Consider the following 69841-nt stretch of genomic DNA (forward strand, 5'->3'; position numbering starts at 1 on the left):
TCTCTGCACTAGAGAGGGACCGGGCCAAAGTGCCTGCTGAGCAAAGGTTAGGGACTCTGAAGCTCTGCAGGCCGGGAAACAGGGCCGTGGGGTGAGGAGCCGCATGCGAGGAGCAGTGACGGGTGGGGGGGGACTGGTGCCGAAGCCCCAGACCTGCTCTGGTGAGCCCTGAGCTCCTTGCTCTGCAAGATCCCCCATGATGCCAATGGAAGCAGCCAGAATGCCGCCTCTGAGTGCACAGGGAAGCTTTACAAGACACACGAGAGTCAGTTCCGTGTCTCAAGAAAGCACAAAGTCAGGGAGCCCCACTGCCTTCCTGCCCACAGAAGAAAAGTGGGGGGCCGGGCAGCGTGACCCTCAGGTGCACCGCTCAGCCCTGCCGAGTGGCACCCAGCTGCCCGCAGTGAAAGATGGCACGAGCGCCTGCCTGGGCCAGCCAAGCCTCTGACGTTTTCAATTTCTTTTTACATTTTCAATTTTTTTTTTCAGGCAAATTTACAGAGGACTCAGTCAAGTGGTGGGCTAACCCACAACTTTTGATGACAGATCGCCACGCAGTTTTTGGCATATATCTCAGGAGGAGGTCAGAGACCTGAGTGACATCTACTTACTTACGTGAAAACGTTTGTCACCAAGTGGAGCTATCAAAATGGAAACAAAAGAGAAAAAAACAAAACCACCAGATGCCGAGTCCTGATTCATTCCAGCAATATTCACCCACAGATTCGTGAACAAACACTTATCCAACCCATTAAGATGTGTTTTCAATAAATTTCCCTTTTTAGGTTTAACGTTTGCCTTACAAAAACTTTTCATGTCTGTGTTGTATTAATTAATTGTACCCTATGTTTTTTATCAAAAATAATCGTGATGATTCAATCCAGAAGATTAAAAAAAACTTATAAATTTTGGTCACAGAAAATTAAATATTTCCATTTCAACTTCTAAACATATTTTGTGGCAGAGATGTATGATCAGGTGAGCGCGGACAGACTTCCAACCATAGAAAAACTGTACTAGGATAAAAATTCGATGGGGGGAAATGGAATGAAGATACAGGTTCAAAGAGAAAAGGAACAATGGAAGATTTCCAGCCGTTGAGGAAGAGCTGGTTAGCTCGTTTTTTCAAACCAAAGAAGGTGGCTATTAAATCACTGCTGTGTTTGGTTTCCGAATGATGTATTTAAAAGTGTTGTGGCAGTTTTATTTTAAAACGTAAATATTTACCAAGAGCCGGGAATCACCTCTCTCGCCAATTTTAAAATGTAAAAAAAAAAAAAAAAAAATTAGGTGTCAACTGAAAAATATGCAAGATGGGATACATGATTATAAAAAGGAGTATTTTGAGGGTATTCCTTGTAGCAAAAGCCCTTTGAACCCTGACTTGATGGAGTCTGCCTCTCCTCTACTCCCACCCTCTCCTGGAAATGTCCTCGTGGTTGTCAGTCCTAGACACCTTGGGGCCTTGTCTACACCGGCCTCTGGATTTCGGAGCATTGGCCTTTGGGATGGGCTGTGGCGTGCTGGGTGAGCTGCACTTCTCCTCTATGCTGAATTAGAGCCCTCTAGGCTGGGGTAGAGGGGCAGATACTGTCTTGGGGGAATCAGGGACGGGCCTGCAGACACACGGGTCAGAGAGGAGAACCAAACCTAGGCCAGGGCCGTGGGCTCTGCAAAGGAGAACGGATCCAGCCCACCCTTGGCCACCGCAGCCCCTCGAATGCCTGGTCGCCTTGACCTGAGGGGAGGCCGTTTCCACAGAGGCATGGTTTATTTCACAGAAAGCAGAGATGTTTCTGAAGGGGAGGCCGGAATGAAGCCCAGTCTGGGGTGGGAGTTGGGAGATTAGTTCTAATCCCCAAAGACCTAACTGGTTTCCTCCTCCTTGCCCCCAACCACCATGCTTCTCCTCCTCACCTCACCTTGCACTTATGTAGCTGCTTGGTTTGAGAGCGTACGGTTGGCCTAGCCGTGTCTTCCTCCACACGTGCCCCTCCCCGAGCCCCGAGTCTGTGGAGGAGGCCGAGGTCTCCCGGGATGGGAAGCAGCATCCTTCCCAGGACCCCAGGGACAGGTGGATGGCTGGGGAGGGGCAGAGAGATGGCCTGGTCCGGGGTGGGGTGTAGATGAGAGCCCCTGGGATGAAACCAAACTCCTCCTTTACTTCCAGCTGCTGTGACCCGCCCCCCAACCACTGCAGAAGGCAGCCCTGAGCAGGGAGCAGGGCCAATCGTCACCCCTGTTGGTGGGAAGGTCCCCACAAATTGTCAGGCAGGGGAGCCCCAGCTCTGCCTCGAATCAGTTATGTGACTTGGGCAGGTGCTTCCTGGCTCTGGGCCTCAGTTTCCTCATTGGCGGATGGGCCTACAGTGGGGCAAATGCCTGAAGACCTGTGACCTGCTCTTCTGTTGGGGGCGGTCCCTGTGACATCCCTCTGCTCCCTCTGCACTGACACTCTGGGCCCAGCCGGCCCTGGCTCCTGAGGGTCCCTCGCGCTGCGGGCCACGCACGTCTTTCCAGCCGCAGGACTGGCCAGCTGATCGCTCCCCTCCCTTCCGCCCCCACCAGGGCCTGAGCCGCTAGGTGGCAAGGTGAACCCAGGGAAAGGGGCCCCCACCCCATGACGATAGGGAAGCTGTCCTGATGGTGGAGCGATGAGCGAGCAGGGTGACGGACGGGTCACATGACGGCCGTCTGCTTGATGCTGTGGAAGCTGATCCGTGTGGGCGACGTGGGGATGGACATGGCCCGGGCCACGGGCACTCGGAGGGAGTGATGGTCCTGCCAGCGGTGCCACCTCTTCCTCACGGCCGAGCGGACCTGCAGGGGAGGCAGAGGCTCTGCTGGGCCTGCCGGGCCGGTCCTGGGAACGGGGAGCCTTCTCCCCTGCTCCCTCAAAGGGAGGCTGGGGTGCCCTCCCGCCCAGAGAGGGACTGGCTGGTTGCCAAGGCAGGTCCTTCCCCAGAAGCTCATGCCCTCCGTCCTCATCCCTCCACCACCTCCTCTTTATGGTGGGACGGAAGCACCAGCTTCGCAGATCTGCCTCTCGCTCTCCCGGGCATGTGCTGAACTGTGTGCACACTTGGCATCTCCCCCTGCACACTTGGCATCTCTCTCCCTCCCGAAAGCGCTTCCTCCAGCCCCCTCCCCGGCTGCCAGGCCCTGCCTCCCTGGCCGCAGTCCGCGCTGCTGAGACGGAGCGCACAGTTCTATTCCCGTCAGAACCTGACCGCTGCTGGTTGCTGGTGACATACTATTCTCATTTGTGTCGCAACTGAAGACATCTGCAATCGGATCGCCCTCCCCACATGCTAGCCTGGCACGTGGCTGAGCAGAACAAATGCCCCAGGGCACTGTCTGCTTTAGCAGCCCTTCCCTTCCCTGCCCTCCAGCCCATGCCAGTCTCCGCTGCTGGACTTTCCACTGGGGTCTGCTTTCATTGACAGAGACCTAGGTGTGCAGACATCCCACTGCCACCCTCTGCACAGGCGGAGGAAGCGCCTCAGGATGACGGTCCTCTCGAGGGTTTGGAAGCTTTCAGGACCTGGGGCTGTGTCTACTCTCTGCCCCATAACCCACTGTGCGTCCTCACCCACCATCGGCCTGTGTGAGCGTCTCTCCCAAGCTGGTTACACTAAGATTCTGGGCTCGGTGAGCTAACCAGGCAGTGCCTCGTCCCCTGGACCTGCCCCAAGGTGTGTGGTCTTCTCTGTGGTGGGGGAATGTGCTGGTGTCCTTCCTGCTCCCTAGGTCCACAAGGACCTGGACGCACGGCTCATCCCTGACTTGCTCCTGGAATGCTCTCCCCTGTGACCACCTGTGCTCTGGCTTCTCTCTCCTGTGAGCCCCTGCAGCCCGGGCTCCCCTGCTCACTCAGCTCTCCAAGTGCATTTGTGAAGTGCTGGCACATTGTTCCGGCCTGCACAGGTGACCTAAACTGGAGTGAGACCCACAGGCAGGATTCCTGTTTCCCGAGGGTGGGTGGTTTCTCAGGCCTGCCCCTCCCCTGTCCAGGGCAGAGCTGAGCAGGGCCAGGGACCCAGGTACTCCCAAAAGGCTGGGTGGCTCCCCCGGAGTGGAAGCCGAGGGCCGCCCTGGGGCCTGGTCTCATACCTCTCCATTGAAGAAGCAGTAGAAGACAGACACAAAGAAACCCTGGAAAGGAAGGAGGGAGGAGTCAGTGGCCTGCTTGGGGAGTCACTGCAGGGACTGCTGGGAAAGTGGGACCAGGACCCCAGAGGCTCAGAGCTGGGGAGGGAGAGGCCACCCCTCATGGTGCGGGGGTACTAGGGCCCACTTCGAGGGAAAGGCTGTCAGAAATCCTCAGGATAGGGGCGCCTGGGTGGCTCAGTCAGTGAAGCGGCTGCCTTCGGCTCGGGTCATGATCCCGGGGTCCTGGGATAGAGCCCCTTGTCAAGCTCCCTGCTCAGTGGGGAGTCTGCTTCTCCCTCTCCTCCTAACCCTGCTTATGCTCATTCTCTCTCTCCCTCTCTCTCAAATAAAATCCTCAAAAAAAAAAAAAAAAAAAAAAGAGGAATTCTCAGAACAGATGCTGGCCACCAGCAGGCGTGGGCTAGGGCGACAGAGACTCAGTCAGGGGGCGAGCCCACCTGAACCTTGGGGTGGGGGTACCAGGGCCCAGGGCTCAGGTTCAGTGTGAGCACGCGCTTGTATCTCAGGGTGAACCATGTGTACATGGTCCCGTGTGAGGTCTCTGTGCCTGAGACACTGGCGCCTGAGCATTCCAGGTCAGGAAGAGGCCCCTCTGGTCGCACCCCCACCTGGAAGGACTGCAGGAAGGAGTTGAAATAGATGAACACGATCTGCGACAGGTCATCCTCCCCAGGGTTGACGAAGAAGAGCATGTAGGTGATGCCCAGGAGCGGCAGGAGGACCAGGGTGGCCTTTACTGCCTTCCTGGGGGGTGAGAGGGTGACAAGACTGGTCTGAGTCCACCTGCAGGCAGGGCCTCGCTCCGGGGACGTTTCTTCTGGGACCCCGAGCGAGCTCCCTGGGTGAGGACTGGGAGGATGTAGAGGGCCCCTGTCCCATACCCTCTCTCATTTCTGCCCTCTGGGGGTTAAGGCCCCATCACTCACCTGTACTGGATTGTCTCTGAGGTGGTGGAGGCTCGCAATTTTGTCATTAGGATCCTGACGATGTTGAAGAGAAATACAAAATTGATCTGGAGGGAGGGAGGCAGCGGAAAAGGAAGGACCGTGAGTGGGCAATGGGCTGAAAATCGGCTACTTCCCCCTGTAACCCCATGTCCCGTGTGACATCTGTCCTACCTGTCACCTCCACCCCTGCCTGGGGTCCCAAGGCCTCTGCTTCTGCCTCACCAGGAGGGCAGACACTGCTGGATTCCCGGTCACCGGAGGGCTCCAGGGCCTGCTTCTCCACCTCCAGACCCAAGGGGGGAATAGCAGCCTCCGAGGAGGCAGTGAACGAGGGCACCGAGGCCACTTCGCCCCCTGCCCCCCTCAGGCTTGTGTCAGGAGCTGGCTGGGGCTCCCCCCCATCGCCCTGTCTGCTGCACCACCCCCACTGTTGCCTGCGGCCCTTCCACCCTGGTGGAGTGAGCCTGGCCAGAGGGAGTGACTAATCTCCCACCATCCCTCCCTTGCACCCAGGAAAATGCTTTGTAGACATGTCTGAGCCAATGAAGATGGATGAGCCACTGGGCTGCTTCCAAGGCTCCTGGAAGGGCCTCATTTATCTTCATTTTGAGCCTTTCCTCAGTATCGGAGCCGATGCACCCAGTGTCTTCCCGGGACCCGCCCGTGGGGCCCCCCAGTCTCTCCGTGCTGTATGGTCACAGAGGGCCTGCCAGTGTCCTGCCCGCCGGCGTCGGCGTGGGCTTGTCTGTGTGACTGTGTGCTGCCCTCCAAATGCTTCGGGGCGGGGGGGGGGTGTTCCCTGTGCTTGTGTGAGTGTGTGTGAGCGTGAATGGGGGGAGGGGGGCACGTCAGCGTTTCTCTACATCCATCGCCAAATGTGAGTGGACAGGAAAGTGAGATTTCCTTTCCTGGGAATCTCTGCCGAGGAAGTGCCCGTGGGTCAGGGGCGTCTGCTGGCTCATGCATATGAACACATGCGAGTACATGTGCGCACACACACACACACACACACACACACAGAAATTCCTCCTGAGGCTCTGTCCCAAGAATCCATCATTTCTTAAGCCCTCCTAGGTTCTGGACTCCACGCTAAGGGGGGTCAGGCACTGGCAGACATTAATCACGGGACAGGTGGCCCTGTGGCCTCTGCGGGAGGATGCTCTGGGGCCTGGAGGGCTCAGAGTTCTCCTCAACCACAGCCTGGGCAACCCAGCGGCGGCCTGCTGCACCCTGCTTCTTCTTAAGGCTCATCCAATTTCTAGTTCCTGAGTTTCTGGTACATTCCCTTGGATCACAAGGTCACCATAACACATAGGTCAATCCTAATTTTATTGTGCAGTGGTACAAAATACTTGACCTTTTCTGATTCTTTCTGACTTCTGTGAGAGTAGAATCTGTTGGAATCAAATGTATTCTCATTTCTGCCGCATTCCCTGCACTAAATCTATTTATTCATCATCCATCAACCCACTAACCAATTCATTCAATCATCCATCCATCCATCCATCCATCCATCCATCCAACCATCCATCCATCTAAACATCTATTCAACAATCCAGGGATGCCTGGGTGGCTCAAGGGTTGAGCATCTGTCTTCAGCCCAGGGCGTGATCCTGGAGTCCCGGGATCGAGTCCCACATCGGGCTCCCTGCGTGTAGCCTGCTTCTCCCTCTGCCTGTGCCTCTGCCCCTCTCTCTCTCTCTGTCTCTCATCAATAAATAAGTAAAACCTTTTAAAAAAAATATTTTAAAAAAACAACCCAATCCATTCATCAATTTATTTACTCACCCATCCACCCACCCACCCAGGCATCTACTCTGTCAATAAGTTGCAGAGCACCTCCCGGCTGCTGGGTCCTGTTCCATGTGCTGAGGCAAGAGCAGGGACAGGGGCTGGTGCGGACGACCTGGGAGACAAGGCCTTATCCCCTCTACCCGTGTGAGGCAGGCAGTCACTATTGCTGCCCACCCTCCGACTCTGCCTGGGTCTGTGCCGCCTGGAAGTCACCCTTTCCTCGTGAGCATGGTCCTCAGCCGCCCCCTCACAGCATCTTCTCCACCTCACCCTACGAGAGGTGCCTTTCCCCCTCCTTCTGGGGAGGGCACCCTCGGGCCACACAGCCCACACTGAGCTCCCCGCTCTTGGACCTCTCTCTATCCTCCACCCCAAATCCCAGCTCTGCAGGAAGCACTGGCTATTGTCCAGCCTAGTTCTCTCAGCCAGCCATCCGTTCATCCATTCAGTGAACTGACCTGCCATGTGTCAGGTCCCTGCTCCCAGATGTTTTGTAGTCTGGGGGGAAGAGCCAGAAAGGCCTAGAGAAATGGCCCTTGAGCTGAGATGAGCCCAAGCAGGGAAATCTATCTACCTCCTTCTAGAACAGCAGTTCCAGGCCCTCCCAGCCCGCAATGTTCCCAAGGCAGCCTGAGTGGCATAAGCTCTGGCAATGCCAAGGAGAGAGGGTGCAGGATGAAAGGGTAAGGCCAGACCCCCTGGACAAACTTCTCCTGAGAAGTCCAGCCATGCTCCTGCCCCATGTTTCCTGGAGCTCTGATGCTGGCAGCTTGGGTTCCCACTAGCTCGTTAGTTCCTAATAAGGCTGTGGAGGAGGAGCACCCCAGCTTGGTCAGAGCCCTGGCCTGGCAGGTGGCAGTGTGTGTCAGGCCCAGACTGGGGATCTGGACATTATGGTTGCTACCAGGACAGACATGAGAGGCTTAGTGGTGCCTAACAGCCCTGGACTCACATCACTCCAGGTTTTGTTTCAACCACCTCATGGCTACTCCTCAAGCAGCAGCCTTGTGCGGTAGGAATGACCATTATTCCCATTTTACAGATGCCCACACTAGGGTTCAGGGCTGTGTCACTTGCCCATGCGACAGAGGTAGGAGGCACTGGTGTCAGGATTTGAACCGAGGTAGGTGGCCTCAGCGTCCTTCTCCTAACCCCGGCATTGTGCTGCTCCTGCAGGACTTCATGAAATCCGGGCCAGATGGAAGAAGCAGAGGGAAGGAATTGGCCATACTGCCAGGGATGGGTGACCAGAGCTCAGGAGAGCATTGCAAGGCCATCAGCACAGGATCCAAACCTGTGGCACTAGGTGCCAGGAGGAACTGCCGGAGGCAGAGCTCCAGGGCTACCAGCACACGTCCTGGGCCCACCGGTCCTCCTGGTGACCCCATGAGGCAGGGACTGGCATCCTCGGGTTATAGGTGAGAAACCAAGGCTCCAAGCAGGGAGGTCCCCCAGGGTCACAGGACAAAACCCAGGTGGCTGCAACCAGTGCTTATTCTAGGACGCCACATGGCACATCGCCTCCCACGAAGGCAGAGAAAATAAACAGACCAAGCTCACCAGTGCCCGAGCACCCTGGGTCCTCCCCACCCTTGCGAGGGTGAGGGAACTTGCTAAGTCATGGTGCTCATGGGAGACCCTCGTCAAACTTCACTGTGGCTTGTGCAGAGGCAGGCAGGCAGGGAGAAGGAAAGGGGACTGCTATTTCTGCCTCCTGGGCTTCAGACATAGTTCCCAGCCTCAGAAATACCCTCTGCTGCCTCCAGTTCAGGGTACTGGACAGGTTTATTGGGGTGCTGCCAACCCAGCCCAGGTCCCTCCTTTCAGTGCTCCCCACCTCCTGCACCTTCCCGTCCTGCACATTCACTAGTTCAGGGAAACATGGCTAGCCTGTCTGTCCCACGGGCTTCTGTGGAGTCCAGTGGCTTGACTAGATGGACTTGGGGGTGACTCCAGAAGCCTGGGAGCCAGACCAGTTCATGGTCCCCGGGGGTTGGTCCTCACTGGGTGCCTGGGCCTCCTCCTCCTGTTGGCATGCTCTAGGCAGGTGAAGCCTCACACGCCCACATCCCGAGTCCTATTGTGCGCAGGGCCCTGGGGCGGGGGTGGGGGGGCCACAGAGAAAGCCCAGACAACACACATCCCTGTCTGGCAGGGCCCCGACATCACGGTTCTTCCAATGGAGTGTGCACAACCCAGGCACTTAGGGCCCTTGGTCCAAATGCAGATTTGGGGCGCACCCCAGACATTCCCAGTGGCAGGTGGGGGGCCCTGGAATCTGCATGTGGAGCAGGAGCTGCTGGGACATTGTTGGGAGAAAGCTCGGAGCCGAGCACCCTTCAGTCAAGCAGACCTGTAGGAGCCCAGCCGGGGCCGAGGGGCCCCTGATGGTCCCCTGCAGCCGCCAGGGACACTTTTCAGCCTCAGGCTTCCTCTGGTGCCAGGGAGCTAGCTCAGCCTCACAACAGGGGATCTGGAACTCTGCGGGTTTCGTGTCCCCAGGGCCACCTCCACTGATGAGGCATCAAGTGTGTGGATGAGTCACCCAGCTCCCAGGCCTCCAGCAGGGAGCCATCCTGAGACTCTTCTCCTGGGTTGTCCCCACGGAAGCCAGCTTATCACCTCACCTTGGTTTCCTCCCCGGGGGCCCTGGCTTCCACTCCCACCCCTCACCCTGCTTCTGGGGACCACCTCGCCAATGAACGCCTGGCACCAAGTTCTTGTCACACGGCTCTAATTCCGGCTGGGCCACTGGCACTCGTGTGGCCTTGGGTAAACCGCTTCATTAACCTCCCTGAGCTGCTCCCTCGCTGGTCCACGAGGGACACCAAAGGGCCCGACTCAGAAGGTGAGCACAGGTTAAATACTCGTGGAGAGCACGGAGCCCGCGCCTGGTCCAGAGCAGGACCCAGTAAGTGCCACATGCCTTTCCCATGACAACACAGTGACAACAGCCTCCTGCAAACTGAGCCAGCCAATTCACTTCCCAGAACCCAGAAATAAGCTCGTTCGTGTCTTTCAGCAGCAGAAATGCAGCTGTGAACCATCGGGGAGGGGCCGGGTGGCGGGTACCGAGTAGGTGCCTGACCGAGAGGACAGGCCGGTGGTGGGTGACCTGCCCCTGCGTCTCAGCTCTGCTAGCGAGCTATTAGCGGTGACCGTGGGCAGGCAGTTTCATCTCTCTCAGTTTCTTCAGCCGTAAAATGGGGATCATAATTCCTATTTCGAGGCATTGATGCTGTGAGATTTGGAAGTTTTGAAGATGGAGCTTCTGGGCAGGCTCAGGTGGGAACCTGGAAGCCTGGTAGGTAGGAGAGCCGGGTGTGGGCCCGAAGGGGACTGCAAAGGGCGCTGGGGCCAAGAGGTGTGGGTGGCAGCAGAGAAAGGGGCAGGGAGGAGCAGGCAGGAAGTGGGGGCTCCCACGGAGCCCTCCATGCCTGCCTCCCTTTCTTTTTTTTTTTAATTTTTTAAAATTTATTTATTTTTATTTATTTTTTATTGGAGTTCAATTTGCCAACATATAGCATAACACCCAGTGCTCCTGCCTCCCTTGTTCACTTCCTCACTTTGCCCAACTTCCTTGCAGCCAGCGGCTCCCTCCCTTCTACGGTGGGGTGGTGGGCGCCCCGCCCAGGCCAGCCTTCTTGGCCGGGTCCCAGATTCATGAAAAGCCCTATCCCTGCAGGATGGGCTCTCAGCAGCTGGCTGGGAGGGGATGGGTCTCAAGGGGTTTCCGTTCACACTGGGGGTGGGGATGAGTGACTCACTGCAGCTGGGACTCCAAGGAGGAACACTACCCCCCGCCCCCCCGAACCCCCTAGCCCTTCACCGACTGCTGACAAGGACAGGCTTCTGCCTCTGAAATGAGGGGGAGTTTCTGATGTGGAATTTCAGGCAGTGGGTAGAAAGCCCGCCCTGGTCATCTCCAGTCCATATACACCAAGTGAATCCCAGAAAAAGGCACTAAAAGGGGGAGTCAGGAAATGAAAGAGATAAACAGTAATTGTGTCCAAGGTAGACCACAGAACCCCCATTAGGCACCTGCTGTGTGCAAGAGGAGAATGGCGTGCTCGCTCTCTCTCTCTCTCTCTCTCTCTCTCTCCCTCTCTCTCTCCTGTGTATACCACAAGGAGCGGGTGGCCCTTTAAGGAAGCGGGTGCATACAGGAGCCTGAAATTACTAAGCCTGAAATAAGTCTTACGTAAATGCCAATTTCTTACAGGGCTTTTTTGCATGTCTCTTTTTTAAAATGTATGATATATAATGGGTTCATTTTTGCAGAATGCAGCTTCTACTTAAACTCTACCTTAATTAAAGCTCGTTGTGGATTAAAGACGCCATGGCAATTATACCTTAAACGCAAATACATTTGGCAAAGGGCGGGGAGCTGGACAAGGAACAATTGCTCATTACGCTTCATTCTGGTACCACCTGCTCCAGGCTGGGGGCGGTGGGCCAGGCCCCAGAGGGGGTCATTGGGGGCCGAGCGGGATGTAGGTCTGGGCCGGACAGGAGTCCACACACCCTTCTCTTGCCATCAGCTGCGCCCTCGCCTGGCTGTCTCAGCACCTGGCAAAGGGACATCAGATGTGGGAGGCACTAGAAATTTGCTGGTCGGACCCATTCTCTGCTCAGAGAAAGATCCAAAGGCCAGAGGTGAGGGGGCTGCTCCAGGGCATGGGGTGCAGAGTAGGGACAGTGGGACAGGTGGCAGTAGTGCCAGGAAGTGGGGAAGGTGTGTCCAGAATGTTGCAAGGGGACCACTCTGGGCCACATTCTTCCTAGCATCTCTGCCGGGTGGGTCCTGTGCTGTCCTCCTGCTGCCCAGTCCTATCCCAGTCCCCATTGAGGACCTACCAGGAGCACAAGGATGATGGGGCCTTGGTAAATGTAGTCCACCAGGTCGCCAGGCTCCTTGCCAAACCAGCACCTGCAAAGATGGGGTGGCTGTAAGTGGCCTGCTGAGCCACAGTCTGGGCACCCCAAGAGACTTGGGCCCAGGGTTCTCAGGCTTGACCCTCCCTCAGACCCGATCTCTAGGGCTGTGCCTTCCCCAAATGCCTGGGTGGACAGCCCGGGCCCCTCTGACCATCCTGACTCCCCCCTGGGCTGCATTTTGCCCTACATGGAGGTCTGGTCTCCCCAGATGGACTCACGGCAGGCCCTGGGTCTCCTCCCCCTTCCTCCTCACTCCCCTACCCCATTCCAGACTATTGCACCCAGGTCCTGGGCATGCAGGAGGCTCATGAATCAAGGGAGAGCCGGGCTCCCCCTTGCTGGCCCAGGGCCCAACCACCCTGTACCACCTGTTCCTGCATTGCCAGGCACTCAGCTGCACAAAGCAGCAGGTGTAGAAGCAGGAGCCTTCTCCAGCCCTGAACCCTTTCTCTGAGCTGAGCCTCATTCACCTAGTGAAGGGAGCCTGAGGCTGCCAGAGGCCTGGTTATTCTCTTGGGGATGCTGGTGGGTATAGAAGCTTCAGAGACCAGGGGAAGGGTGGGGGCCAGGACACAGTCTAGCTCTGTCAACAACTCAGGAAGGGCCACGTAGACTTTGGGAAATTCTGACTGTGTCCTCCAGAACTTTAGAGGTCATCCAGTGCACACTGCCTTAGACAGGAATCTCTCCTGGCACCTCCCAGCGCTAGGGTCTCTGGTGTTTGCTTGAACACCCCCTTTGACAGGAAGCTCACTACCTTTCACAGCAGCCTTCTTATTCTTGGGTAGTCTTTATCATTAGGAGGTCTTTCCAATGCCGAACTCTTGGAGTCCACCCCAGTTCTGTCCCTGCTCTCAAATCTCACCCACTCTCTCTCCAGCCTTGGAGATCCCTTGGAGATTTGTATCCAGAGACTGATATTCTCATCCCCTCTTTCTTCAGCTAGTGGCACCCAACTGCCCAGCTACTCTTTGGTTCGCCCCCATGGCCAGAATTGCTATCATCTGGGTGTGGCTTATATGTCAACATCTCTGGTGCAGGGAGAGTCCCAGGATGGGACAGAGACTGGGATGCCAGAATAAAACACGGGCCTGCTGCCCTGGCCCAGGGGTCTATGAAAGGCTCGTTGACACAGCCCTGGAGGTGCTCTAGGCTGAAAGCCTCCAGCCCTTGACCTCTTCTATATACTTTGGGCTGCCTGACCTGCCACTCCAACCTAGGAGGAGGCCTTACAGAAGGCCAAAGGCACTTAAAGGGACATAAAAGAACCAGGATTCCTAACTCAGGTCAACAAAGTTGACACCTACCACACAAGGATCTCTGAGTTCCAGGGATATTTTTCCAGTATAGGGACAACGGGAAAGTAAATCTGTCCAGGTAGGGCTTCAATTCCTGGCCCATGGCTTGGCTGGAGCCCTTGGCTGACCTTTCCCAACACCCCTCTGACCCCCATAGCCGGCCGGTCCTACTTACTGTTCATTTTCATAGTAGAGTTTGCCAATGGCCCAGGCAATGATGATGGGGCAGGGGATGCCTGAAAGGAGGACAGACACAGGCTTTAGTGGACAGACAGACGGATGAAAGCCCTCTTATAGAACACAGGTGAGGGGACCACAAGGAGCCTGGGACCAATCACCCAACTGCAGGCTCTCCATGGCCCCAACCTGATCCTACCCGCCCCCCTCCACCCCACGACCTAGGAAATACCCTCTGAGTAGGTCAGACAGATGAGGGGACAGCATGATTTCCTGAGATTGTTTGATAGAGAAGCGGAGCTGGCCAGCTTCTCTTTCAAAGCCAGAGCCAAAGGTCTTTGGATTGGTCTTTCCAGGCAAGGACAGGAGGGCTACTTGTAAAAGTTGTTTTGCAGGGACTACTTGCTTCTTCCTCACCAGCAATGGAAAGGAGCGGCTGCATCCTCAGACTGTCCTGGGGATGGTAAGCAGGGCTGTGCACCTATCCTTGGACCCAAGATGGGAGGGAGGTGACCTTGTCAGCAGTGCCCCCTCCCCACTAGGCCCCGCGGCCCCCAGGGACCCTCACACCATCCGATGAAGAGGAAGAGCCACTTGCGCAGGCGCTCAGTGGAGTACGTCATGACAATGGCCGTGTGCAGGTAGCAGCCCTCTACGAACATCCAGAAGAAGTTGGTCACCACGAAGTAGTTGAAGATGGCCGTGACGCAGCGGCACCAGACCTGCATGGGGCAGTGGGGGTCAGGGGCTGCCTGGCACGGGCAACGGCCAGGAGTCGCTTCATGGACACGCGTTAAATACCCTCCCACTTCCCTCTGGGCAGCCTCGTCCACCACCAATTCTCTCACTGTCTGGGATGAAGGTAAGGCGCCAGCCTGCACTGGTCCCTCCTTTGGCTTCGTCCCAGCCCTTTCTAATCTCCTTTTTTAATAAAGAGGGAATCTGGCTCTGAGCTTTCTGCAGGCAGAGGCTAGAACCGAAAAACACTGTTGTGTTTTCGTTGTCCACTTTTTGAGTCACCTTCAACCCATAGCCAGGTTTCCATTTAGGGATGAAATATGACATTTCATGTAGAAAAAGAGTAGCAGGTCATTAAAAAAAAAAGTGTTATATTAATAATAGCACAGGGTTTACGAAGGTGAGCTGCAGCCAGAGAGGTGATTCTCCAAATTCTCTAGTTTCGGAAGATTCTGGGCTTAGGATGATCACTGCTGGCTCTGGATGGAGCCTCACCAACCCTGGGCCAAGTCACTATACCCTTCTGAGCTTCAATGGGACACTAGTAATGCCGTCTTATGGGGCAGTTATGGGAGATGAAGGCTGGCTGAGGCAGGCACCAAGAAAATCAGGGTTGTTGCCAGTTGTCTTTGTCCCTGTCCCTTGGAGCAGGGCTGCCGTCCCAAGTACCCTGCAGAGGGGAGATGGGGGTGCGGGCAGTGCAAAGCCCGGCCAGGGCTGCATTAAAGCCAGAACTCTGTGCAACAGATCCGACCTGCCCATCTCTCCCCGGGCTTCGTCCCCAGGGTACCCTCAGAGCTGAAGTTGGGATATGGGAACGTGGTCAGGGGAGCCCTGTGATGGGAGTTCTCTGCCCCGTGGACAGCGCAGCTCCCCTCCATCCAGCCCTGGCTGTCAGATGCTCCTGCGCTGTCCTGGTCTCTGCCTCTGGGGCTTCCCCCGTGGTCCCAGCCCTGGTCTTGGGCCCCACCTGATTGTCTCCTCTTCTCAGAAAGTCCTACTGAGGTGGAAAGCTAAAGATCCCCTCCTCCCAACCCTGCCTTTTCTCCAAGTTAAGCGACAATTTTATCAGTTCAAGCTAATACTGGGCTGCAGGGCACCCACCCCAAATGGGATTGAACTCAGTTAATGTTGTAGCAGGGCTCAATGTGGGGTCAGGTTAAGGGTCAAACCAGGCTGGGTCTCTGCTCGGGTCCATCAAAGAAAAATGTATTGAGAGGTCTCTAGTGGTGTGCCACAGGACTCTGTGCTTGGCCTCATTAGTCTCGGGGTTTACAGTGACTGGACATGGTACAGCAGCAGCTGACACAAATCCAGGGTGGGTAGCTGACACGCGGGATGGCCTGGTCAAGATCTTGCTGGCTTAGATGTGGAGGGATCATTATAGTGTCACGTAACCTACCCGAGCTTCAGTTTCCACGTCTATATAATGGGGAAAATAATCCTTATAAGTCTCTCCTTGGAATCGAGATAAAGCTCAACAGAGCTTAATTCCAGCCTCTTCTTCTCTAAGGGGTCTTTGGGAAGTCCTGGATTCAGAAGATCCAGGAGAGAGGGACAGGCTAAACCAATCTGGTTTGAGGTTTGTGCAGCTCCCAAGACCCAGGCCCGGCAGTACCCTGCCCCCCAGCCCTTCCCAGACAGACAATGATTGGGGTAAAGGTGAGCGCAGGTGCGGGTCCACACCTGAGGACTGGGCAAGAGAGGTGGGTGCCCCCAGAGCCCGGAGCCCCCCAGCCCCAAGCCTCGGCCCAGTGACCTCATTGCTCTCATGCACTTCATGGTCGATGAGCTGCAGCAGGAACCACATGACATTTCGCAGGATAAAGGTGGTGATCAGATTCCAGTGAATCACGTTCCGCAGACAGCGGATACTCCTGTGGGAGGCCCAGGTCAGGGGTCAGCCAGGATCAGGAGTTAGTTGAGATGGGCCCTGCCTGGGGTCAGGAAATAGTTGGGACCCAGTCCCCTGAGGCCAGGTACAGACTCAGCCTCCGGTGAAGGCAGGGCTGCAGCAGGAGCCACATTCCCCCTAGGGTGGCCATTGGGGCGCTCTCTCAGAGCCAGCTCCCCCTTTGCATCCTGCATGCTTGCCAGTGGTCAGTGCCCTGGCACCTCCTCAGACCCCTCAGTCTGTTGGCTTCAGGGCCCCCCCAAGTGGAGGTGAGAATGTGTGGGAGGGGTGAAGGGGTGCTGTGGGGAGAGGGTCAGGGAAGAGCAGCAGGGGGTGGGGTGGACTCACCGCAGGGTCAGGAAAAGCAGGAAGGCGGCCACAAGGGCAGCCACCGAAACGCAGTGACCCAGGTAGTTGACAACGAGGGCGATGCGGTAGTGCAGGTCGTACTTCCTCTGCTGGACAGACAGACAGGCAGGCAGACAAGTAGACGGAGGCATGAGGCACATGGAGGGTGGGGCTGTGGCCACCCTAAGCGTCCTGACCCTGGAGGCAGAAGTGGCTTCAAGTGTCATTACCAGTTCTGGCTCCTAGAGCTCACTCCTGTTGGCCATGGGTAGCTCTTGATAGATTTTTTTTTAAAGATTTTATTTATTTATTCATGAGAGAGAGAGAGAGGTGCAGAGACACAGGCAGAGGGAGAAGCAGGCTCCATGCAGGGAGCCCCGTTGTGGGACTCGATCCCGGGACCCTGGGATCACGCCCTGAGCCAAAATCAGATGCTCAACCCCTGAGCCAGCCAGGGACCCCTCTTGATATATTGCTTTTTTTTAATTGTTAAATTTTTTATTTTATTTTTTTACATTTTTTTTAAATTGGAGTTCAATTTGCCAACATATAGCATAGTACCCAGTGCTCACCCCATGCCTCTTGATAGATTTAAATGGCTGCACTCAGACCTCCTGACATGCCATTTGGGGGCAGGTTTGGACACACCGCATTCTGGCATATGCCAGAGGTGTGACTATCTAGATTCTCCTGTCATTTTAATTCTGGACGGGGAGTTGTCACACCTGTGTTTAATCTCCGCTCAGACCCTCGCTGGCTGAGTGACTGAGGGTAAGTGGATTTAGATCTCTGGGCCTCAGTTTTGACATCTGTATTATGGAGCCAACCTGCCCTTCTGCTGCAGACTCAGCAGGCTCTGGGAGGTCCCTGGGAGCCCAGGGAGCAACGAGGGGGCACAATGTCTGTAGAGAAGTTAAGAACAAGATTAACGCCACACAAAAGCCGGTCTCCTTTTTGTGATCTCTGCGATGCTGCCCCCGACCCCATGCCCACTGCGGATTGCCACTGCTCAGAGAGGCTGTCGGTGGAGACGGGAGGGCAGAGGTCTGGCGGGAGCCTCCTTTATGGCCCATCCCACTGGCCACTGCTGTGGCCCCAATGCAGACCCCCTCTGGCTCACATTTCGTAGTATCGCCTTCTCAGGGTAGCTACATGTTTTTCCTCTGAACTTGGACTTTCTGGGGGAAAGTCTCAGCCTCACTGAGGGCTGTAATGGGTGAATGGGGAGGAAGGTAGAGGTGGGCTATGGCAGTTTGGGTCAGGAATGAAGTGCAGCTTCAAGGGGCAGGAGGTTGGGGATGCCTGGGTGGCTCAGCGGTTGAGCGCCTGCTTTCAGCTCAGGGCGTAATCCCGGAGTCCCAGGATCGAGTCCTACATTGGGTGACCTATGAGGAGCCTGCTTCTCCCTCTGCCTGGGTCTCTGCCTCTCTCTCTGCATCTCTCATGAATAAATAAAATCTTTAATAAATTTTTAAAAGGGGGGAGGAGGCTGGCACTGCAGGCAGCATGGGGCCCAGTTCCAGAGCAAGAGTGCTGCTGAGGTCCGAGCAGGACCCAGATGCCCACGGGGCCCACCCTTCTGGAGGCTGTGCTTGTTTCCATGTGGACTCATAGAATCAGAAAGCTCGATGGAGCAGCTGAGGCCCAGGGGAGGAAGGAAGTCACACAGCCCGTTCGATGTTGGGACACCGGTCACACCATCTTCCCCTTCTTGTGTCACATGCGATCTTGGCTGTGTCCTCTGTTAGCCAGAGCTCTCCCAAAGGTGAGTCCCCCTTCTCTACTGTGGTGTCACTGAGCAGAGGACAGGACGCTGAGGCAGGGGAAGCAGTGCAAAAAGGTGTGGTTGGGTTGCACGAGGCCTGGTTCTTCCCTCGGGATCCTCTGTGCTCGACCTGAGGCCTGATACCTGTACAAGGACCACAGCTGGGGCAGGTGGGGCCGCTCACCTTATCGTCCAAAATGGGCTCACACTGTGAGTAGTTGATCCGTGAAGCCCACGTCCCATTCTCCAAGCACTCCCGGTAGGCATTCCCTACAAAAGAGGCCAAGCACCAGGAGGCAGGTCACTCCCCTCCTCCAGATCACTCTCTGGCTCCCTGGTGCCCACAGGACAAGTTTCATACTTCTCAGCCTCTCTAGGCCAGGAAACACAACACACATTTAAAAGTTCATGTGAAAAAAAAAAAAAAAAAAGAAAGAAAGAAAGAAAAAAAACAAAAATAAATAAATAAAATTAAAAAATCAAAGTTCATGTGAAAGACATTTACGTGAAAATTATGGGGCAACCCGGGGGTGGCTCAGCAGTTTAGCGCCACCTTCAGCCCAAGGTGTGATCCTGGAGACCCGGGATCGAGTCCCACGTTGGGCTCCCCGCATGGAGCCTGCTTCTCCCTCTGCCTGTCTCTGCCTCTCTCTCTCTCTCTCTCTCTCTCTCTGTCTCTCATGAATAAATAAATAAAATCTTTAAAGAAAAAAAAAATAGTGCAAAAGGCTTACCACACACGGTAGCTCAAAGGCATGATAAAACCCATGTTGGATACAATCTTTGATGAGCAATTTGTGTACTTTCTTTAATTTTGTTCGAAACTGAACCTGCCTTGGAGCCCTGGGTTGTGGCTGAAGATCTGCTGCCTTCGGCGCTCTGAATAATTTCCATTCTTCTCTCATTTTATACCGATGTGATCCATACTTTTCCCCACCAGCATTAACACTTCTGTTTTAACAACAGCTATACCATGCAGAGTGGGTGTTTACCACAGACCAGACTTTCAAACCCTTTAGGTACGCTTGTCCATTCCATCCCCCCAGCAACCCCATGATTAACAGTAACCCATTTTCCAGAAGGGGAAACTGAGGCACAAAGAGATTAACCTACTGGTCAAAAGATACACAGGTGAGAAGAGGTAGAGGCAGGATGCAAATCCCGAAGGTCTGGCTTCTGGCTGCACGTTGTAAGCCCTGGCCCCTGAGCAGTGGCACACAGGAAGGAGGGACACTCGGGGGAACGGGGTCTGTGCCAACCTCAAGCTGCGGCGGCCCAGGAGGGCCTGTGTGGGGTCTCTCGGTGTCTGACGGGAGCGGGGTATGTGCCGAGACGCTTCAGAGCACCCACGTGGGACATGCAGAAGCGCAGGTCCCCTGGGCAGGGCAGGCAGGAGGGTCACAAAAGGCTCATGCTTACCTTTCCTGAAATCCCAGCTTGTCTGTCAGTCCAGGGTCCTAGGCCACCACCTCCAGGTGGCCCACCCTCAAGGCTCTCGCCAGGAGGAACCCCTCCCACCTGAGAATTCCAGAGCCTTTGCCAGCCTCTGATTTGTGCCATTAGCGCATTAGCGCATTAGGTGACCTGCCCCACTTCACTACAAATTCTGAAAGATCCGTGATTTGGGGGTGATTGGTACTGGGCTTTTGGGCTACTGGGCAGTTGTTGGTGGGTTTTCCTTCTGGTTGATGTTAGATGTATAATAATACAAAGCTAATAAAAATAAAGAGCTCCCGGAGCACAAAGTCACAGAGCTGGAGGGGGAGCCTTAGATTGCTTTTGGAAACAGTTGTGTTCTGAAATAATTAAGTTACTTAAAAAAAAAAAAAAAAACAACCCACTTCTGTTGCGCTGACAGTGAGTTCAAAGCAATGGGATTAAGGGAGCACTTGCTGAGGAGCTGAAACAAGGGGGGAGATTCTATTAGCTTAATTGTTTTTTAATTTGGTGCTCTGAGCTCCTCGATTTTTCAAATCCCGGGTTGTTAACCGGCCTGTCGCTGCCGCCCTGGCCCTGGTTGGTGGGAGCCCTAGCGATTCGGACCCGACGTGAGCACACCGGCTCCCTGCCCTTCACCACGGCACCCACATCCGCTCAGGCGTTCTCCTTCCTCAGAAGGAGAAGGTCACCTAAGTGCATTTCAGTGTCACTACAGAGAGATTATGTGCTAAGAGAATTTGATGCTTAGGGTTAGTGATTTACTGAGATAAACGACGGAGTGCAGGGTGAGTCGAAAGGACCCACGTAAAGGGACTTTGGGAGGGTTGGACCTTTAATAATATGAACAATGGCTCACTGATAGGGGTTTAGGGTCCAGTTGGACCCCTGATCCCAACTCTGGTTCAAAGGGCAGGACATTTATCTTCTAGGGACGTGTTCATAGATGTTATCCAGCTTTCCTGAAGTTCAGTGCTCAGCCCCTTCCTTCAGGAAGGCCTCTTTGATTGCTCCCATCTCACAGATTTCTCTCTCATGACTCCCTCAGCCCACCCCGGAGCCCTGCTAGCCTACGCCTCACACTTCACCCCTTGCTCATAACCTGACCTAAGTTGTTCAGGTGTATGAGCCTGATCAGTGTGGGGCTACCCAAGGACACGAATACTTTCCCAAGCATGATCTCTCGTGATGCTACTAACCAAGGAGTGGGCTTGGGGATGGGAGGGAGTCAGGACAGAGAAGCTGCAAATCTGAGACCTTGCTAGTCCCTCAGGTCAATGCCCTCGGGGGTGCCAAATTATATGAATTCTGTCTCCTGGCTTTCTTTTTCTGGAATCCAGCCGCCTCCTGCCATCACTCCACACGGCACCTGATATTGACCCTAGCAGGCCTGGCTCATAGCTGGCTCCGTGCTGAACCACCCCTTGAAGCACCCTCCTCGCTCTCACCCATGGCTCCTGACAAACTCTTACCTATCTTCTAAACCACAGCTCATAACTCAAGTGCCATCTCCGGAAGGCTTCCCCAGCACCCTAGGCATTTAAGCAATCTCTTCTTTTTTTCCTCTAAATGCCTCCTCTAGGTCTTGCCATCTCTTGAAACATGGGCCTTCACATTCTACTGTCCTTGAACCACACCAACACATCCATTTGGTGTCACAATCCAGTACACCCCCCCCACCCCCCCACCTCCACCCCGCACACGCCCTACATTAATGAGGCCAGTGTCGCAAAGCAAATCTTATCTTGACCACAGCTATGTTATTTTTCTTCCTATTCTATTCTAATGAATTCTATTTATTTTATATATAAATGCTGGTCATGACTCACTAAACCGACCTCGCAATCCACTATTGTGCTATGACCCATGGTCTGAAAACCAAAAATCAATTTTAGAGCATTTGACTTAACTCACTATGGGTTTCATCTTTTGGGGCCTGATCTTTTTTTTTTTTTTTTCCTTTTGCTACTGAATTTAAGCTTCCTGGGGACAGACAGATAGGCAGAGACCACATGGGAGTCTCTGAATCCTCCCTAGGAATTAGCCATCAAGTACTCATGGGCTGCATCAAACCAACTCAGATGTGCCAAAACCTTGGAAAGCAGGGTCTGAGATGTGGGATGGGTGGTGGAAGGGGCTTCCCTCTGGGGGCCCAGTCGTGCCTGGAGATGAGTTTCTGGCTACAGAATTGTAGGTACCAGAGGACTGGAAGACAGATGTGCCCATCTCTTCGGGGGAGCTGGCTAATGAGGACACTGTGCCCTCAAGCACAGCTTTGGACAGGAGAGAGTAAGACAGAGGAGTCCCCCCCACCTGGGAAAGTCTGAGGGCAGGTGGCTAGACCAGAATTGCAGGGCTGGATGCAGTGAAGGGAGTGCCTGTTACCACAGCAACACAAGTGCCCCTGCCGAGGATCGATGCCAACGGTGTGCGGTGTGGCCTGCTGGGGGCATTAGGGTCTGGATGATGATGGCAGGATGATGCAAGCAGGATCCTTTCTTCCAGGGCTCTGTGGCCTAGGAATCCTGGTCCCTCTTCCCAGCAGCATGCCAGGTCTCTTCCCCCAAAGTGGCCCTGTCCTGTCCAAAGTCCACATTACAATGGTCTTTCCCTCTTTCGGATGCCCCCTTCTTGATAGGAGTTCCTGGTTCAGGCAGTCACCTAAGTGGTTCAGAAGCCTGGCTGGGAGAAGATGGGGGCTGATATTCTGGCTGTAATTTTGTCTCTGGCTGGCTGGCTGGCTAAGTGACCTTAGCGAAGTCCCTTCTCTCTTGGCCTCAGTTTCTCCTCTCAGTAAGAGTAATGTACATCCTTTTGCAAAGATGTGATCGGCATCTCATGTAGGTCAAGTAGCAGCTGTGTAGGACTTTTCAATCTTCCATGTGACAACTCCAAACATCCCTATATCACTTCCAAGTGCTCCCTGGGTTGGCACTTCTTTCTCTGATAGTCGAACTGACAAGTCTTGGGAGACAGGGACCAGGAGGGACCATTTTTGGATGGACATTACGGGGGAGAGTGTAAGACCCAGGTCGGGCATGGGGAGTGAGTGGGACTGGTGGAGGGGCAGCAGCATGGTCACTGGATATCTGGGGTGGGGTGGGGGGAATGACATGAAGTTAGGGCAAGAGGTGCTGGCTGGCAGGGAGGTGGGAAGGTACCAGAAGCAATATTTAGTGAAGGAATGAGGTCACTGCGGGGGACAGGAACTTTCAGCACTGCGGACAGAAGGATAGGGCTCCCTGCTCCCCACGGGGCGTGCACCTGCGGGCACCTTGGAGAGCTCCTGAAACACAGCCTTCCCACCCTGCATTCAGCCCAGGGCCCTGCACCCAGCCCAAGATCACACTACTTTGTGACCCTCTTTCAAGGCCCAGCTCCTCTGGATGCTTCCAAGGCTGCTCCAGTCCCCTGAGGGTTCCACTGCTCGCTGCTCCTAGTCCACCCTTGGGAGGGTGGGAGGCTTAGGTCGCCCTATCCTCTGGCCCTTCCCTGAGAGCTACACAGAGGGGAGCAGACAAGGGGCTCAGGACAGACAGAGGTGGTGCTGTTGGCTGCGGGACTAGGGAACTCTGAGTGAAGAGAGAGGCACAGAGTGGGCCAAGAAGGCAGTCTGCCACCCCGGGCACCTAGGCTCTGTCAAGCTGCACAGCAAATGCACAACAGTCACACAAGGCAGGAGGCACCCAGGGTCTCCTACAAAGGCCACGCGGAGGCTGCCACTGTAAGTACAACCCCACATGAAGTAGGGGTGTCAGTATGAAACAGTAAACCTATGGGCAAGCATCCTACAGATTCCAGGCAAGAAAGCCTTGACTGTTCCCAGGAAAGCAAAGTGGAAACTGAATCAGCAGGCATCCTCTTGGGAATTTAAGAGGGGGAGGCAGCTTCTCCCTCATTTGGTCCAGAGGGGCCCAAAGAGGGACTGTGACATGTCGGGGGTCATCTGGCCACAGTCTGTTCCAGAAGACCCAACACCTTTTGCCACTTCCGCAGTGTCTTAGCCACTTCATGTCCAGATCCCCAGGACAGAAAATGCCTGAGGGGCCAGGTCTCCCACTCTCAGTCCCCTCACTGACCTGCCCTGGGAGCTGGGCTACTCCAGATACAGCCATGTCCTTCCTGTCTGGCTTGAGGCCTTGCTGGGAAACCTTTGCCCTTCGTCTTGGGTCATCTTTCTTATCTTTTATGGAAAAAAAATCTCGCCTGCCTGGACAAGGCCATGAATGCTGTAGGGCCTGACAAATTGCTTTTTGCCTCCAGTGAAGATACCACTTGGGGAAGCGTGGCACAGTCATGGTGCCAATAGCATCATTCCCCTGAGCTTCCCAAACAAGGTGCTTGTCCCTGAGCTAAAACTCCTGCATTGCTCAGATGCTGCTGCAGCTAACTAGGGCTGGCCTGCTCCGGGGCCCAGCTGGAACATTTCCTGTCTTCGTCCCATCCCAGCCCATTGGTGGTGGGGGTGGCAGCTGGTGATGCTCCTCCAAGCTTCGAACCAGCTTGACCTAGAAGGAATGCTGGGCTGAGAGATGGGAAATCTGCCCACATCAACACAAACATCAGGTTGGGAAGGGCCTCCCAGAGCCAGCTGCTTATGACATCTGGGATGAGAGACAGGGAACTCCTAACCATTTCTTCAGTGCTGTGTGGACACTGCTCTTGGGGCCCTAACTGTCCACTGGGGCCTCCAAAAACCCTCAGTTCTTGATTTCCAAAGGACTTCTCACTCATGATGCCTTCCCATCATCCTCAAGGAGGCGTGGCAGGGGTAAATGTCTATACTTACAGTAGACACTGGGGAAACTGAGTCAAGGAGGTACAGAGCAGTTTAATGGAGCCCACACTGGGCCCAGGAAACAAGGAAGAGGTGTGACTGGAATCCACTCACAGTGTGAGATCACTGCCCTCCCCAGGGTTGGCGCAAGTGGGAGGAGGTGCCTACCACCCCCCACCTCCAGCCTCTATTGTGCGGGGCTTCCTCCTTCCAGTCATCCCTAGCAACGCTCAATGGGCTTGTCGCCATGACGCCGGTCTGTGGCCTGCACAGGGAAACAGGAGAAGGCGAACAAACGGGGGACCCCTGAGCCATAGACTTCTGTGGAGTGGAGGAACGTCAGGGTTGGGAGACCATGAGACTCATCAAGCTCACCCCCCACCTGCCCCAAAGAAGAGAAAGGCCTGCCCAACGGTGACATAAGCAGTCAGTGGCCTGGCCAGAATTAGAACAGGCTTTCAACCATAGTTGCTGTGAAGTAATGTGGGGTGAGGACATCTTTGACTGGCAGATCTTCTCTTTACCTCGCTCCAGAGGCCTTTGGGGATCAGACCCTCTGGGTGTAGACAGACTGCTCCCTCCTACACCACCATCCAAGGGCCACAGACTTGCGGTGGCTCAGAGATGACAGAGGGCACACCGTCCAGAAAGAGGCCAACCATCCTTGGCATGACCAGGACGGTCAAGGACATCATCATCATCATCATCTCATCATCATCATCATCCTTATTCTGGGCCTTATTCTTTACTGCCCCTGCTGACAACACTCCAGCTGTCCACAGGAACCTCACGAGGCCTCACAGCGCCTCATGGGGACACCATATTTTCTGTCCCCCTCACACAGATAAGAGCACTGGGACTTGGATGAGGGGGACCTCCCCCATCACTCAGTGACTCAGGGCACAGCCAGGACTTAGATCCACCCTCCTGAATCCAGGATCAGGGTTCCTCTTGCTCTCCCTCACCCCAACCTGCACCCCTGCAGGTGTGTGACAGGAGCTCCCCACCAGACTCTGGAGGGATGGTCCCTGAGAGTCACTGGGGGTGGGGCTTTGCTGTGGGGTTCCAGACTCTGCAGGAGGTTGCTGGGGGGATGGGGGGGTGGGGAGGGAAGGAAAGAGTGCTGTAGCTCTAACTATACTGAGCTAGGAGGGAGAAGAGGGGGAGGGGAGGGTTAGAGTTCTCAGCCAGCCTGGATTTAGATTTCAAAGGTCCGTCCTGAAAATCAAGCAGCGTTGCACCAGAATGTTCTGTTCCTGCCCCACGGGGCTATGGATAAGCGGCTGGGAGTGCTAACAACAGCAGAATTGAGGCCCATGCCCTGGACTAGCATTCAAAGCCTTCGTGCCTCCATTCCCTCTACCCTCCAGTGGGCACGTCACTGGTCCAATTTTATAAGGCCCTATCCAACAACACTTCCTCTGGGAAGTCTTCCCAGCTTACTTTCCCTCCTCTTGGAATCAACCTACTCCCATGTGTCTTATAATCTTGACTGTGCTATTTCACTTAAGAGCAACTATCAGAGAGCTCTTTTCAAGAGTCTCTCTGTCTCTCTGTCTCTGTCTCTGTCTCTCTCTCTCTCTCTCTCTCTCTCTCTCTCTCTCGGCACCTGGGTGGCTCAGGTGGTTAAGCATTCGACTCTTGATTTCAGCTCAGGTCATGATCTCAGGGTTGTGAGATGGAGCCCCGCGTTGAGCTCTACTCTGGGCATGAGCTTGCTTGGGATTCTCTCCCTCTGCCTTCTGCCCATTAGTGCACTCTCTAAGTAAATAAAATCTTAAAAAAAAAAAAAAAAAGTATCTTTGTCTCTTTCCCTCTAGAACAGAAGCCCTGGGAAGGCTCAGGTGTTCCGCGTGTTTGAAGAGCTTGTTTCCAGTAAGAAGAGGGCAATCCTCTCACGAACCCAATAAGAGGTAAGCCTGGGCAGGAAACAGACCGGTAAGCAGCTGGAGGTTTCCTGGAAGAGAGGGAGGGGGATCAGGAGTGGTTGCACCTCTGGTCCTCTCTGTGATGAAGGGTCCTCCTCAGGCAGGTGGACCATCATGCCTCTCGGCCGCCTAGGCCTATGCCTGCAGAGGCGGAAAAATGCTAGAGCAAGGGCCAAGAGCTCTCAGCCAGCAGAGGCCATTCTGTGCCCTGGCTTTCTGAGGGACCCTGGGCAAGTGTTTTTTCCTTCCTGGGCCAGTCATCCTCCACCCCTAAGCAGCAGGGGAGCAGAGGGGAGGGGAGGGCTGGACTCAAACAGAAAGCCCTGCAGCTGGGGAGCTCTGGAGCATGCAGATGGCCAGAGGAGTAGCCACTCTACTCTCTCTTCCCTCCTCCTCCTCTTAGCCAAACCCTGAGTGACGGCCAGGCACGGCCCACTTTCTCTCTCTCCCAGCACCAAAACCACCCTGACACAGGGTTATTAACTCCTTGCCCCTGGGCCTCGGGGCAAGGTCTCAGAATACCAACAGGTCTCACTGGGGACTGAGAATGTAGACCTGAGTTTCTACATTCCCAGCTTCTACTTCCTCAGCCCAGAGGGGAGGCTCTATTTGGAACCCTCCCTGAGGCTCATGCCCTCATACCACACAAATATGACTCTACCGCTTCAAGACCTTCAAGAATCACTCCCACCTCCCCCCAGGAAGCTTTCCAGGAATGTCCCAGTGCCCACCAAGCCCCTCTTTCCAATCCCTGACTGTTGGTTTGTGTGAGTCTGGTCTTGAAGTAGCCTGGGGTTCTCTGAGGGGAGGGCTCAGCCCTTCCTATTACCAGGTCCCCCCAGTGCTGAAGACAAGCAGACAGACCCCGTGGGAAGATACCTCTGGCTGGGGACCCCTCAGTTTGTGTTTCCAATACAGGCAGTGCTTCAGCATGTCTCTAAAGTGAGGTTCTGAGAAGTAGGCACCCCCAGCCCTCTCCAAGGGGTTAGGTCAGGTGGGGTGTCTTTTTTTCCCCTGGTCCTGGCAGATGCCTCGGTACACATGAGCCCAGTAGTTGCCAACAGGATATGGGGAGGGGGGAGCCTGAGAGCCAGAGACTGAGGCTGAACTGCGCTGGGCTTAGTAATTCCGCAGGAGGAAAATGAGCCATGTCCAGGAGGGAGCAGGACTTCCCCTAGCAGCCAGGAGGGCCGCAGGAGTGGGTGGGAGGAGGTGCCTGGCAGGAGGAGGTGCTGGGGCAGGCGGGATCAAATGAGGGATGGGACGAGGGAGAGACGGAAGGATTGAGGGAGGAGGGAGGGGAGGGGAGGGAGAGGGGGAAGGGAGAAATGGAGGGAGGAAGACAGCTGGAGAGGGAGGAATGAGGGAGGGCAGGAGGGAGAGAGCCACAGATAGAAAATAAGAGAGAAGCTGGACAGAGACAGACACGTAGAAGGAAACAGAAAATACATCCAAAGACAAGGAGGGAGCCATACAGAGAGACAGACAGAGACAGACACGGGACGCACAGACAGGCACACGCAGACATGGGCTCAGAGCCTGCACAGGGGAGTGGGAGGCGGGAGGAAATGGAGTATATTGCCTACTCTGGATTCATCCATTTCCCTTCTCCTTGCAGACGGGGAGACTGAGGCTCAGGAAGGGGATCAGACTCGCTCCAGACGCTACAATAGTTTTGGAGTGGCCCAGAATTTGCACCTGCATCCTCTATGGGCTCGGAGAAACCTGGGGGGAGGCAGAGGCCCCCTCCTGTCCCGGAAATGCCAAGTCCTCAGCTTTCAGGTCCCCACCCAGAGTGTGTGACCTAGAGCCCCCCACATTTTCCCACCCTGTCAGATGCACTTGCCCCCACTAGGGGCCTGAGTGAGCTGGGAGGGGGCGGTCCCTAAAGTGGAGACAGGCAGAAAGCCTCCTGGCAGCCACTGCAAGAAAGCTCCGGCACCCTGAGCGGTGTGGGCAGCAGGACTGTGGCCCATCCATTGGCCAGGTCTGACTCAGGGGGACTGAGGTCCCCTCACTGGGCCAGCTCTGCCCTGAGCCCTTGGCTGGGGGCCCCAGACCCGGTTCTCCAGCCCTCTCAGTGATTCCACAACTCCTTGATATCCTTGCAGCTAACCCCTTCTCTGTTGAAGCCAGCACACTTGCTTTCTGAGAGTCGGAATCCCTACTCTGTCACAGGCTGTGTGACTTTCAGAAAGTCAATTTTTCTCTGTGCCTCCATTTCCCCACGTGCAATAGGAGGACAAATACCACATCTCCATTAAACGGTCAGCGCGCTGATCAGTGCGTTAACGCAGGTCAAACGACAGCACAGACACATGGAGCCTGGGCCAGAGAAGCGTGGGTGGTGGGGAGAGCCTGGAGGGAACTTGGACACACTGACATTGATCGTGGTTTTGCAGGGACGAGCGTGTGTGGTCATGGACAAGTCCCAACCCTTCCCTGCCTGTCCTGCATCTGGAAATAGTCTCTATTGGTGGATGGAACTTATCAAGGCTCTGAACGGGCCTCCAAACCTGCCCCCTGCGGCAGCCAGCTGACCACGCACCGAAGAATGCCTTGCCCCAGCAGGAGGCGCTCCCCAGGCTTTCCCCTTGCAGCCAACTGCGTGCTGGATGGACATCTGCCCTCAGACGTCCCTCCATTTCCCTAGGGATGACATATCCCCACCTATGCTCAGCATTTTCCAGGTGTCATCCCGGACTCCTCCCGTGTCCCCATCCCAGTCCAGTCCTGTGCATTCCATGTATCCAAGGTCTCCCGCATCTGTCCCCTCCTTGGCCCACCCCCCCTCCCCTGCCCCACAGTCTCCATTTGCCTTGGGCCAGGAGTAGTAGCCTCCTAACCCCTCCTCCTGTCTGTAGAGGCCCCGCGTCCCAAAGCTGAACCCCTCTGCCCCAGGCTCCCTCCCGCACGGAGGCGAGGTCCTCGGCAATGCCCTGCTCCATCTGACCAACATCCACCCGTGTGCTCTCATCTGTTTCTTTCTCCTCCTACGTGCCCTGCAACACTCACCAGTCCCGAGCCACAAAGCATGATTCCATCTTCTCCCGTAAGCCTGTTAACACTTTCACCTGTCCCCACCTAAAATCCCACCTGTCCCCAGAAGTCCAGCTCAGGGGGCTCAGCCCCACCCTCCATCCTGCAGGGTGGAGGCACGAGTCCTTCTTCTGTCCCTTTAAACTATCCCCAAGGGCAGCCCTGGTGGCTCAGCGGTTTAGCGCCACCTTCAGCCCAGGGTGTGATCCTGGCGACCAGGGATGGAGTCCTATGGAGTCCCTGCGTGGAGCCTGCTTCTCCCTCTGCCTGTGTCTCTGCCTCAGTGTGTGTGTGTCTCTCATGAATATATAAAATATTTTTTTAAAAAAACTATCCCTAAGCAGAGTCTCTTCTGGAGGCAGTATTGCCCTGTGGTTAGGAGTGAGGGCTGTGGATTCCCGAGCCTCAGTTTTCCTGTCCGCGATATGGGTGTAAAAGCAGTATTTATCTCAGGAGGTGGGGATGAGTGGGACCACGTGTGCAAAGCTCTCTCCGTGGCAGCTGGCACCCGGACTATGATCCATGCTTGGTAGCTTTGCAGCAGATTCTCTGTGCTCAGCTGAGTGGAAGAAAGTTCACGGGGCCTAATGACTTGGGCTGCTATCTAGCCCCGGGAATGCGGCCCTCTAAAGAATGAGGCTTCAGTGGGGGTTTGGCTGTAGCAGAGCAAAACTGGAAGAGGAGCCAGACCCTTCCTCCTCTTCCCCAAGGCTTCTCAGAGGAGCTGTCTTCCTCTCTGCGTGCTTTGTCAAGGAAGGATCCCACCGAAAAGACAAACAGGGCGAGAGGAAGCAGTGGCCAGGAGGCAGGGCAGGGGGAACAATCACCACATTTCCGCTGCCATTAGCTTCTCTGCTCTTCCCACCTGAGCTGGCCGCACTGGCTAATGGCAGTGCTCCCAGCACCCCATGCTCCTGTTCCCCAGCAGCTATAGTGTGGGCAGCACTTTGGTCTAAATGAAGAAAATTGCTCATTAGATACCAGGAGTTAATTGGCACTATATTTGCCAACCTCAGTGGCGCCCTGACCTCAGCCTCTCGCTTGATATGACATGATTTGGTATGTGCTCCAGCACCGCCTTTGGGAAGTCTTCCCTGTCTCGCCTGACCCCTTCCCCCATCCTACAACCCCCTTGCTCTCCTGCATCGGGGCATTCATCACTCTGTACTTCTCTTGTCTCTTGCAATCATGAGCCAGAGGGCCTCAATGACAGTGGGGTGGCTGGTGCATAGTAGCTGATTAATAAACTGATTAAAGAAACACTGTGCTCTGCTCTGAAGAAGAGACCCAGGCCCTGCCTTCGGGGAGCTCCAGGCTGGTGGGGAGAATAGGAGGCTGAGGTAGGAACCAGAGCAGAGTTCCCTTAGGTCCACCGCTATGGGGTTGAGATGCCTCATCACCTCACTTGGCCCTTTGTCCCCAGGCCCAGTCTGAACCAGAGATCCTATAATCTTGTGATCCAGCTCATGGGACCCTAAAAGTGAAGTTTTATAATCTCAGGCCTGGAAAGGAGCATGGAAACCATTCCTTCTGCTTTTCCACGTCCTGGATCAGGGACCCCACTTCCTCCCAGAGAGGTCTGTTTTAATCTAGATGGGAAGCACATCCTCAGATAACGCAGAAATCTTCCTCAGCGGCTCTCCTACCTCTACCACCCACTTCAATAGGAGCACCTCTGCTGCTGGACTCCTCAGAGCAGGGCTCTTCCCCGGGCTCACCGGAGTCCTCCACTGATGCAGACAAGGGACTGCTGCTTAGCATCAGATGCAGGCACAGCTATTTTGCTCTCTAACCATCACTTTTAATGAAAGCCTCAGCTCTGAGAGTTTGGACAGGTGTGTGTGTGTGCGTGCGTGTGATGGGAGAGCTGTGCTGCTCTTCAGACGCAGATTTGCCGACTTGCCGAGAGAGGTTGCTATGATGATTCCAGGAAGAGGGGCCTCAGAAAAGCAGCCCCCACCGGCCTGAGGGTCTCGGGAGGACCTCTCTCTGCTGGTCGGGTGGGGCTAGAGATGTGAGTGGCCGGGCAAGGTGGGCCAGTGCATACTGCCTCCTGTAGACTTATAAGCACCCATCAGACCTTCCACGGGGCATAGACTCTCCCCCACCCCCACCCCCACTGAATTACCCCACCTGGATGCTCTGTGACTAGCAGCTCCTGCTACCGCCTTCCCCAGAATGTCAAGCCAGCCAGTGATGTGCCAGGAGGAAGGAGGGCGCAGCTCTCTGGGAGATGGGGGGTGGTCCTGATTCACGCATTACCTGGACAGTGGGAGTAACGCTGCCCAGGAGCCCTGACTCACAGCCCCGAGGGCCGGTCTGGGACATCCAGGTAGGGATGCGGTGACACCCACACGCTCGGGCCCAGAACCCTCCACGCTCTGCATGCGCCCACCCAACACAAGTGCTCGCCCCATCTTTCCTGGCTCCTGCCCTCCTTCCTCTCTGGTAGAAAGAGTCTGATGGCGGCACTCACGGTGGGGGGTGGGGGGGGACGGAGTATATGCGCCCCCAACCGTGGCGTGAGCAGCATTGGCTAAACAAAGGGGGTGTGGACCTGCAGGCACCGAGTAGAGCGCTTTGCCCTCAAAGGGAAGGCAACCCTCCCTCTGCCCTCGGGGGCTGGTCACCGTCCGGCTGAGGTCTGGGGCGGCAGTGGGGCAGGGGACACGGGGGGCGCCCCCGCGCGGAGAAGCGGCCCTCGACGCCTGCGCACCGCCCCGGGGTCGCCCTGGGGTCGCCCTGGGGCCTCCGACGCCGCCGAGCCGTCCCGCTCGCTGAGCCGCTCTTCCGGGGGCGCCGGGCCGGGAGGATGGGGTGGGGGGTGGGGGGTGGGGTGGGGGGTGGGGGGCACTCACGGGTCGTGTTGTACTTGACGCCGTTGAAGTACTCGGGACACGGCCTCTCCACCAGGGCGCCCGCCGCGCTCCGGGGCCAGCACGTCCCGATCTGGTCCAGGGTCGTGTTGCAGTAGGAGTAGGGACCTGGGGCGGGTGCAGGGGAGAGGCGCTCAGCGGGGCTGCCGGGGGCGGGGGCCGGGCGGGGGCCGGGGCCGGGCCGGGGCGCCCTCCGCCGCGCCTACCCTGGGGCTCGGCGGGCGGCCCCCAGCCGTCCAGGAGCAGCTCCTCGGCCAGCGCCAGGCTGCAGTTGGCCTCCAGCAGGCTGTGCAGCAGCGCCGCGTCCATCGCGCCCCGGAGCCGCGCGCCGACCCGGAGCCAGCGTGGGTGCGCGCCCGGCCCGCCCCGCCCCGCAGCCTCGACCGCCGGGCGCCCCAGCGGACCCCGCCGAGAGCAGCCGCGGAGCGCGGGTCCGCACTCGGCCGCGGCCAATGGCGGCGCCAGGGGGCGGGGCCCGGCCTCCCGCGCCCCCACCTCGCCGCGCCCCCGGGGCCCCCCGGCCCCACCCCGGCCCCGCCCGGAGTCCGCTGCTCCCGCCCGGGAGGGCCGCGGGGGGTCCGGGGGGCGGGGCGCCCCGTCCGAGGATCGAGGGAGGATCGAGGACCGCAGGATCGCAGGATCGCAGGTCCCCGGGGCTGCAGGCGCCGCCACTGCGCTCCCGCCCCGCGCGCGCCGACGAGCCTCTGCAGCGCCCCCAACCCGGAGCCTTCCACGCTGAGCCCGGACGCTGCGGGAGCCGAGGGTCCGCGTGCCCATCCCGCTCCAGAAAGGCCCTTGTGGGCCTGTGGGACCGAAGTGGATCGCAGGGGCTTCGAGGGCGGCGGGAGGCCGTGGAGAGGTCTAGTGCGATCCCGTGGCCCGAAGGGGCGAGCGCGGACCAGGCCGTGGGGCTGGGGTGCAGGGAGGTCCCCGAGCACAACCTGCCCTGGCGAGGAGGGGCTGGAGAGGCGAGTGGAAGCCCGAGGCAGGCAGAGCACCAGGTCCCCCTCTCGGGTGACTGGGAGCGGACAGGGCTGTCACTTAATAAGAGGGGGGGAAATCGAGGGGAGAAATTGGCTGAAATTATCTGGAGGACTTCAAATACCCTGGTCTTACTGCCCTGAGCTCGAGGGGAAGTAAAGTGAAAACCTGTTTCTGTTCCTTTTGATTTGGCCTGGGCCCCTGAAACTGCTTTCCATGCCTGTGTGTGCGTGTGTGTGTGTGTGTGTGTGTGTGTAGGACCTACACATCTTTTTTTTTTCTTTAAGATTTTATTTATTCATGAGAGAGACAGAGAGAGAGACAGAGGCAGAGACACGGGCAGAGGGAGAAGCAGGCTCCATGCAAGGAGCCCGATGTGGGATCCCAAGACCCCAGGATCATGCCCTGGGCCAAAGGCAGGCGCTAAACCGCTGAGCCACCCAGGGATCCCGGACCTACACATCATCAGAAGGAATCTGCCCAGGCCCACTCAGGACTGCTGGCTCCATAATTTGTACTGGCTCCAGTGTGGGATTGCCCAAGGTGGGTCAGCTGCTCACACCAGCTGAGTTGGGGGAGTGTGAGGGAGAGGTCCCGGCTCAGGAGACAGGGCCTGGGTATGTGTGGTACACCTCAAACTCAGGCTGGGTTCTGCTCTTGCCTCTATGGCTAGTCTCCCTGCATGTTACCCCAATTCTTGCCCTCTTTTGGGGGGCCAAGGGTGAAATGTTCTCTGAGGCTCCTGCCAGCCTTGAGAGTCTCTGGCTCTGAGTTATGAGATGCAGAGACTGAGGAAGATGTAGGAATGTGTGTGAGTGTGTGCTGAGTGTCTCTATCTTCAGAGGGCAGGGGGAGCTGGGGCCCGGACCCAGCTGGGCTGGAGGTCCCAGGGGAACTAGTCTTGTCCTCCCCCCTGCTGGCCTCCACCGGAAACAAAGCTGCCAGAGAAGGCCCATAGCACCTTGTACTAGCACTATGCCCTAACAGACAGAGGGGAAGAGGTGGGCTGGGCTGCCTTTGTGTGCTCCCGTGTCCCCAGCCTCCATAGGAATGCTTTTGTCATTGCCAAGGCAGAGCCAGAGAGCCAGAGAGCACTGAGCCTAGGGATGAGCCCTGGATTCTCTCCAGGGCTAGCTGACTGGCAGGTACCAGGTGGAGATCACCCAGCCAGGTCTGTCCTCTGCCTCTTGAATGGACAGTTAGAGCCCTTGGCTCAGCTCTGGGCAGCAGCAGAGGCAAAGATCCCTTGGTGTTCATAATAGCCTGTGCCAGGAGCAGGGGAGGACAAGTTGAGCCCCAACCTCAGCTTCCAACCTCTGCATAGTCCTGTCCCCCGGTCCAGGCTGAGCCCTACCCCGCAGGGTCCCATATAGGCTAGAGTGTGGCTGGCAGGGTCAGCCTATGTCTTCACTGGGAAATAGTCTCATTCATGCACAAAGGAGGGCCCTCCACACACCGATCACAGTACAGGGGAAAAGAGAGAAATCAAGCTAAGTTATTAATGTGCTTATCATCAGAGCCACTGCACAGGGGTGGCGAGGACCCAATGACTGGAGGCCAATGACTTCTCGCCTCACATGCAGCTTTCTGCAGAGTAGGATGGCCTGGGAGACTTGGATTGCTCCTAATGGGGAGAGCGCATGCCCAAAAGATTCCTCTGGGAAGTGACTATTCCAGTGGCAGAACCAAAGGCTGGGCCTGCACACAGACCCACAGACCCAAGGTGCCCGGGTTTCTGGGACGCAGGGCCATTTCTACGTGGATCCTATTATGATGAGCGTAACTGTCTGTTATTCTAGATGTGACACAGAGGGGACTGAAGGAGCAGCTTTGGAACAAGTTGACTTTATAGCTCACTTGAGTGTTCGTAGGTAGGTAACCGAGGAAGAGATTGTAGAGAGCTAAAAATGTCCTCAATTAGATTAAATCCGACTACAAATAAACAAAGTCTGGGCCAGCAAGAACGCTAACTGAGGAAGCAGTGGGGAATGGCAGGTCCCTGGGATGGAGATAGGCTTGCAGGCCAGGCACTGGGGGGGGAGGTATTGGGATAGTTGTGTACCCCCAGGCCAGTGAGACAGGCTGCAAGTAAGTCTGGGGAAGCGTGACAGGTGCTGGGGAAGATAGCCATGGGTCAGGAGCAGCATGGGGCGAGGCAGGTGCCCCTGGCCCACCTCTCACGTCAGCTGCCGTGGCAGTGGACGGTTTCAGGCGAGCTTGGACACACACGGTGGTCCTTCGGCGCAGAGCTGAATAGGCACGCCGAGCGTGCTGGAAACACACACTGAGTCCTGCTGTCACGTGTCTTTGCAGCATCACACACATTCTCTCAGTCATCCCACCATCCATCACATGTCAGCTGGAAAATAGGGTTTAAGGGGACAGAGTCTGTCTCTGCCTCTCTACAGGGCTGTGCTCGGTCAGATTGAAGACATGAGGAACAGGCAGTTATGGGTCAAGGTTGTGGGGTTTACTGGGAATTATAATGGGACTGCGGAGGGTGTGGAGTCTTGGGAGAGGCCAGAGGGTGCCCCATGCTTGCCTGGTGGCGCTGGAGACAGTGCCCCCGGGCCAGACAGTCCTCCCCTACACATCCCCCTCTACCTTGGCACACTGGAGGATGGCCAAGGGAAGATGATATCTTCCAGTTCAACCGTGGAACCAGGCAGGGTCCTCAGCAACCTTCCAAGCCCACATTCTCATTTACAGATGGACAAAGGGAACTCCTGCCTCCCACCCCCCTGGGCCACCTTCCCCTCTGCACCAGTCACACTCGGCTTCCTGTCTGTTCCACTAGGCAGACAAAGTGATTTTTCTACAATTAAGATTATTGTATTCTTCCCCTATGAGTGGCTCCCCGTTGCCCTCAGGATGGAGCTCAGCTCTTATGCACTGCAAAGAACACTCTCCCGGATTCTCTATCCTTCATGCTCTCCCTCTTGCCAACTTCAGATGCTCTTTGGACCAACTCATCATTCCCTGGAACCATTCTATAGCTCTGCAGCTCTGCATGTGCTGTTCCCTCTGCTAGGAAAGCCTTTAGCCACTCTTCACTCCAGTTAGCCTAGCTGACTCCCCCTTGCCCTTCAAACATTCAGCGTGGCCTTCCCCTCCTTTGTCTGGTCTGAGTTGGGTGGCCCTCCTAGGGGTCTCCATCTTTTGGGGCTGGTCTATGTCACACCAAGGTTGTTGGGTTTTCTACTGTCTTCTCTACCAGCCCATGGCTCCCTGAGGGCAGGGCTGGTCATGTTCCCTACCTAGTTCCCAGCACCCATCAGAAGGCTCCAGGCCTTGGCAGCAGCTCTGTCTTCCTGGCCAAGGCTCTCTTCCCGTTTGGCCAGCCCTGGTGTGTGTGTGTGTGTGTGTGTGTGTGTGTGTGTGTATAGATGTGTGCATGCATGCATGCACATGTTGGATTGGGGAATTATTTTGTTTCAAGGGATCCTTGAATCCATTTGGGTCCTTATATTGCCTATGGACTGAATAAATAATGTGCATTACCATCTATGCCCTATTAGGTGCCTCTGAGATGAACAAAACAGAAATAATCCATTTAAAAGGCTGCCTGAAGTCCCCTGTGATTATGTGTGGTTCTCCTTTATCTGGACCTCAGAGGCATACAGTTTAACTGGTCACAGCCTTTGATTTATGACCACCTGTCATCATTAGCCCAAACATGGCCTAACTTCATTTTATTTTAGTTTTTTATTTATGGAAGTTCGAATGTAGTAGTAAATATAAGGAATCTATCACCAAATCGAAACCCAGATCCTTGCCAATCACTTACATATTTATCTAAATACTCCTTCCCCAGGGGGAACATTCTCTTAAATATTTATCATTCCTGTGCTCTGAGTTTTTCAGTTTTATCATATGTATGTATGGCTAAACAACAGATTGTTTGGTTTTACTTGTTTCTGAACTTTTACATTAATCATTATGCATTTTCTTAATCAGCGGACACCTAAAGTGAGATCAGTTTCGTGTGGGGATCTGAGAAACTATTCCTCAGGTCCAAGGGCATCCTAATTGCCTATGCACCCCAATTTAAGGGCATGTTGAATGAGGGATGATGTGTCCCCATGACCACTGCTAGGCAGCGTCATCTGTGATATGGCAGATGCATATTTAATGACACAGAGAAGTGTTCACCCTGAGTTATAAGAGGTAAAAGCAGGTTAAAAAATTGTGGACACGGGATCATCCCAGTTTTGTGAAAAAACAACAACAACAACAAAAAAAACATGAGGCTCTATAGATCGGTAAACTCCTGGGGGATATAAACATCATAAAAATTCCCAGGTTGTGGAATAGTGAACACTTACTGTCTTCTTCGATTTTTAAAAAATTTTTTTCCAAAGTACATCAATGTAATGTGTCCCATTTGCAAACAGATGAATGATATTATAAGTTAAGCAGGGGAGGCCTTATATTTGGGGAAGTTGAGGAGGGGAGGGTGGGGTGCCATCCTGCCAGGGGTCACGGGGAAGCCGAGGGTCTGTGCCATGCGCTGGAGGGCAAGGCAGGAAGGTGATGGGTCTGCTGATAAACCAGTATTGCCTCTGAGAGCAGAGGACTCTGGTGAAGGAAAGGCTGGGACCCTCTTGAAATGGGAGGGCCCCCATTTCCTGGCTCATGGGTGACATGGCCCATGCTGGGTGTTTCCATGATCTCTTTTTTTTTTTTTTTTTTTTTTAATTTTTTATGATGGTCACAGAGAGAGAGAGAGAGAGGCAGAGACACAGGCAGAGGGAGAAGCAGGCTCCATGCACTGGGAGCCCAACGTGGGATTCGATCCCGGGTCTCCAGGATTGCGCCCTGAGCCAAAGGCAGGTGCCAAACCACTGCGCCACCCAGGGATCCCTCCATGATCTCTTATACGATCTCCACAGTAAGCCTCTGAGACCAGTTTCTGACAGAGGAGGAAACTGAGGCTTGGGTGGTCTCATGGGCCTGAATTGTGTCCCCCTAAATCCATCTGTCCTAACCCTCAATACCTCAGGCTGTGACCTTATACCTAATTACCTGAGATAGGTAATGAAATTAAAATGAGGACATGAGGGATCCCTGGGTGGCGCAGCGGTTTGGCGCCTGCCTTTGGCCCGGGGCGCGATCCTGGAGACCCGGGATCGAATCCCACGTTGGGCTCCCGGTGCATGGAGCCTGCTTCTCCCTCTGCCTGTGTCTCTGCCTCTCTGTCTCTCTGTGTGACTATCATAAATTAAAAAAAAAAAAAAAAAAAAAAATTTAAAAAAAAATTTTAAAAAATGAGGACATGAGCGCCAGCCCTCATCCAGTGTGACCACAGTCCACGTCAGAAAGGAGCCTAGGGGGCAGCCCGGGTGGCTCAGCAGTTTAGTGCCGTCTTCAGCCCAGGGCCTGATCCTGGAGACCCAGGATTGAGTCCCGCGTCGGGCTCCCTGCAGGCAGCCTGCTTCTCCCTCTGCCTGTGTCTCTGCCTCTCTCTCTCTCTATCTCATGAATAAATAAATAAAAATCTTAAAAATAGAAAAGAGAAAACAGAGGGAAGACACGGGGAGAAGGCAGGCGGCCATCCACAAGCCAAGGAGAGAGGCCTCAGAAGAAACCAATTCTGCTGACTCCTTGATCTTGTATTTGTAGCCTCCAGGACTGTGAGAAAATACATTTCTGTGGTGTAAGCCACCTAGTCTGTGGTGCATTGCAGCAGCCCCCCAGCTAACTCAGGAGGCCTAGGTGACCCATCAGGGCCACGCTGCTTCGAGGTGGAGGAGGTAAGACCCGGGCTTGAGTCTGTCTGACCCCAGCACCTGAACTCCAGACCACTCCACTGTCAGGAAGGCAGGCAACAAGACTTGCCGGGGTCAGGCTGCATTTGGTGCTGGATCCCACCGCTGGAAGCACCCTTGCCTCCTTGTGGCCTTGGCAGCAGCTTCAAATGTGGAGCCCCCCCCAGCCCATCACCACCTTGCAGGTCCTTACCAGGAGGCGACACCTGTAGTCACGGCAACCGGAGAGTGCCGGGAGAGTGCGGTCTACACCTTCTGGCTTGCTCAAGTTTCTAAGCAGGCCGGGCACCCCCTCCTTGGGCTCTAAAACACCAGCCCAGCCAGCTGCCTTTAGATGCAGGGAGCTGGGAGCTGAGGGCTGGAGGAGGACTTCCAGGCAAGTCCTTCATCATTGGTGAAGGGCCTGTGCCCCAAATGGAGAAGGGGCCAGCCCAACGACAGAGAGGAGAGCCAGGACGGGAGGCCAGTCACTATCCACCACCCCAGAGCTTGGGATGGTCCAGGAGAGCTGCCTCCTTCCTCCTGGCCCTGAGGCCCACCCTCATCTCCTGGGGCCAGCCACCAGGTGGTGGCGGTGGACTTGCATACCTGAGAGGTTGGTGACGGTGGTGACCACACGGCAGTACTGCTCCAGCAGTGCCCACTGGGGCTGATGTATCTGCGCCTGGCTCGGCCCAGCAGCCTAGAAGATAGGAAGGACGAGGGTCAGAGGTCAGGCCCTGGCCAGCCACTGGCAGCACCTGTCTGCTCCCCCCACCCTGTTCCATCACTCATCCCTTACCTGCCTTACCTCCCTTACCTCCCTCACCTCTATTGTATAGAAAGGAGAAACTGAGGAGGGAAATGCCTGGCCACGCAGCAGGATGGCAGCCTGGCCAAGCCTGGAACCCTGACCAGGCCTTAGGAGTGGTCCAGTGCAGTTTGACCTCCAAGACAGGAATCTGTGCTGCCCATCCCCTGGTCCCCAAAGCTGTCCTCCTCAGGATGAGATGTGCTCAGTTGTCCTTCTGTCGGCAAAGTCAGGTGGGTGTCCGCTAGCTGTTTGTTTCCCTAACAGATATTTGTAGAATGCCTACTATGTGTCTGGCCCTGGTTGGGAGACCCACTGGGTATCCTTGGGGTGGTCCCAGCAAGGGAGGGATCTCCTAAACTCAGAAGGCAAGGAAGGGAGGGGAGGAGCGCAGACAATGTAACTCTGTTTCCCCGTTACACAGGTAAATGGGCAGTTGCAACAGAGGAAGTCTCCACATGGGAGAGATACCTCACCTGGACTTGGAAAGACAGGGTAGGCTTCCTGGAAGAGGTGGCACTTTGGGGCCAAGCAGAGGAATCAGTAGGGAAAAAGGAAGGGATCACTGTGCCAATGTGGGCACTCACGGGGGAACAGACATGGTTGTGGCAGCCATGGCAATTCCATCTAAAAAATTAAAGACCATCCAGGATGCCATAACCTGAAAAAACCATAAAAACAGGTGCTGGCTATAGAGGAATAAAACAAATGTGGTTTTGTCCCTGAGGGATCATCTTCTAGTGGGAAAGATGGATGGGTGACCACGTTGTTACAGCATCAACAATTTGCTGCTGTGGAAAGGAGTAGCATCTTGAAGGAGGACATGCTGATGTGGGCTTTGAAGATTGAGTAGGAGTTTGCCTGGCTGATGAGGCTGGTGCCAGGAAGAGCATCCTAAGTAGAGAGCATAGCGTATGCAAAGGCAGAGAGGCTGGGGAATGCATGGTGTGAGATGGAATGAGGGCACGGCACTCTAGAATTCTAACTCTTGTCCCCCGTTCCTCCCAAGGCCACCATGTTTCCTGCTCTGTGGCCAGTACGCATGTCTGAGTGCACTTGTGTGCTTGTGCATGTATAAGTGTGTATGCAAATGACTCTTGTGCCTCTCCCAACCCTGACATTCCTGATTCCAGGATTCTAGAAGGCACCACCAACTAGTGGGCAGCCCCTCCCCTCTCCCTTGCCCATCACAGGTTCCCTCCAGGGTAGCTGGGTCAATGTTTGCCCCAGAAGATCCCCAGGGCTAGAGCCCCACAGGCCTCCAACATCACCTTCCCCACATCTGGCTCGGTCCATTTCCTGTGCTGGGGCTGGAGGCTGCTCATTCAGCCTCCGCATGCTGGCCGGGAGCTCCTAATAACAGACCCCACCTGGCCAGACGGGCAGACGCTGCCTGCGGCTCCTCGGAGGGCTTAGGGCAGCAGGGGCACCGTTCCTAGGACCAGCTGGCTCTCTCTCCCACGAGGCTGGGTACAGAGAGAGGTGCTGGGGAGCAGAGGCGTGTGTCGTGTGGGTGCTTGGTGTGTGTGTAAGTTGTATGTGAGGTGTGTGCTTGTGTAGCACGTGTGGTTGTGTGAGTAGTATAGGTATAGTGTACCCTGTGTGTGTGTGTAAGGTGTAGGGGGATATGTATTATGCAGGTGTGGCATGTGTGACTGTGTGAATAGTGTGTGTGTGTGTGTGTGTGTGTGTGTGTGAATAAAGGGCTCCCATGAGCTCTGGGCCCTTGGCCAGCATGACAGACAGACACTATGGGCCGTGGTCTTGCTGTTCACCTATCTGGGGGCTCCTGGGAGCTCCTCAGCTTCAGCTTCTTGGGCATTAGGAAGAGGAGAGGACACTCTTTAGGGACTTCCAAGAAGAATTCCGAGGCCAACCCTCAGCTGGGTGTGAGGAGTGTGGGCCCTAGGCCTGACCCATCGCACACTTCCCTTCCCTCTTCTTGCCCCTTCTTGAGGCAGCTAATACTGCCCTCCCCAGGGGGACAAAAGTTCCAGCAAGTCAGCATCATCTGGGGGGCACAGCAGAGGCAATGCTCAACCCAGAGGCACAGGGTGTGGCCGGCGGGCCCCATCCATTCAGGTGGCCCTCGGCCTGGTAGATGCAAGCTCCCTCTCTCAAAGCCTCCAGCTGCCACATGGCAGCCCCATGGCTCATGTTCATCCTTGGGTGGGCAGTCCAAGGATGAGAACCCACAGAGGGAGGGGGGTCATTCTCCGCCAGGACTCAGGCATCCCGGGGCTGTCCCTGCATCAGACACCCCGGGCTGAGGCTGTGGCCGAGGCTCCTTGCTAAGCAGGGTACTGGGGCGTGGATCGCTGTGCTCAGCCTTGATGTGTCCTGGCCAGCCCTGGGCGGCTCGGGCGCGCCCGTCAGAGGAGGTTTGGGCATACTGTGCAGATCTGGGCTCCATCTTCTGTAACTTCTCCACTGGCCCAAGAAGCTGGCACAGTAAAGATGTTCATTCTCTTCAAGGGGTTGGTTGGGTGGACTTGACTCTGTTCAAACCCACAATACAGCCTGGAGGTGCCTATCTGGGGCAGAGTTGCCGCTGCTGCTGCTGGTGCTGGGTGGGCAGGGAGGAGGAAGAAGAGGCTGGGCTCTGAAAGCACACAGTGGGCCAAAGGAAAGCAGAGACACGGCCCTGAACAGTCACACCCCAAGGCCTGGACCACGAGCTCCCAGAGCCAGTAGACCGTAAACGTCCCCATGTTTGGGGCCATAGCATGCTACTTGCTAGCTCTGTGGCCTTGGCCAAGTGACTTAACTTCTCTGAGCCTCGCTCCCCTCATGTTTAAGATGCAGATAGTACAAACCCCATAAGGTCTTGGAGCACCTGAAACAAGTTACTGTAGGTCAGGAGCCTGGCAAGTAGAAGGCATGTGTCAAATGGTGACCTCCGTCAAGGACTTTTGGAGGGGTCCCATAGGGAACTCAGAGATGGAGGTGGGGTTCAAGCCTCATTGTGGGGAGCCTCAAGGCCCAACTCAAATCCTTCTCCTCCAGAAAAGCTTCCTAGAACCCCATGTTCCCCCTTCCCCAACTCTCTAGCCAGCACAGATGCCCCTTAGTCCTCGGCACCCCTCCCAGCACTGCGCACCTTAGGATGCAGCCTGAAGCCCCCTCATGGGGCGCACGGGTCAGCAGTGCCCGGTGCATGCTGGGTGAGGAGACTGAGTGCTCCATGGAGGGCTGGGTGCTGGAGCTCAGTCTAAAAGGACGGAAGCTGTGTTCAAGGTAGGGGGAAGGATAAGAAGAGCAGAAAGAGGTTCCTGGGGCAGGAGCTGAGCAAACAAAGGCTGGGAGGCAGGAAAACTCAGGGCCTGTTCAGGGGGCAGCCAGCTTCTGGTCTGAGGATGGCATTAACAGGGCAGAGGGCGGGGGGGCCGGGAGAGGCTCCTTTAATGCACAATCAGCGCTTACAATGTGCTAGACACAGCTCTAAGTGCTCTATTCAAGCCTCACAACAGCCTCTGGGGGGGCTGCGAATAACCTCATTTTATAGAAGAGGTAACCGAGGCCCAGAGAGGCAAAGTCACCTGCCAAGGCTGCATAGCAGCTAAGGGGCAGAGGCAGGACTGCACAGACAGTCTGGCAGGTTGTGTCTTGGTCAGAGACTCAGACGACTTGGTCCTGGGGGAGGAAGTGAAGGCTGCGGTCCACAGATGCCGCGAGTCTCAGTCAGTCCCAAACAGGGCGTTGGGGGGGCTCGGGAGGCCACTGCAGTAAGAGGCTGCTCTCCCCAGGACAGTGGGGCCCGCAGGCAGAGAGCTGGGCCACAGGAGGGGAGGCAGACCCAGCCAGCTGGGCAGGGCTCTACAACTGATTCTGAGGCTCCCCTCGCCATTAATCTCTCTTCTGCAGGGGACCCCTTATGCTTCCGCACCCAACTCTTGGATGTCCTAGGGGCAGAGAGCCACCGCCACCCCTCACCTCTACCCAGGGAGACTCTAGGCCATCCACATCTGTCTGGTTCACATCTGGGTCCCCCATTCCTGGTCCAGAGCCTGGCACACAGCAGGTGCTCAATAAGTGCTTGTTGGCTGACTGGATGGATGGATGAGGCTACAGTCCCCTCAGCCAGGTGGAGCTGCACCCCTATCCCCAGGTTCTGGGCTCTTCCTGCTTGTCAGATTCCTTCTCTCTCAATTTTCACTGTGAGGCCAGCCCGGTTCCTGGTTCCAGCCTCCGCGTGCTGGGAATTGGAACTCTTCACGTGAGAAAGGGCAGGGGAGAGGCCCTGGTGGGAGGAGGAGGCTGCAGGCCAGGGGCAGGATGCCAGCTGCCCTTCTACCTTCGGCCCTGTCCAGGCAGAAACTGTGCCCCACGGACCAGGCAGGCCTCAAAGGTGCCACCTCCCTGGAGCCAGGGTGTCGGCCCAGCCCTAGTGCTCCCTCTTGGTCTGGCTGCAAAGCTCCGTCTAAATTTAGCCCCTGGTCTAAGCCTAGGGGATTTACAGGACCACAGGTCCTGTGGCCAGGCCGCTGGTCACCAGAGGGGGATGGGGTGAGCTCCCTTCCTGCCTCCTCCCTCTCTACCCAAGGTCAGAGAGGACTCCTCCGGGAGGGGGAGGATTCCTCCCAATTCCTCCCCACTGGTTTCTAGACTAGATACTCAATTCTAACTTTTCAGGTGCTGGACTTCAAGTGAGGACCCCAAGGGCCCTAGCAGCTTCTCCTGGGTCCTTCCATCCTTGAGGGCTCCAGCAGGTGCCTCTTCCGAAGATGCCCACTCTCCCAACCACTTCTAACAGCCAACAACTCACCTGGAGAAACTTCTAGGCCCCTCCTTATCATGTGCTCTTTCTCATCTCTGGCAGCCTGTGGTTCTCTCTTCTCCGTGCCTCCCCCTTGCCTATGCCAAGCCCTGGGCCCTCTCACAGATGTCTGAGGATGGGGGAAGCACTGGAGGGGAGAGGCCCAGGAAAGGGGGGAGGGGCTTGCCAGCAAGAAGCCCTAGAACAGGTCACTAGGTCTAAAATTACCTCCTTAATTATCGATTCATCTAATGTCCAGTTGACCTAAAAGTCACTGCATTCTGATTTGTCGTGGTATTTACGTATCCCAATCAAATTTTTATAAAGGGAAGAGAATCTGGAGTCAGGCTGCTTGGTTTAAATCCTGACCCTGCCACTACCAGATGAGTGACCTTGGGCAAATGACCTCGCCTCAGCTTCCCAATCCACAAAATGGGTGTAATGATGGTCTTATCCTCTGGAGGTATTCTGAAGCTTAAAATAGACAATGCGCATCAGTGCGTAGAACAGTGCTGAGCATGCGGTAAACCCCATGTAGATGCTAAATAGAATAAACAAAATAAGCTTATTGAATAATTATCCTTCCCTCTGGTGGATCTGAAATGACATCCTAAAAAAATTAGAATTTTGAATAAAGTGATTTTTGACAAACTGGCAGGAGGACTCCTAATAATGGCTAAAATAAAATAAAGTAGAAAGTAACAGCTAAGAGGGTAGAGAATAGTTTTATAATTCGTAAAGTGCTGTAAATTTAAGACTTATCATGAATACAAAAGCAAGTAAGCAATGTTCTCAAATTGGTTTTCTAAAAAGTACATAAGCATCAACCAAGTGGCAAAAAACAGACTAAATTAGATGATTGGCTTAGCCAACTACTCAGAAAATAGTTGAATTTTTAGGAAAAGTCATTAGATGTATTAGTTTCTGGCACATGGCCCTGGAGCCCCCTGCCCACGAGCTGCAGACCCTGGGTGTGTGGGGAAGGGGTGCAGGACCTTGGCCTTGGTCTGGGGAGGGCTGTGCAGCAGGGAGGGACTTGCTGCAGGGAGGCTTCTGGAACCGGGGACTTCTCTGCTGCTGGGCCTTCTCCGACAGATGGCCCCACAGGAGGGCGGGACCTGGAGCAAGAGGCCACAGAGGGGCTGTGCTGAGACCCTGGAGGCGGGGTGACAGTATTTGTTACCTAAAGGTCCCAAAGGCTGGACTCCACCAAGAGGGGCTGATAGAGTCGTGGGGTCCTCACAGAGGGGAAAGTAAGTAGCTCACAAGGTTAGACTGGGGAGGTTTAGAATCCAGGGGCCATGTTACTTAGCCTCACCCAACGTGTTGCCTCTTGCAAAGAGCTGCTCATCTCCCACCCTTAGCCCAGCACCTAGTGCACGAGACAGACTTCATGATTCCATGCTGCCTCCTGAAAACCACTCCCCAAAGGCCTCGGAGGACAACAGGGAGCACCAAGGTCAAAGCTCAGCTCCCCCGGGCTCTTGCAGTGTGGGCGGGGTCAGGGTGTCCTCCCCATAAATCACTAGCTGGAATCCCATAATGGCAAATCAGGGCAGGCCTCTCCCCTACCCAGGAAGCTCCCAGAGCTCCCCGTGCTTTCGGGACAGAAATCTGATCCCCCTGAGGTCCACCAGACCCCCCAAAGCTTGGCACCATGTCTTCTCAGGGTTGGGGCTTGTCCTGAGCCTTCCCCCACTGCTTGCTCTTCCCGCGGCTCTCCTCCAGGGCCACCCTATCTCTACCCTGCTGTCTTATCCACCTCCCAGCAGAATTTTTCAGAACCTGCACATACTTTTCTCAGTTCCAGAGACCAGAGTTTGTAAATGCATGTTCAATGCTTCACCATTATTTTCTTCCTGCAGGGCCTCCTCCTAGGCCATCAACTCTATAGGGCGGAGCCATGGGCCAGTGTTTTCCCCCTTAGGTCCCTACTGCTTAACGGTCCTCCTTAAATGCCAGTTCAATCAGCAAGAGGGCTGGCAGCCAGGCCTTTCCTGTGGTGCCTGCCCTCCCCACCGCCTGCTCCGGTCCCATGTTCTCTTTTCACAGGGAGCAGAAATCTCGAGTAGTTGGATGAGGACCCAGAAATAAATGCCATTACCACAAGGAAGCCTGCACTTCAGGGCCAGAGAGATCACAGTTCAGATCCTCTCCGGGTGGTTACTTACAATCAGTCTTCAGTCTCAGGCTGGGCTCTCCTGGGGTAGGGTCTGGTGGGCTCTAAGGGGATGCAGACTGCTGCCTCTGAGGTTCCCGATTCTGACACCCCCGGAAGCCGAGGGACCCTCTCACAGGCCAACCCCACCCCCCAACTCGGCCTGGCTCTGGGGCAGCCGCCAGAAGCCCTCACTAGCTCACCAGCTTATGCAGTTGGCATCATGGCCCCGGAAGGGACGGTTGGGGGCAACCCTGGGCCTAACATCTGGCTCCCTTGGAAGGCATGTGTCTTGAGAATGAGTGACAGGAGGCAAAGAGAGCTCAAAGCTCAGGGCTTTTGGGGCCGCAGGTGGTAGTGAACCCACTCCACAACCTCTACTCATCCCAAGTACAGCCTTCAATGTCATTAAAGGGTCGTGGCAGGTGTCAGGGCCTATAGGGGGCAGTGACCGCCCCCTCTTCCACCTGACTGGACCCTGGGGAGGGCAGCGGCCCCGCTGCTGTCATGCTCTGTCTATAGTGCCTGGCACGAAAGCACAGCTGAAGGTACCGGCTGTTGACTGCGCCAGGCACAGTGCTGAGAGCTTTCCTCATATCATCTCAGCCATTGCTCATGACAGCTCTATCCGGTAACAAGCACTGATGTCACCTTCATTTTACTGACAAGAAAACTGAGGATCAGAAAATGTGAGTAAGATAAGATAAGGTCACGTGACAAGTAGCAAAGCAGGGATTTGAGTCAGGTGTGCCGGCAAAGCCACTTTGCCACACTCAGTGGATGCTCACTATCTGTTGAATGAGTGTTAAATGAGTCGTCTGCGTTTACACAAGCACGTTGAGGCCCAGGAAAGGGTCCCAGAGGCTGGTGTGTGGTAGCGTCGGGACAAGACCAAGTTGCCTGGCTTCTAGCCTGGTTCTTCTCCCCTGAATTGTGCGGCCTCTGGCCCCTCTTGCCTCTCTGAACCCTTCTAACATTGTCACACTTCATGAGAAGTGTGACCTGGAACAGATGTCCCTCCTTCTCTGAGCTTCGGGAAGATGGGGAGAGGGTTAGAGGTGGGTTCCTCCTGCACCTGTTTCCGGGAACCATTCCCTCCCAGCCTCACCCCCACTTTGTCAGCTTTTTCTATATAGTCTTTATCCATCCTGCACCCGGGCATCCACCTGCACATCTTGACTCTAGCCATAGGGCGGGGGTGGGGGCCTGCCCACAGTTTCTGGAACCCCTGAGCTAGGCTGGTCCTCCCTGGGCCTCCTCCGTCCCATTGCTCGATTGGAACTGGGATTGCCTGGTTTAAGGCACTGAGAGGAAGGTAGCACCAGGGTGGTAGATGATGGGGCGGGGGGGGGGGGGGGGGGGGCACGTCTGTCTCTAGTGTTCCCTTTTGGGGGTGGGACGAGGGATGGTGTGATGGGGAGATGGAGAGGGGTCCTCGGGGAGGGGACCAAGCGGACAGGGGATAGGGAATTTCTGGAGCTGAGGAGGGGCGGGTCCTAGACGCTCGCTGGGGACTGGGGATTCGCTGGGGACTGGGGATTCGGTCACAAGGCTGCGCTCAGCTCTAAGGGGCTCCGGGTCCCATCCTAGCTGGTGTCAGGTTCCTGTCCCCTCTCCTGCCTCCCTCATCCGACAGGAGCTCCATCCCACACGCGGATCCCCGACCTCAACGCGGCCACCAAGTCCCGAGATGTCGCTCACCCAGCTCCTAACCCAGCCCTGGGACCCGCCTCCCCGAGCTCCCGGCTGGGGGGGGGCGCCCCACACCGACCCCCACGGCCCGCACTTACCCTGAGCAGCGGAGGAAGGAGGCAGAGCAAGCAGAGGACCGGGTGCGCGGCGTGGAGGAGGCGCGCGGGACCCGCGGGACCCCCCATGCCCGGCGGCCGGGAAGGCGCGCCCCCCTGAGCCCCCCCTGCGCCCCCTGCGCCCCCCCTGCGACCCCTGCGCCCCCCCGCGCCCCCCTTCCCCCCCACGGCGCGCAGGGGCCCTCGGTGCGCACCCCGCAGCCCAGGTGAGGCGCGCCGGCCCTTGTCCCCGCGCCCCGGCCCGAGGCGTGACCCCGCCCCGAGCCCGCCCCTCCAGGTTATTTATAGCAGGTGCTGGGCCTCGGCGGCGGGGCGGCCTCTGGGTCCACCTGCTGACCTGGGGTTAATGCCTTTTATCAGCCCCCTCCTCCTTCTTCCTTCTTTCTTCTTTCTTTTCTTCTCCTCCTCCTCCTCCTCCTTCTTCTCCTTCTCCTCCTCCTACTCCTTCTTCTCCTCCTCCTCCTTCTTCTTCTCCTTCTCCTCCTCCTACTCCTTCTTCTCCTCCTTCTTCTCCTTCTCCTTCTTCTCCTCCTTCTCCTTCTTCTCCATCTTCTTCTCCTTCTTTCTCCTCCTTCTCCTTCTCCTCCTCCTTCTTCTCCTTCTTCTCCTTCTCCTCCTCCTTCTTCTCCTTCCCTTTCTCCTTCTCCTTCTCCTCCTCCTTCTTCTCCTTCTTCTCAGTCTGTAGCTCCCCAACTTGGAAAGTGAGGGACGGAGAAAGGGAGGAGGGGGCCCCAGGGCTGGCCCCGGGGCCCACATTGCAGGGTGGCTTAGGTGGGTCTGTCCGGGGCCTGAAGGCATCTTCTGATTGTCTGTGGAGTTGTGCCAGGCTCCAGGGACTAGTGGGATGATTGAAATTCGAGTCTGGGGTCTGGATTAAATCATAGTGCTGTATCAGTGTTGAACTTCCTGATTTTGGTAACCCCACAGTGGGTAAAAGAATATCCTTGCTTTCTGCAAGTAAGCATCTAGGGATAAATGGCAAATTGTTTCTAACTTATGTTCATATAGTTCAGAAATACACACAGAGCAATAAAGCAATGTGTAAATTATTGGTAAATGTAGGCAATGGTCTGTGGTATACGTCTGATTGGTCTTTTTTTTTAAGATTTTATTTATTTATTCATGAGACACACACACACACATACACACAGAGGCAGAGACATAGGCAGAGGGAGAAGCAGGCTCTATGCAGGGAACCTGAGTGGGACTCGATCCCGGGTCTCCAGGATCACACCCTGGGCTGAAGGTGGCACTAAACCGCTGAACCACCCCCGGGGCCCCTATATGTGATCATTCTTCTGCCTTTTCTGTAAATGTGAAATAAAATGCTAAATTAAAAAAAAAAAAACAACGATGACAACAAATGCATGGTGGCCAGTCCCCCCACCCCTAGGGATTTTGATTATAGGTTGGACACCTCAGACATTGGTATGATTCAGTAAATTGCTCAAGGATCCTGATGTCAGGCAGGGCTGAGGGACATTGGCCTTGAGTGGGAACAGGTCCTGCTTGGAGCTGGGTCAGGGCTTAAGAGGTGAGGCCTGGAAGCTTCCGTAGCAGTCCTTGGAACTGTTCTAAATGTGGGCCTGCTGTAGGGAATTTAAAAGCTTTAAGCAGCCATTCCAGCATCTTAGAATGTGAGGGGAAAGCATTTGAGGAATGTAATTAGTGGGGCATTTAGCTTTTCCTGGAGGTTGCAGACAAGGTAGTTACAGGCCCTGGAGAACACAGCCTGAGTTCATGAAACTTAGGTACTCTGTGTTCATTCTGGTCTCTTTGCCTGGGACCCTTTTCAGTACCTCTGATCCTCCTCCCCTCTACCCACTTCCTGGGGCAACCTGACCTGACTCTGCCAGCCCTGGAGTCTGACCTTCCCCTGAAATCTCACAGGCCAGAGTCAGCCCTGGGCTCTTCTTCAATGTGGACTGGTCTCTAAGTGCTCCTGGGGCAGTTGAGGCTGGCTTCCACCAGCTTGGGGAGGAGGCAGGGATCCCTTCCTGTGGATCCCCCCCATCTCCCCTCCTTTGTTTATTTCTTCCCTCCTCCCTCCTCTGTTGAACAGAGCCTAGCCCCGGGGGTGGTGGGGCATCTTTTTGGTAGAAACTGAGGAAGAGTTGACCAGATCTCCCCATTCACTTGAAGGTGAGACAGGGTGGAAATCCCATTCCAAGTCTTGCAATAGGATGTAGCTTTGCTGGATATAGTCAGATGGGTTTGGTCAGAGAGGGCTCTTGGCAGATGATTGCTTGGCGGGACTTGGAAAGGTGGGCAGACTCAGAAAGATTGCTGATGGGTTGGCATGGGGCCCACCAGCGCTCTTCAGCACACGTCACTGGGCATCTCCATGGCCAGCCTCACAATGGTCCCGTCAATGCAGAGCAGAGGCTCTGACCTCAAGGCCAACCTCGCAGCCTGGGGAGTGTGGGGAGTGTGCCAGGAGAGGGAAAGGATGTGGAGTCCGTGAGGTCTGGGCAGAAGTAACTGTGATGGGAGCTGAAGGATGGTACAAGGTGTGGGGCAGCTCAGGGAGTGACAAAGGGAACTTTAGGGGAAAGTGCTGTGGAAGCTCTTTGAGTGATTTAAACCAAAGAGAAGGGCAGACCTTTACTCCAGATGCAGGAGTCGAGGTGAGCAAAAGCAAGGAGCTGGCCCAGTGCAGACGGGCTGGGCTGGGGGCCTGGTGGGGTGGGCACAGTGCAGGGCCAGGGCATGGGGGACAGCCTGCGAGGAAGCCAGATCCACTCTGGTTCCGGGAGGGTCTGCAGAGCAGACACATAGGTGCTCAGCGGCATTCCTCCCTGGCAGGACATTCCTTGTGCTTCTAGACCAATCCCCTGCTCCGACTTGGAGTGCTCTTGGGAAAACTAGAACTGTGTTTTGTATGGAGTGGGGATCCCCAGGTACCCAGGAGTTTATACCCACCAACCCTCAAAGGCATGCTTAGTCATTGACTGGCTGATGCTCCTTTGGCTGGAGGCGGATGAACTCTAGGTGTAAATAACCCTAGAAGCTTCTGTGGGTGCTGGGGAGCCTGGGACTCGACCTGGCATCTCACTGCCGTGGGACTGACTTGTCTTCTCTGTCCTGCTTTGTCCCATCTCTTCCCAGTCTCTCCTGGGAGTACTTCCCATGAGTCCTCCCTGTGTAGGAATCGTCATCTCACCCCTGGGTACTGAAGGGAGCCTGGAAGGTCACGGACGTCTGAACTTGACCTCTCTAAATGTAGTGGGTTAAAAACAAACAAAACCCTTGAGCCTCTGCGCTGTCCAGAAGCTTCCGGAGGCTGTGCTGGTGGAGAAAGCCTGCCCACAACGGAGATCTGGGCAAGCTAATACAAAACGGTCTTTTGGGAGCTTTGTATTCTTCAGGGCAGGCTCCAGGGTAGAGGAGCCTTTTTATTTTTGAAATGCCTTCAAGGCTCTTTTTGATTATGAAAGACGAATGCAGGTAGTCTGGAAGGAAGATGGGTGGTTTGCTCTGTAAAGTCAAACAGTGGAAATTCCTCGATTTAGCTTGGCATCCAAGATGGAGAAGGATCTGGGCTAGGGATTCTCCTAGGGACTCAGAGAGAAAAGAGGGGACAAGGACTGTGGGGCTGACCACGTCTGTCCAAGGGCAATGGGCAAGAAGGGCCTCCCCGAGGTGTGAATGGTCAGCAAACATTAGTAACCGGGGCTGTGATGAGCCCCCCGATTCCCCATCTTCAGAAGAAGGGCACTGTGCACACCAGCGTGTGTCATGTGGCTTGGGCATGAGGAGGGGGTGCTGCGCTGTGTGAGGGTAAAGGGTTGGAGAGAGGTCAGCAGCCGCAGGAAGTTGGATGAGGACTGGACATTTCTTTGTTTTGCCCAGAACGGTCTCATCCTTCTCAGATGTGTGTCATCCTCTACTACAGTCTTGCTCAATTTTTTTTCATCATCAGCCCCCCTCCCCCCGCCCTGAAAGGAGCCTTTTTAGGCTTTTTCCTTAATTTCCTTCCCCACTATGAAATTTTAATATTCTGGCCATGCTAGATGTCTGGTTATGTACTGTGGTTCTTTAGAGGGCCACCAAGCATTATAACATCCAGGGTTGTTCTGTCCTCCAAAAATTGCCTTTGCAATTTGGGGGGGCACTCTTGTCCGCCCTGAGAGTGCATGCTCTACTCCAAAAGCGTGATTTGACCGGCAGTGGGCCCCTGTGGATTGGCCCAGTGCCGTTGACCAGGCTAGCTAAATGAGCGGCCTTCCCGGCCTCCCTGCACTGACCCCAGTTGGGTAGTACAGGAATGGACAGAAGATCTGAACACTCAGTCACTGTCCTTCCCTGGGACTTTAAAAGTTTGCATCAAAGAGAGGCTGTTCCTCTTGGGAACTGCGAGAGACGCCAAGAGATGCCAAGTGAGAGGATGAGCTTCCAGACACAGGGAGCAGGGAAGAGAGAGGGAGAAGAGGTCCTGGTGCCCTTCCAGGCTCTGGTGCTAGTGCAGCCTGAAGCCTGCTTCGCTGCTGCCCGCAGTGAGGGAACTCTGTGGCAGCTCTCCCCTGATGCTTGAGCTAGCTCCAGGGGTCTCTCTGTCACTTACTACCCTAGGAATTCCAACCAACACAGAAAGGGTCAGACATTGAACAGGAGTAGAATTCAGAGTAAAATGTAACCAGGGAAATATGTGGGAACCACAGCTGTTGAAAGGAGTCCAGACTTTCTGTAAGCCTGACGGGCTGGGGGCAGTCAAGTCATTGTGTGCAGCTATGAAAAGAAAGGGTGACTTTGGAGGATTGGCGTTTATTTTATTTATTTTATTTTATTTTATTTTATTTTATTTTATTTTATTTTATTTTATTTTATTTTATTTTATTTTTAAAGATCTTATTTATTTATTCATGAGAGACACAGAGAATGGCAGAGACATGGGCAGAAGCAGGCTCCATGCAGGGAGCCTGACGCGGGACTCGATCCTGGGACTCCAGGATCATGCTCTGGGTCAAAGGCAGGCACCAAAGTGCTGAGTCACCCAGGACTGGCATTTTTTAGAGGGACTTGGGTTGAGCAGGGGAGGGACAGGGTTGGGTCTGTGTTCTAGAAGGCTTGCTTGAGAAGCTAGGTGGTCTTGGTCTGGGGACAGCAAGCCTGGAGCTAAGGAGAGAGCAGAGCAAGGGGTTCAGGAGTCCAGGCAAGGGGCAAGATGGGACCTCAGGCCAGAGTGGGGCCTGTGGGGAAGGCAGGGCCTGTGCCTCGGAGCAGGCATTAGCTGGACTTCTGTCCTGCCTTTAGGGGTCCCTACACTGAACCCTCTCTTGCCTGGGACTGAGTCTGCTCAGACCAGGCACCATAGCAGATGACGGGGTGCTCCCCTCACCCCTACCTTAGGGCCAGATGACATCTTATCCCTCAGGCTTATGATGCTCTTTATTTGAGCTGTGGTCACCCCCCACCTCAATTTAACCTCAGACTGCAGAGTATGCTTTTGCAATGCAATTTCAGAATATAATTTTATAGCATCAGTGAAAGAACAGGCATCGATTTTGCTCATTTTTTATTTTTATTCTTTTCTGTGGGTTCTGTGGGATATCAGTTTGGTTTCTCTCTCTCTCTCTCTCTCTCTCTCTCTCTCTCTCTGTCTCTTGTTTTCCTCCTGAATCCTGCTTCGGGAAGGCCAGGTCCAAGCATGAGCTACAATCAGCTATGTTGTCACTCGAGTCTAAAGAAAAACAAGTCATCATGTTGATTAGTAGGGATTAAGTCGGCTCTGGCAGTTTCTACCTGCCCATGAAGGAGCCTTGAACTCTGTGCCTGGAGAACAGCTGTAGGGCTAGCGTTTTCCGGAATAGTTCGGGTTCCCGTATCGAGTGGCACCGGGGCCTGGCTCCTGCTTGTCATGTCTGTGGTTTCACAGTCCCCGGTCCCCTGGGCAGGCTCCTCCCAGGAGCGGGCACCATGGGCTGGGCTGGGCAGAAACGCTTGGACGGGATCCTGAGGGCAGTGCAGGACAGGCTGCTGCTGTCCCCTGGGTCCCACCTCTGCGCCAGTGTTTGCTGGGGGTCCTGTGATGCATCTCTTGCTCCCATCACCATTGCCCCTCAATTTGTCCACTGCAAACTGAAATCATAACACCTGCCATGGAGAGCTGTACCATTGTGAGGACTGGGTGGGAACTACCACTCCCTAGAAATGCGAGAGCTCATTATTGTCATTGTTTCTCCCCGTTCAAAGTCAGCAGACAGTGTGGGCCCACTGTGGGCAAGGCTCTGTGCAAGGCATTACGACAGGTGCCCAAAATGCAGTCGATCCTGAACAAATGTTTGTAAAGTGAACAGGTGAATGGGGATGACCATGGGGGTCTCAGGGCGGGAGCCTTAGAGTGTCAGGGACAGAGGGATTTGAGAAGCCCCTGACACAGCGGGGAGAATCTGGATGTTTCTACCCAGGTCTGCATTTCCTGGACTCCTATGAGACTGCTGTTAGGCTGGAAGACAGAAGATTGTCCTCGGTATGAGGTCAACAGACATTTAGTGAGCACCTATCAAGTGCGGGGTGCATGGAGAGAAGACTCAGTGGGTGTCACAGCATGGGGGAACCACAGACCAGTGAACAGGCAAGGATCATCAGGGCCAGTTCAGCCACCAGGGGCGTGGAGATGAGCAGAGTTCCGCTCGGGGGGAGGGTGAAGCTTTGGAGGCCAGTGGAAGGGGTGGTCAAGGTGGAGGGAGGGCCTCCCAGAGAATGAGATGGGCTCAGGGGCGTGCAGAAGTTTGTGGGGGTGGAGTCCATCACAGGTGGCAGCGAGGACTATCCCCACATGACACTGAGCCGTGGACGGAGCCCCCGCGGGAGGCATGCAGGCCGGGTAAGGCAGCCGTTGGAGGAGTCCATCGTGGCGGTGACGTGGTCACATTGACATCGTGGAAAGAACTGGGTGGGGAATGGCTTGGCTGAGACAGGAGAGGGGCAGGAGGCCAGTCAGGAGGCTCTGCGGATATGAAGTGTTGGTGGCCTGAGTTCTGGTTCTGATTCTGCTCCCCAGACAGCGTGGGAGCTGGCAGGGACCTTCACAGTCCCTCACACGGTTCATATTCCTACTTTACAGACGAGAGACCAAGGCCCAGTGAGGCCTGGTGCCCTGCACTTTCAGGAGGGCCACCTCTTAGAAGGCTTCTCCTCAGCCGCTGCTACGCTGCCCACTTCCCCGGTGCCACTCTGCCTGCAGAGGGACATGCAGCAACGACACATGTCCCTTTCTCTTCTGGATCAGGCTGCCTGTGTTTCGAGGTGAACTGTGGGTTTCCCAGAGGGCAGGAGCCCAAGACATAAGATAGCAAAGGTGAGCGGTCGGTGAGGCTGGCAGGGCCTGGAGTCAGCTTTTTTTTTTTTTAATTTTTTAAAAGTTTTTATTTATTTATGATAGTCACACAGAGAGAGAGAGAGGCGCAGAGACATAGGCAGAGGGAGAAGCAGGCTCCATGCACCGGGAGCCCGACGTGGGATTCGATCCCATGTCTCCAGGATCGTGCCCTGGGCCAAAGGCAGGCGCTAAACTGCTGCGCCACCCAGGGATCCCTGGAGTCAGCTTTTTGCTGGTTAAAGGTCAGGGCCAGTGGCTGGGTGGCTCGGGAGCATCCGACTGAACCAGGGAATATGACCGGATGTGGGGACAAGGCCAAGGCTGGTGGTGCCAGACTGGCAAGGCAAGGAGGTGGCCTTAGCTAATGGAGTTCCCTGGGGCCACAGGAGGGCCAAGGAGCAAACCAGAGGAAACCAGAGAATGAGCCTCTTCTCCTGGTAGCCAGTGGGACGGGTTATGGGAGTGTGGTAGCAAGACGTGGTCTGGAAAACTTGCCCTCTGCCTTGTGCATTTGGCCCCACGCCTGGACTGGGGGTGAAGGTTCCAGTCCTGCTGCATGACTTGCCAGCTGTCACCCTTGGAGAAAAGCTTCCTCTTCTGGGCCTCAGGCTTCTCATCTGTTGAGTGGGGATAAGGATCTTCTGTGTGGCTGGGCTGCCTTACATTACCCCCAGGTCATGGAGGAAGCCAGAGGAGTTCAGATTCCCAAGGGTGTGGCCTCCTTGTCGGGGTCCCTGGTCTCTGCTTGGCCCCTCTCCATGCTGGCCTCTCGGGCAGACGCTGTGATAACTTCCCTGGCCTGGTGCCGGGTGGCAGCCCTGCTTGGCTCCCTCAGCCCAGCCAGCCCGTCAGTAACACGGGAGAGAATCCACTTCCTTCCACCCCGATCTCTTATCCAGGGTCCTCAGCTGTTCCTGAAACAAGACAAGGCCCTGCAAGGTACAGATCGGGGGGTTGTGACAGCCCAAACTAGCGCCTCCTGAGTCACCCTCTTCCACCTTCCCAAGATAGACAGAAATCGTCAACAGTGTTGAAGACCAGAAATGAGCCCGAAACAGGGAAACCATTTAATTCATCGAAACTCCAAGAAAGGCGTGACTGGGGACACCGGGCCCCCTCTGTGCCCTGCCGCTTTGCGGCCAACATGCCTTGGCCCGTGGAGAGGAGGGAAGCCGGGTCCACAATGCGTGAGGGCTGCTTTCTCCTCTGCTGTCCTCATGCAGATCTCTTTCCGTGTGATGACAGCTGTCCTTTGAGATTTAACTTAAGTTGGTGCAAGCACGCTATCCTGCATCCCAGGGGAGGTGCTGTGACCTCCCGGGCGGTTGTGTATCCTGGGGAGCTCATGTTCTCATGGTCACCTCTGGTCAGAGTCCCGGTTTCTGCTGGCTTCTTGATCTGGCTCTTGTGTCTTCTCTCTGGTTTGCACAGACTCATGCAAGGATTTGCCCCGAGCCCCCCACCACGGGGCAGGGTGCAGCCACTCTTGCTGCACGGAAACACTCCCTCGAGACTCTTCCACCGAACCCCTGATCTGTGCTGGCGGCACTGGGATCTGCACCTCTAATTTGGGGGCTGCCCTGCCTTGGCCCCACTCGCCCTTGCCTGGGGACTGAGGCCCTGCTGGGGACAGCACGCTGCTGACTGTGCCGGCCACGAAAGCCTCTGCAATCGGCTGGCCAGTAGGGAGGGAGAAGTCTCCTCTCCCTGGTTTTCTTCGGTTTGGGATCCCCCAGCAGGGTGCTCCTGGGACAGCTGGTGTAATGGATAAATGTGCCCACAGGCCACCGGAGAGGCGGGGTGGAGGTGCTCCCTGTGACAGTCACTGGGGCACATTGAGGCCACTCTTCTCTGGCCTCTGGCCTGCCATGACTTCCTCAAGGGTCTCAGAGCTGCTCTGCCGTTTCCCTTTTGCGTGTGTTAGTCAGGGTTCTCCGGAAGCACAAAACCAGGAGGATACGTATGCATATAGGGAGATTTGTTTTAAAGAATTGGCTCACACAATGGTGGAGGCTGGCAAGTCTGAAATGCAGAGGTAAACTGGTGGGTTGGGCATTCACCTAAGAGTTGACCCTGTAATCTGGAGTCTGTAACCTGCAGGGCAGGCCGGGGAGGCTGGAAACTCGGGCAGGGTTTCCATATGGCAGTTATTATTATTATTTTTTTCAGTTGGCAACATGCTGAGCATGGAGCCCTGACACAGAACTCACCACCCTGATATCAAGACCTGAGCTGAAATCATGAGTTGGGTGGTTAATCAACTGAGCCATCCAGGCACCTCCGGCAGTTTCTTTCTTTTTTTTTTAAATTATTTTTTATTTATTTTATTTTTTTTAAGATTTCATTCATTTATTCATGATAGAGAGAGAGAGAGAGAGAGAGAGGCAGAGACACGGGCAGAGGGAGAAGCAGGCTCCACGCAGGGAGCCCGACGTGGGACTTGATCCCAGGTCTCCAGGATCAGGCCCTGGGCTGAAGGCGACGCTAAACCACTAAGCCACCCGGGCCGCCCTAAGATCTACTGATTTAAATGTTAGTCACAACTGGGGTGTCTGGGTGGCTCAGTGGTTGAGCATTTGCCTTTGGCTCAGGTCGTGATCCTTGGGTCCTGGGATCGAGTCCTGCATTGGGCTCCCTACAGGGAGCCTGCTTCTCCTTCTGCCTATGCCCCTGCCTCTCTTTGTGTGTCTCACATGAATAAATACATAAAATCTTAAAATAAATAAATAAATGTTAGTCACATCTGAAACATACCTTCACAACAACATCTCGATGGTATTTGACCAAGCAACTGGGCACCAGAGCCTAGCCAGGTTGACACCTAACATTAACCATGATGCAACCCAGTACCTATTTATGTCACAGGCCTGGGTGTCTGAACCCAGAATTTGGTAGGCTTGGCTTTGAGTTTTCTAAGAGTCCCCTAGACCACCTGCAAACACTCAGTGCTACCAGTTGGGTGAAGAGATGGGGTGTCTGGCTCTGTTTCTTGGGTATTACTGAAACTCATGCATCTAATAGGTCTATTATGAGAAGATAGAACCATGTTGACAGACATAGATAACTCAGGATAATGGAAATATCAATGATTTCTTACCTTTTTCTTTGTACTACAGTATTTTCCAAAAATTTGCAAGGATATATATTACTATTAATAGTAAGGAAAAAAAATTGAATATGTAGGAATTGAATTGGCCTTTAGCAGGGGGAGGTAGGTTATGGCTTATTCCAGGGGATGGGAAGGGGTTTCCTTCAGCCCTCTATCTGGGTGGGTTAGTGTGGGCCTTGGAGCAAGGGTACCATGGAGGAGACCACAGACATCCTGATCCCCGGGCCTGAGCTGCCCCCACCTCACTTCACAGCCTCACAGTCCGCAGTTTCAGTTGGAGACTTGGAGGCTGGAGACTGCAGAGAGAGTAAGGCCTCTGGATTAATTCAAGGCCTGGAGCCTGGGGACCTGGGGATCCCCCACATACAAGCCAGCAGGGTGTGTTGGGAGATCTGCTTCTGGGTCAGATTGGGACAAAGCACAGAAATCAAACCCCAGCCAGGCTTTTGCAGAATCTTGGCAGGCATCAGAGAGGAGGCCAGCCCTTTTAGGCTTGTGGAGGCCATACTCTGCAGATGGCTTTGCAGATGAGCTGTAGCCAGAGTCACCTGAGGATGTCTTCATAGCAACCTTGCTGCCTGTGGTCAGCTGGCATGAGGTAGCCCTTCCCCTGATTCTTTCTGTGGGCCTTGCCCTGGGTCAGCTCTTTTCAGGGAGGATGAGAAGAGGTGACTCAGGCTGATCCAGGAGGATAAGAAGTGGCAGCGGAGAAGCAGAGGGAAAATCCAGGCCCCCTTTCTTAGCCTGACTCCCCCACTGCTGAAGAACAGCCCAGGTTGGGGTGTACAAGGCAGCCAAGGAGAGGCGGTGGGAACCCAAGGATGGGTATGGTTGGATAGTGGAGGGAAAATGGGAAAGATGGGTGTTCCCGTCACTTTGTGTTCAGGGAAGGCCACCACACTGTTCTTAGAAGGAAGCATATTCAATGAGTAAATGGAATCCCACCCTGAGCCCTGACTTCTGCATTTCCCAATAGCAGGCTTTGTGAGTTACCCAGCATTGAAATAATGACAGCTGATGGGCTTATATGTCCTCAGAAACCTTACTGCTGTTTTGGGGATGAAGAAATTGGAGAACAGAGAGATTAGGAAATGGGCCCAAGGTCACGCAGATCCACTAAGTGGCAGGCCCAGGAGTCGAACCCAGGCAGCTTGGGTTAGGAGGCCATGCTCTTAACCACCATACTAGGGTATCTGTCTGCAGGAAGGGCCCCCTAAGGTCTGCAGGTGCTTAGAAGTACCACTCTTGTTTTCTCAGGGTTTGCTATGAAATCTCTCACCCAGTTCTCCTGACAAAGTTGAGAGCCCACCTGCCCACCTGGGCATTAACCAACTGCCCCTCTGGCCAGTCTTACCAGGAGGCTGTTTGTGAAAGAAGAATTGAAATTTCACTCGAAAGCTTTTTCTTCCCTTAAGAAAGATCGCGCTCTCGGGGTCCCTGGGTGGCTCAGCGGTTTGGTGTCTGCCTTTGGCCCAGGGCATGATCCTGGAGTCCCGGGATCGAGTCCCGCGTCAGGCTCCCAGCATGGAGCCTACTTCTCCCTCTTCCTGTGTCTCTGCCTCGTTCTCTCTCTCTCTCTCTCTCTCTCTGTCTATCATGAATAAATAAATAAATAAATCTTAAAAAAAAAAAAAAGATCGTGCTCTCAAAATTAGCACTGGAGCCATTGATTCGGCGATAATAGGATGTATTTGTATGGAGAACTGCATCTCCCCGCAAGATCTGCTAATGTTCTCTTTGGCATGTCTATAGAATATTGACAGAAGAAACTCAAATTGTCCTGCATTTCCCCCTGGCTGCTCGGGAAGAAGGAGCAATTAGTTTTTATAGTAGCATCAATACCACCACACATGTGGGTATATATATATATATAGTGTTTTGTATCATTTGCACATAGTAGGGGCTCAACAGAAATTGATTGAAGCCAGACTGCCGGTTAGAATTGTGTCTGCGGCATTCTGGTGGCATGACCTCGGGTGAGTCACTTCAATTCTCTGGGTCACGATCCCCATGTAAAGTGGGGCTCAGAATGGTACCTGTTATAGTCTATACCTCTTCTGAGGATAACAGGGGTTAAACACAGTAGCATGATTAGTTCAATGATGGGCCTGTCACATGCTCTCAGCCTGTCTAGCTGCTGTGACAGGCTTTATATGGGAAAGTAAGTGGAAAATGTGGCCAAGATGAAGATCAACCAGCCACCCTGTTCCTGGTCTAGACCAGAGATGACATTGATCTTTTACAGATGTTGATGTTGTGATCAAAGTCTAGTAATAATTGGCAAATTAATATAGAGCTTTCCAAGTGACTTTAGAGAGCATCTAGTTTAATTCCCCTCATTGTAGATGTGGAAATTGAGGCCCAGAGAGGGGAAGTCCCAGAGCCGGAACTTATGTCCCTCTAGATGGGATGGTGCATTGCTTTCCAGATTCCTTTTTCTATCCATGACCATGACTGGATCATGGGTTTGAACGTCAAAGAATCAACAACTCGCCTTTGGGAAAAGGCAAAGAAACTCAAGCTAGCATGTTTGGCACTGAGGTGATGCCAAGATTCACCTATGGAGGGAGAGTTTAATAATCAGACCTCTTAGCTGTGAGGTCTAACTAACTAGCTCTTAGTTAGTCAGGGAATTCTTTTACCATGATTTCTGTCCTAGCCATTGATGACTGATGAGGCACTATGCATTTTCCAGATCGTTGGAAGCATAGAAATGACATCGCAAGTTCCAGAGATGACTTCTCACCCAGTTCACAGGAAGGGAAAATGATACCCCGGGGAAATATTATTTTTTGCCTCTTAGCTAGTTAGTGATAGATTTAAAACCAGAGCTCAGAATTGCTGACCGTACAACCAGGATCCTAACTGGTTTAGAATTTTAGAATTGTGTCTGCGGCATTCTGGTGACATGACCTTGGGTGAGTTAATTTGATCCTCTCTCTACCAGCCTCTGCTTAGTAGTTTTCCCAGTAGCGAAGTTTTGGAGAAGTATTTCAGAAAATCCCCCAACTCTGGCCCTTTTAAGGATGGACCCTACAGATATGGGAAAGAGGATCTGATGCTCATCCAGATTGGAGAATTGCAGACATGATCTCAGGAGCAGGTTCAGCAGTTGGTCATCTTTGTCTGGCTTTGACTGACCCTGAGAGTTAGAGATCTAGCCTAGGGTGGCTCAAAGCAGATGTCCATAGATGCTCTCCTTTGGTAAACTTTTGGCTACCAGTCTGTAAATAAGAAAAGAAACCAGGAGAAAGCACAGGGAAACTCCTATGGCCATTGACAGAGTAGTGTTATGCTTGCAACATCTAATAGTAAAAATATGACCATATATTTGTGCAACTTTATGGTTTATTTCATTTTTTCTCGAAATCTATTTTTTTTGTGTGCATCTTTCTCAAAAGTGCTGCTCCACAACTGATTGACAATAACGAGGAAAAAATAACCGTCCTTCACCTTAGATGAAGTATGAGAAGGTCTGCTGCCTGAGTCTCTTCTCCAGAGATTTTATGTAATTGGTAAAGGAAGCAGTCTGGGCACTGGGTGGTTTCACAGCCTCCCAGGTGGTTCTGACAAGCAGCCAGGGCTGAGAACCACCACTGTTCTGGATCTGGATCCAGATCGGCAGCATCAGCAGTACCCAGGCACTTGTTGGAAATGCAGACTCTCTGCTTTGCACTGCCCCCTACCTACTGACTCAGATAGTCTCCAGATGGGGGTGCAACAATCTTCCAGGTTATGCTCAAGTTTAGCAGCTATTGCCTTTGACTGAGTTCCTGAAGGTCAAGGTCTGTTTATCTCCCAGCATTGCTCAGGGTACGGCCCAGTGGGGCCCAGACGTACCCACAGATGTACCCGTACTGGTCTGGTGAGCATCTCGACTTGAAGCCCAAACATACCCTCCACAGCCTAGAGCCTTTGCCCTCCCCAGCCGCACTCATACGGGCCCACCAGGAGGGCGGAAATCTCTTCATGAAGGTGGAGAAGACAGTGCCCTCCACCCCCCTCTCCTTTTTCTCTGATGAGAAATCCAGCATTTCCTATTTTTAACTTAGTCATCACTCATTTATTCATTTATTCCATCATTTGTTGAGCCAAGTGTTTTGATCTCTCTCTGCATGTAGGTGCGGTGTGGGGGCTGGGAGAGTTGCAGGGAAGAGGCAGGGGGAAGGGGTGGAGGGGGAGGGCAGGGGTGGGGGAGGTAGGGCCCCTTCCTCATCCTGGTTCTGGCCTGCCGCTCTCTGCATCTCTGGGCAAGTCATGCTCCTGCTGGTATCTATAAAAATGGGTGAAGTTTGAACTAGATGAACGCTGAGGCCCTTCCTACTCTAGTGACTTTGGCAGCTAAAGGAGGGCAGGTGGCTGACGCAGAGTGCTGGGCCTGTAGGCATGTAGGTGGGAAACAGAGGCATGATCTAATAAAGAATATGCAAATCAACAGATGAACCAACAAGGAGCCATGAGGGTGAATGTGAAGTCTTCTTGTGGGGCAGCACAGGTGGCGTGTGTGTGTGTGTGTGTGTGTGTGAGTGTGTGTGTGTGTGTGTATGTTCCTGGGGCTTGAGCAGTGGGGACACACTAAGCCCTGCATCTCTGCTGTCCTGCACCCTGGTCCCCAGCATCGCAGAAAGAGCAACCAGGACTTCTCAGCAGCTCAAGAAATCGGAGCACAGGAGAGGTTGGGGCAGGACCAGTCCTCTGAGATTACCCAGCCCCATTTTCTGTCTGGGCCATAAGCTCCCTATGCTGCTTCCCAGGGGTGGGGCACCCAGCTTCTGCTGGGACAGCTCCTCCTCTTCAGCCACTCAGGTCTCGCCAACCTTTGAGGGGTCCCTCCTCCAGGCTGCCTTCTTTGACCATTCCAGCCCACAGGGATCTTCCCACACCTGGGCTCCTCCAAGCCCAGATCTGAGATTTATACTCCAGCTTTCTCTTCAGCCCGGACCCCAGCAACTGCCCCGAACAGCTTAGAAACACTCATGAGTATTCATAAATGCTTCCTTTAAAATTATGTTTAGGGGTACTGGGTGGCTCAGTCGGTTAAGCATCTGCCCTGGGCTCAGGTCATGATCCCAGGGTCCTGGGATCAAGCCCCCCCCCCATTGCTCCCTGCTCAGTAGGGAGTCTGCTTCTTCCTCTCCCTCTGCCTCTCCCCATTCCCCGATTCATGTTCTCTCTCTCTCTCTCAAATAAATAAATAAAATCCTAAAAAACTAAAAATAAAATTCTGTTTAAAAACATAAGACATGCACACAACTACATTATCATTATTAAAAAAAAAACAAAAATAAGACACACATTTCTAATACCACCAAAGTCCCCAAATAATACTTTTTGTATTTCCTGAGGTCCTTTCCATACCTTAAATTTTGCATTTATAGTGAATTTTTGTATTTCTATTTTTCATGAGGTTGTCTACACATATACCATACTGGAAAGATGCTCTTTCCAAGTCTCTTGCCTTGGAGACTTTCCGTGCCAGCACTTCTGTGCTGTATGTCACTTATGTACAACATCTCTGTGTATTTTCTATGTTATGGCATGACTGTGGCATAAAATACCATGTGTGGAAGTGTCTGCCTGGTGCACCAGAGCGAGGATCACTGCTCTTGTGAAAGGGGGTACCGTGCATTTCTAGAGTTCCACAGTTATAGAAAATGCTGCAGAGAACATTTTTTGCACATGCTTCTTTGTCTAACCTGCACAGGTATTTCTCTGGGGTACAAACTCAGAAGCGGGCTTGCTAAATTGGAGGATACAGACATTTTGTATTTCAACATATGCTGCTAAAGTGCCTTGCAGATTGTTTGCTTCCCAGCACCCGAGACCCCTGACATGCCCTACCCCTGCCAGAGGAGTTATGATCAATCTTCATTTTGCCAACCTGATAAACAGGAAGGTGAATCTCATTCTTGCTTTAATTTGCATTTCCCTGATTACTCATGAGGCTGAGCATATTTTCATATGGTTATTGGCCATTTGTAGAGGAAATGCTCATTGAGTGAATTAGGTGCTTAGGAAAGATCTGCTGAAGGAGAAGAAGAGTTGTGTGTATAGTCCAGGGAAGATTGTTCTGTAAGATTCTAGATCACTGGGCTGGTCCAGGAGCAATGCATGTGGGAATTGGGGGGGGGGGGGGGGTGGGTGCAGGGTGAGGAAGGCTTTTCTGACACTTAGTACAATAGAATCACACAGCCAATCAGAGTCGAGGCTGGGACAGGAACCCAAGGCCTCCTCAGCTCATCGGATCTTACCCTGACGGACCGGGTGTCTCTCACTATCAGAGCTGTCACTATCCAAACTCAGGAACCCAATAGATGAGAGTAGCGAGGATTATAGTTTTTGGTTACAATCTGTTTCAAGGATCTATTATTGTATAATAAAATACCCCAAGGTGTAATGGTTAAAACAACAACAATCATTTGTTTGCTCAGGCTTTTATAACTTGGGGAGGGTTCCACAGGGACAGTTCAGTCGTCAGTGGTTAGCTCCATGAGTTGCCTGTTGGGTCTAGAACATTCAAGAAGGCTTCTTCATTCACATGTCTGGAGCCTGGGGTGGGCTGGGCATCAACCAGGGGCCTCTCCAAGTGGCTTAGATCAGGCTTCCTTGAAACATGGTGGCTTCTGGGAAGTGACAGTTTTTACCTGGCAGTTGTCAGATCTTCTTAATGCCAGTACCCGGAACCCCCCAGTGTCACTGACACCTCATGCCATTGACTAAACCAATCACAGGGCCAGGACGGGCGGCAGACCTCACACCTCGGATGGGGGAGTGGCCAGGGCCCATTGCAAAAGCCTGTGCGGGCTGAGAGAGAGTCTTGTGGTCTCTGGAAACACAGTCTACCACACAATGAAATCATCTCAAACCAGATTGAGGCAAGGAGAACTGATTCTAAGGAGAGGTCTTATGGGGGTGTCTTAGAGAACCCAAGGCCAGGAAATACAGCAGAGGGAAGGTCTGGATTGGGAAAACCATCTAAAATTTAGGCAGGATCCTCCTGGCTTCCCTGGGGGCACCATGGTTTCCCCAGCATACCCACTTTCTCTGTTTTTCCATGGTCTTGGACCCCGTGAGGCTGTTCCAGGATAGTACCACTTCAACCACCCCCAGTTTTTGGGAATCCCAGTTACAAACCCCAGAGTGTCAGAGTGGCCCAGCCTGGGGCAGGTTTCCCCTAGATGTGGAAAATGGGACCCAGAGACTTTGAAGGTGCTGCCCACCACTGGGAAGTGTCAGCTCCGGGTTCTGACCCTGGAACTTCCATCTGACTCCAAAGCCCAGGCTCATTCTTGCTGCCCTTGAGTGCTCACCACTACACCCCCCTTGCCCATCCCATCAGTCCTTGTCAAGCTCAGACCTGTGGGAGCTAAGTGGGGCTGCATCCAGCAGCCAAGCTGCCTCCTAATCAGCAGCCTCCTCTGGTTCCTGCTCAGGAGGGGCGGGGGACAGCATCGTGCCATGCAGCGCGGGTGGGGGGCCACTTAGAGGTATAATTCATCTAGAGCAAAAGGCTTCAATCACCCCAGCGGGTTTCCTGCCTTCCCACTCTAGTCCAGCGTGGGCTGAGAATGTGTAGTTTCTGAAATGAGGTGCAGAAGGGGGCTGGCAGTAATGTTCACTTCTGAGCCTCCTCGGTGAAGGCAATGCACCCTTCCAGAAGTCCTGATGAGAAAGCTCATTATATCTCCCTGGGGTCTGGCTGCCTGGCGGGGATGGAACTCTCCAGGGCTGCCTCTGACCTACACCCTCTCCTACAGTCTATGCAGACCCCCACAGTCACCTGCACCACTTTCTTGGCCTTTCTTCCCAAGGGCTGGCCTGCTCTAGGGGACTTCTGTACGCCACGCCCCAGCATGTTCCTCTTCTCTGCAGGGCTGATGTCAACCCACCACCTGAAGTGCCCTCCTCCCCTGCTGTACCTAAGCGTATCCTCCCCATCCTCCAGGATTTGGTGCAGAGGCCTCATCTCCTTCACGATACCCTCTTTCTGTTCCCAAGAACGGTTTCTACCTCCATTTGGTTATCTGTCTCCTTTCAGCTTGCATCGCTGGACTTTGGGACACAGGCTGTAAGGTTTAGCACACCCTCATAACACATTCTTTGTTTATTCAGCAACTGTTTATTGAGTGCCTACTATGTGCCAGGCACTGCTGTAGCACTGGGGAGCAGAACAGGTGACTCTCACTGCCCTCATGGATTTGCGATTCTATTGCGAGGGGCAGGTGACAAACAAGTTGATTCATTCAAGTGCATAGTGAAGTCACAAGGAGGTAGGTGCTATGGGGTGAAATGAAGCAGGGGAGGGAGATTGGAGGTGCCCCAGGTGGGGCAGGATGGTACAGTTTTTAAAGGGTTGAGGGAAGGTCTCACTGAGAAGGGGACATTTGAAGAGGCTTAAAGGAGTGAGGGAGTGAGCCATGGGGCTCTTTGGGGGAAGAGCCTAGCAGAGAACAGGTGCCAAGGGTCTGGGGCGGGAGTACATGAGGCATCTCTGGGGCACAGCACACAATGTGCATTTTGATCAAGGGGGGAGACACATGGAGCCAGAGAAGGAAACAAGCAAGGCCATGTGAGGTCCTGCGGGCTGTTCTAAGGCCACTGACTTTTACATCAAGAAGGGTTTCACAGTTAACTTGGTGTCAGTAATAAAGAAAAGTGTGTAAGTGATCATGAAATTAATAATATATAATAACTAGCGATATTATTTTTAGTTCTTCCTATATGCCACACACGTAAGTACCCTACGTAACCTAAGTACCCTTAGGGTACCCTAAGTACCCTATGTAAATAACCTCATTCAATCCTTGTGACCATCCTGAGTTGGACTCTCATTATCCTCATTTTATAAATGAGGAAATTAAGACTTGAGAAGATGTAGTAACTTTCCCAACATCACACAACGAGCAAGTCATAGCATAGAAATGTCCATCCAGGCTGACTTCTGAGGCTATTCTTGGGACTACTGACATTGCCTTAAATGAATGAACAGGTATTCATGGAATCCTTCCCAGCTTTCATGCGGTTCTGTTCAGTTTCAAGATGAAAGGATTTAGTCATGTACTGATTGTCCTCTTTTAGATGAGAGCCCAGTCATCCATCCATCCATCCATCCATCCATCCATCCATCCATCCATCCACTCTTCCTTGCTTCCCTTCTCCCTCCTGTCTACCCATCCACTCATCCAGCCATTCAGCATTCACTGAGGCTTCCAATGTGTCCAGGCCATGCTGGACCAGTGGTCCTCAACTATATCCTGTTGACATATTCTTATTCCATGGAGAAAGGCAGGGGGACCTGGAGAGGAGCTTCAGATTTCACCCAGCTCTACCTTAACCTGCCCTGTGACCTCTCTGGGCTGGTTTCTCTGCCTGTTTCCAGAGGGGCTTAGCCCTGTAGTTGCCAGCCCACTCTGCCGTTCCCTGGCTGTGGTACACGCTCTTCTGTGGCAGGTGAGCTGTCCCTGCGCTGCAGGTGAGCTATGGGGATCCCACATGCTGTGTATTTGGAGGCCCAGGTCGGGGGTGGCGCTATGTGGAGCTCAACAAAGGGCTTTTTGTCTTTTTGTTTTGCCCTTTACGTGGGGGGAACCACGAGCCTGTTCCCTGCCACCTTCTCTTTGTATGAGCCCTGCGTGGGGACACCCTTCCCAGTGCCATAGAAACCAGGCGCATTTCCACCCCCCACCCCCATCCCTGATGCACAAGGCTGCCCACTGAGGCAGAAAAGGGGCCCTGGGAGCAGCGAGGGGCTTCCTCTAGCTTCCTCTAGCCTAGGTGTGGGCAGGATGATGATTTCCAGAGAAGGACCTGACCTCACAGCCCAGCTCACAGCGCAGCCCTGCCCTTCAAAGCTCTGCTCACATTTAACCACCGTGGGAGCTCCTATATGAGACAGCTGGAGGGGAAGGACGATTGTGCACACACTGCTGGCAACGGAGCACGCCCCAGCCTCCACGTGATGGTATCAGCAGGGGGGCCTTTGGTTGGTGATCATGTGTAGAGAAGAAGGTTACGAGCGTGGGACCCCCATCATGGGGTTAGTGTCCTGTGGCTTGGCCCTTTGTCTGCTGATATTTCTAGGTTGCATAATACAATTCTACCTTGAATTTGCACAGTCCCATAACATCAACCCCTTCCATGCCAGCACCTCTTCCCGCAGCGTGGGTCAGTGATCGCCTTCTCCCCATTCCCCTAAAACAAACTGTAGACGGCGCCCACTCTGATAAGACGTGACTCGGTGGTGAATGTGGGCCTCTGTACCCCGATCCTCAACTGCATGGATGGCACCGGGACCCCAGTGTGAGAGCCCAGGGCAGACAGACAGAGCCTCTATCCCCGGAAGAGAAGACACCCCACCAGGGCTACACTTGGAGCAGCGAATAAGAACCACCACCCTCTGGTCCACGGCATCTTCAAGGGACCTGCTTACAAGTAACCCCGGAGCTGGAGTCATGCAAATCGCTGGATTTGATTTTAATTTATTTGCAGATGAATATCCCTCCCCGGAGGCAGGAGGAGGGGGAGTGCACAGTCTCTTTTTAATTATTCCGGGCATTATTTATAAAGCCCTTTGAGCTGAGGCCCTGCCTGAGGGTGAGTCTGGTCTCCAGTGATTCTCTACTCGAATGTTCTTCCACAGTAACACACCCAAGAAATTGTCCGGAGACGCAGGAGGAGCCCAGCCACTTCTTTCTCTGCAGCTGCCCCCGCCCCACCTCTCTGCAAACCCAGACTGGGTGCCTCTGCTCACAGAGCTTGGGTGAGCACCGCTGAGCTCGGTCCAGGGCACCGGGGTCAGGGGGGCTGGGGCTGGAGAGAAGCCCAAGCAGAGGCTCGAGCTCCCCGGGGAGCTGCTTTCACACTCTCCTCTCATGGGCCTTGAGGCCTATGTCTGATGGTGTTTCTCCTCCGCTCAAGTGCCTCGAATGACTTGCGGAAGTCTCAGAGGAAGAGCCTGGGCCTGACCGCGGCCCACAAGGCTCGCCACACACACAGGCCCACATGAACCACACACCTGCCGC

General features: G+C 54.4%; 1 protein-coding gene across 4 annotated transcripts; it reads right to left on the reverse strand.

The window, feature by feature from the left end:
* Positions 1–684: 684 nt before the first annotated feature.
* Positions 685–48496, reverse strand: CRHR2 (corticotropin releasing hormone receptor 2). 4 transcript variants are annotated; one of them, XM_072764648.1, is made up of 13 exons: positions 48373–48496; positions 39467–39560; positions 32112–32237; positions 18257–18342; positions 16308–16414; positions 15825–15942; positions 13896–14049; positions 13326–13386; positions 11772–11844; positions 5100–5185; positions 4782–4917; positions 4114–4155; positions 685–2820 (listed from the first exon to the last, which is right to left on the reverse strand). In XM_072764648.1, the coding sequence occupies exons 1-13, from the start codon at positions 48457–48459 to the stop codon at positions 2680–2682; spliced, it is 1311 nt and encodes a 436-aa protein (XP_072620749.1). In that variant the 5' UTR covers positions 48460–48496; the 3' UTR covers positions 685–2679. The 4 variants fall into 4 exon arrangements, with proteins under 4 accessions (XP_072620749.1, XP_072620751.1, XP_072620748.1 ...); XM_072764647.1 differs by having other exon boundaries at positions 907–2820; positions 16308–16417; XM_072764650.1 differs by lacking the exons at positions 39467–39560; positions 48373–48496 and adding an exon at positions 32336–32569.
* Positions 48497–69841: the final 21345 nt, after the last annotated feature.

The sequence above is a fragment of the Vulpes vulpes genome, chromosome 7, assembly GCF_048418805.1.
Source record: "Vulpes vulpes isolate BD-2025 chromosome 7, VulVul3, whole genome shotgun sequence".
NCBI classification, from domain to species: domain Eukaryota; kingdom Metazoa; phylum Chordata; class Mammalia; order Carnivora; family Canidae; genus Vulpes; species Vulpes vulpes.

Bases quoted from the DNA above. Each gene is read 5' to 3' on its own strand.
- CRHR2 (XM_072764647.1), bottom strand. From the start codon at position 48,459: ATGGGGGGTCCCGCGGGTCCCGCGCGCCTCCTCCACGCCGCGCACCCG. The intron at 32,238-39,466 runs GTATGCAAGTCC...CACCCGCCCCAG, and splicing joins CACCGTCACCAACCTCTCAG to GTCCCTACTCCTACTGCAAC. The intron at 4,918-5,099 runs GTGAGTGATGGG...CTCACCCCCCAG, and splicing joins TCAGAGACAATCCAGTACAG to GAAGGCAGTAAAGGCCACCC.